We start from the raw sequence: 59,191 nt of genomic DNA, 5'->3' as shown, positions 1-59,191 counted from the left end.
ATGTAATGGTGGACCATATGATAGTGACATGAGAGGGTAAATAGTGAAATTTGTTTTGCCAAATAAGGAATAAAGCAAAAGAGGGAAGATCTTTTGGAAACACCCTTAAACAGAAAGAGGGAAGATCTTTAGGAAACGGAGGGAGTATTAACTAAAAGCAAAATATTATATGAGGTTTCTTATTTTGTTTAGTTTACTTGTATTTTTTTAATTTTCATATACTTCGAAAACCATAATACTTTGCTAGTTTACTTTTATTTTATTTTCATATTAATTTTTGTAAAAAAAACAACCTAATTATTCGAGTTAAATAGACAAATTTTCCTTAAACTGTAAATATTTTTGAAATAATTATGCGTTTGCATTTTTTTATATAGGAATCCGTTTTTTAACCTTGGTACAAGACCTCCATATTATTCGAGTTAGGACTGAGTAGGCATATTCTTACAAAGCAATCTCGACCAATACTAATAATAGTTTGATGATGCATCAATGAATGATTAACTTTCAACACCATATTGACGAGTTTGGATCATCTGGAGTTTTAGTGAAACTCTACAAGGTAGAGTTGTATCTGAGCCATACATTTTAAAATCAGGGGCTCATATGGGTGGAAGGGAAAAATTTAGGGGTGGATTTTGATGAGATAAAATAGGAGGGATTTGTCATTGATTTTTTATTCAATGGTTAATATTGTTCAAACTCTACCTTATAGTAGTGGTGTCAGAAACAGATCTGAGGGTCAACCTGATTTTGACTTGACTTGAACCTGGTTCGACCTGTGAGGGTCAGTCTCCAGACCTGACCGAAACCTGACCTGGGATTATCCAGACCTGACCGGCACCCGGCAAGATTATATACTGACCTATTCAGACAGACCTGCTTTCAAACCCGAACCCGACCGTAACCTAACAAGATATTAACTCAAAATCCAATCAGACCCTCCAAATATGTGATTCAACCCAATTTATTTATGATGGACTCGAATTCAACCAAAATTCAGTTGAACCAAATAAAATAATATCTATTTTATTTGATCCAATTTTTCAAACCAACCTATTAAGACAATTAAATTACACAAAATTTTATAAGTTGGTATATTATTCTCATATGCAATATCATTCCTTTATAACTATATATAAGTTAGTACTACTTAAAAATATATTTCTTAATAACATGATCGATTATTTTAGTATGTTGCAATCGACACTACAAGAAATTGTGTCATTTATGACCAGATTTCTGATCGTTAAAAGCTCAAATCTCATTTAATGTTAACTTAATAAACAACATTGTCATCAAAAATATAATAAACAACATTAAATTAATAAACTGTATTTAATAATTTTGATGAATTTGGTACAAGAAATCAAAAGAAAAATTAAATCTAGAAACTTAAATTTATACAAAAATTAAATTAACAAATTAATTTAAATTAACAAAATACATCCCACTAATACTGCCACACATCCCACTGCCATGACCACCAGCATAACCACCTGACAATAGCCACCAGCACCACCGCGCCTAACCATCGCTACCAACACCACCGCTCATCATCCTTCTTCATCATTCATCATCCTTCATCATCATTCACCAACCTTCATCATCTCGCATCGTCATTGTTCATCATCCCACATCATCATCGTTCATCATGCTTCATCATCATCCTTCATCATTTATCTGCATAAAAACTCAACAAGGAAACCAAAAATTAGGAAAATCAAACAAAAAACTCCCAAAAATCGAAATAATTGAATCCTAAATTCCTAGAAAAAACAAAATTTATAAATCCATCAATTCACTTCAAACCTAGAATCGATCCAACCCAAATCCCACATAATAAACCCATTAAATTCGAACCAATTTTTCCCAAAAAAATCGATCCAAATTTTCCCAAAAAAGTCGATCCAAATTTTCCCAAAATAAAGCCAGAAAATTCGAACAAATTTTTCCCATAATATACCCAGAAAAATCGAAACAATATTTCCCAAGCAATCGATCCAATTTTTCCCCAGAAATCGATGCTTTTTTTCCCAAAAAAATCAAACCTTTCTTACCCATAAAATAAAACCCAGAAATGCCCCCCAAATTCAACCCGAAAAAACCCCATTTATGACCAAAGACAAACCCAAATTCAAACCACCACAAACGCCAAATTCGACCCAACACAAACCCATAATTCGACACAAGCAAAACAAACCCCAAATTCGACCAATAAACCCAGAAAAATTCGAACGAGTTAACCCTAAGCAATACAATTTTCGAAAAAATTTAGCCGGATATGAGATATGAGAGAGAAGAGAGAGAAGAAGAAACAGTGAGAAATAGAGAATGACTAGAAAAATTTTAGGTGGTGCTAGTTTTGGGGAAAAAATTGAGATTTTTTTTTTTTGGGGGGGGGGGGGGATATGAAGGATGATTTTGGGGGGGAAAACATATGAAGGGACGAAATTGGGGAAAAAAAATCAAGGAACATTTTTTTGGGGGGCGGGGGGAAATATGAAAGAAAAAATCAAGGAACTAGGGAAATGAAAATGAGTTTGAGAGATTGATGGTTAGATTTTGATCCTTCTTAAATCAAAGGGTTCTAATTCATGATCCATGATATTATTTCTTGACCAATAGGAAAATAGAATGCTCTAACACATGGATTGATGACCTAGCACACATGATTGATAATCTTATATTCTTATAAGTTATAATCTTACTAATTATTGTCTTGGTTTAGTAACTTACTAACTCTAAATTGAAATTTTGGTTATTTTTATTGAAATTATTATGATTACGATTTAAGCCATAACTATCATTTATCAATTAGCATATTATTATTATTATTATTATTATTATTATTGTTGTTATTATTGTTATTGTTATCATGTTATTTTTTTATTATTATTTCGAATCGTAATGCGTACCACTCATTCATATTTTATATAAATCTAGTAATTGATCGTATATTCGTAGTTAATATATAATTCTCATTATATTATTGGTAGTTATACTATTAGAGCATATTAAGAGTCGGTACTCCTTATACTCGTTAATAATCAATCACATATTAGCTAGAATGGTTCCAATATTATAATCGTCCTAATATATTTAAGCATACTAATAAAATAGTTTCTTTATAGTCACATATATATACAAAGTTAAGATGATACCATAAATACTATATTTAGTAACTAGTGAGTACTCGTTAACAATTAACTTATTGATGTTACTTTTTAATAAGTTATAGTTAGCTTTTATAAGGGATAATGATTTAGGGATATAATTTATTATTATTAGTATTGTGCAACATATGAACCCTGGCCTCGTTATAATCACGTAGGCCTCATATGAACCGTCTTTGTAAATATATGAATGTATGATTATCATTTGTTATAGTATTTTATTGTTATTGTTATTGTTAGTAGTATTCCTCTTCGTATTTGTATTACTATAATAATAAATCTCTTATATGAAGTTTGGAATTGATCTTCTACTCGTTATTATGTCGTTGGTTATAATATATAATATTAAAACATATGAAGAGTCGCTCTTCTCCTTTACTCATTAGAGTGGTTTTACGTAATTGATTAGTCGACATAAGAGTTGACCAAGAGAATACACTAACATCACGATAATCAATATAGTGTTTTTGTTGATTTTTCGTTATTACCCATATATTTATCGCGCACACACATATGTATATATATATGTTGATCTTAATACTTTTATTAATACGATTCATTTACATATATATACAAAGTTAAGAGAAGACCACAAATACTATACTAGTATTAAACTATAGTATAACATAAAAACAATTAACTTAAATAATCTTATAACTTATAAAGATAAGAGAGTGTTATTGTTGTTAATCTTATACTAGTATTAAACTATATGGTTGTTAACAAGTTACTATTTGTTAACTACTGTACTTAACTTATGGTTATTATTTGTTAAAAGTTAACTTATTTTAATAAGTTATGATTAACTATTTTACTTAACTTATGGTTGCTACATGTTCTTATTTGTATTACTATTGCTACTATTACTGCTATTATTTGTATTTTTACCTATTGTCATTTTCGCTTTATGTTTAATTATTTGTATTATTATTCTCATTACCATCATTGGCATCATAGCTATTTACCAACTTATATATCAATCATAATGCTTATAATAATAAATCATTTATATAAAGTTTGAAATTGACCGTCTACTTGTTATTATTGTGGTTGGTTATAATATATATAATATTAAAACATATGAAGAGTCGTTCTACTCCTTTACTCATTAGAGTCATTTTACGCAATTGATTATTCGAAATAAGAGTTGACTAAGAGAATACACTAAACATCACGGTAATCAATATAGGGTTTTTATTGGTTTTTCGTTGTCATCCATATATTTATCGCACACACACATACGGTAATCAATATAGTGTTTTTATTGTTTTTTGGTTGCCATCCTTATATTTATCACACAGACACATATGTGTTTGTGTATATATATATATAGATATATATCGATCTTAATACTTTTATTAATATGTTTCATTTACAAAATACATAACAAAATCGAGATGACATGTCCAGGAGTTGCCCGAAGTTGAATTGACGTTTAATAGCGAATGGACCCGATGTGTCACAATGATCGAACTAAGGTCATTACTAATTCAACCCAAGTACATTTAACTTAACTCAATCGTACATGAAACATAAATACGACTTGCGCAAACCCGGGGAAAATAATGTTAACGGGCGATCATACACGATAATGGATCGACTTGTAAATGGAACGTTCAGACCTGTCCGGCACATGGTAATCCAATGATTCAAATGTGTTCGACCCAGTTGAACAAAACCTGACCAATTATGACCTGGGGCACTGACAATCAGAATCCTGACCTGCCCGGATCTGACCTGGTTCGGCGTGGGTATACTCAGAACCTGTTTGAGAATCTATTTTGACACCACTACCTTATAGAGTTATTTTACAACTCTAGAGAATTCAAACATGTGATTAACTTTCAATACCACACTGACTCTATTAGTTGTTGCTTTGTTAGATAGGATAATATTTTTTTTTCCTGTCTTTTCCTAAATAAGTTGAAACTTCTCTAAAAGATAATAGTAATTTCCCACGTTATAAATCCTTCCTTCTTCTCTAAATCAGTGAATCAGTGAATCAGTATATGCGTTTTGTGCTTATTATTATTATCTAAAGTCTTGAGTTTTTCACTTCAACAATATGAGAGAGCGAAAAAGGGCACGAACTAGCATGAACGATGAACCTAGTCTCTATCCCATACCTCAAGATCTTACTACCCAAATCCTTGCTCGATTGCCCATGAAATCTCTTGCTCGCTATAAAACCGTTGCAAAACACTGGAATTCATTCATATCTTCTACCACTTTCAGCAAATACCATCTCGAATTCCAACATCAAAGTTCAAAAAAACACCTAATTTGCCAAACAAAGGAAACACTTTCACTTACAAAGTTAAGCCTAAACGTTGATAATCCCAAAGAATCAAATTTTGTACTATCTGACTTGACCTATGGTTATGAAACATTAGGCTATCGCCGCATAGTTGGTTCGTGTAACGGGTTAATTTGCGTGTGCATCATACACAAATATGTTAGAAACAATATGTTGTTTCTAATTTGGAACCCTACTACTCATGAAAAACGTATTATTCAGGGTCCTAGATACATGAAACGACAAACAAATATATGTCGTTACGGGTTTGCTTATGATTCATCCTCCGATTATAAACTATTAATGTTATGTAGATCGGGAAATAGCCCATCCTCGTTCGTGTACCTATGTACATTATTCAAGAACAACAATTGGAAGAAACTTGACGTGGTATGGTTTCCTATCTCGCCACATGACTACGTTTACTTACCTTATAAGTATGGTGGAGATGTTCCAGTTATAGTGGGTGAGAAATTGCACTGGTTGATACGAAGTGGAATCGAAGGTAGGAATAATCACTTAATATCGTTTGATTTGGCTAAAGAATCCTTTTCATTTATACCTTTACCACCTATGGATGACTTAGATAAAGAAGAAAATTTCTTCTGGCAAGAGTTATTTATATGTGAAATTAATCAATGTTTATGTGTTGGTCGAATTAAACCATGGTTTAAGAGTCATGATGATAAATCAAGCAAGAATTTGGAGGTGTGGATGTTAGAGAAATATGGTGTTTGGGATTCTTGGAAGTTTTTATTCCGTATTAGAAGTAAGCACAAGTTTTTGAAGTCGAAATCATTGAAGTTATATCCGAATTTGTTTGAGCTTGGAAATAATAATAATATACAAGGAAGCTTGTTTTATCTTTTTGGATACAAAGAGCGCAATAATTCAGTTGGGATCGAATTCCGTTTACATCATCCTTGTTCGCTTGAGCAAGTTCATGGCTTATCTTCTATGCAATGTGCAATTAGCTGCGTTGAAAGCTTTGTCTCGCCTTACTTGAATGGTAGGAGAACTCAGAGAAGTGCAACAGTCCAAAGGTTGATCTCCTCATTTCTTAACATTGAACCTTCAACTTAAGTTACTTAAGTTATAGCGTGCTATGAAGCACAAAAAATTATCTCTTATAGGTTGTCATAAGTTTTGCAGTTTGCATGGATTATTGAAAGCAGTTATTTTCATATAGTTATCTTGTTTATGGCCAATTTTTTTATATTTTTTGATCCATATGAGTCACGAAGGCGGTATAAAGTACAAAGAAGGGGAGGGGGATTCGAACTTCTGAACTATTGTTCACAGTACCACAATCTTAACCACTAGGCAAAGACATCCTTGATATCTTGTTTATGGCCTATGGGTAACTATGTGCACCAACAAATATATACTCTTTTTATTTTATTTAAGATTGTCAAATATATACTCTTTAGTGTACTTTTTATCCTCTCAATTTTACCATCAATCCAATATGCGATAAAATTGGGTGTTGCGTCACTTTGCTGCAATTTATTCCATTATTAGCCATTGCTAAAAGTTGGTTTTTGTAGTGGGAGGGACTTTCGCATTGATCGATAGAGTTGATAGAGTTTGGAGCCGGTGCTGTTCAATAGTATGTGATTATGACCCTTTAATAAGAAATGAAAAGTACAAATATGTTAGGTGCAGCGTAAGAATTAGGCCACAATCGGTTTAACTTATTTTAACTTATTTAAGATAAGATAAGATATGATTAGATAAGATAAGATAAAATGTTATGTTAAACTTATCTACACTCGTTCCAGAAAAAGATAAGAGCAGATAAGATCAAATAAGATCAAATAAGATAAAATAAGTTGAATCAAACGTACTCTTGAGAACAAATATATAGACTAGTTTACTATTCGGTTACATATTTATCATATTTCTCCAATAAAGGCGATCAACATATATGATATATGAGTTTGACGAGATACAAGTCATCTCAGAGATTATTTTTAGCCGTATTTTATTAGATTTCGTTTCTAAATAAAATCTCAATTATTTCAAATTATTTATGCTAAGTTTATTATTTAATTAGTATTGAGACTAAAGAAAATAATTATACTCTTGGGGCATGTTCTCTTCGGCATAAAACAGTTGAACTAAACTGAACTTAATTGAACTGAATTGAAATGAATAGTGATATGTGAGAGTAAAAGTATTGTCCAGCGCTGAACTGAACTGAATTGATGATTTGAACTGATCTGAACTGAATTGAATTGATCTGAACTGAACGGAACTGAAAATAAGTTGGGAAGAACAAACCTTATAGAAGAAGATGTTGACTTTTAAATATTCACATACTTCGTTGGACATTATTTTTTGTCCTACCTATAACAACAAAAATTAGATGAAAATATTATGAAGTACTACTCAAGTTTGGCGTAATTCTCGAAATACGCCTCACTTTATAAGAAAACCTGCATAATAGATTCTCAAGTATATTAATGATCTGAGTTACCCTGGAAACGTAATCTTTGAACTTTAATATTTTAATAAGGGTATTTTAATATTAGTATTTTGGAACTGTTTAATAGCGGGTATGTGCCTACTTAAGACATTTTGCTATCAGATTGGAACCAAAATGTAACGTAGTACTTTATCCGTTCTTTTTCTATTGCAACAAAGAATTTAGTCATGGTTTGTGAGGGAGTGTAAAACGTGATAGTTTAGTATAATGAGCCTCTTTAATTAATCAGAATTGGAGAGAAATAAATTATTAAAAAAATAAAATGCAACTTTATGAGATAAAGCGAGTAATTAACGATGGTTTGGTAAGATAAAATAAGATCAATATTGTCAAATAAAATTGTTCTTTTTTTTTATCAAAAATGGAATAATAGCAATAAATGTGAAACTACCCAAATAGTAGTTATTGCAATATAAAAAGAACACAGAAATAATATATAGACAATTACGAAAGAAATTTTTATTGTGACTTCATGGCCCAATGGATAAGGCGCTGGTCTACGGAACCAGAGATTCTGGGTTCGATCCCCAGTGAAGTCGTCGATTTATTTTGGCAGAGCTTTTTGCTACATGCTTTCATTCAATTATTTTTCATCAAAATTTAGTATTGTTCTACATGCTTTCATTCAATTATTTTTCATCAAAATTTAGTATATCTATCTGTTTTAGTTGGTACTGCAGCAGTTTTCTAGAATTTTTTTTTTTTTTTATAAAACATGCTAGAATCATATTCACTTAGGATTTGACTTTACAAAATATCTCTATTATATAAGCAACGGTGTCTCTTGGATTATACTTAAATGCCCCTCACAAAATATATTATACATTCCTATTTTCCACAAACACCCTCTGGCAGTTAATTAACCCCAATCTCATGCATGAACTTGCCAAAACAAATAAAATCAATAAAATCTCTATTAACCCAATTAAGTGATATAATGTTCAATCACATAAACTTACCAATAAAAAATTCAATCAAAAGGATTCACTATCAGTAACTTACCAAACATTAATACAACATACATAACAAAAAAAAATTCACGAGCCTCTCAAATCAAATTTTCTAGAACACAAACTCAATTAAAAACACAAACTCCAAACAAAAAAAAAAAAATCAGTTTTCTTCATATATTAGAGCTTCATGACATTCTCAGATACGAAACTCTCAAATTTGTCGACTTTTTATTGTTAATCAGGTATGCAATTATATAGTGCAAACCACAACTAAATGAACTCTCGAAATAAAGTTATGATTACTGTTTTATGATCAGTAAATCTTAAAAATATGGAATATGTTCGAGTAAATTAAACTCAAATTACAACAACTATTAAGAATATGTGTTGTATAAGATTTTTTTCAAAAAAAAAAAAAATTAACTTCAAATACAGTTTATTTAGAATTTAATTCGAAAATAGTTGAAATTCAAATTAAACTTTCATCGTAAATGCTCGAAAAAGAAATGGAATTTCGTCAAAAATGATTTTTTTGTCAAAAATTTCGACAAAATATGAGAACTCGAATTGTTTTTGTTCCCATATATTGAAATGAGTTTGAGATAAAATACTTAAACCCATATATTGAGAATCAAAAAATATTTTTTAAGAATTTGATAGCATTTTTGCAATTGCACAAATTATCAAGGAAAATAGGTTGTCAAGAACAAAGGTGATTAATTTTTTTTAAAAAATAAACTTGCTAACATATTTATAGGATGATGACTACACTAAGAACATTACATATGCTACGATATAGATTCATAATGGACGACTTCGAAGTGCAAATAACGCAATAACGTAAGACTAGATGGATGGAAAATAAACGGCGACAAAGAAATTCAATGATCCTGAACAAAGAGATTCTGGAAATGCAAGAAGACGAGCTAGATGAGAAAATGACAGCGTAACGTCTCTAAATATTAAATTTTCGTTTTTGGTTTGTTTTACTACTGAGTAATAGTTATCCCCAACAATGTCGTCGCACGCATCGCGTGATAAAAAGCTAGTACAAATAATAGCGAGGAAGTGTTCTTTATATGAAGTAAAATTAGCTTGCAATAAGATTTGAACCCGTGACCTCTTGCTATTATAACATGACACAATTACCATCTCAACCAACTTTTAATCATGCTTTAATTAAGTGACCACAATAAAAAATTAAATTACCATATAGGAAAAGACATAATACAATAAGAAGCTACTAGATAATCTAGGAAAAGGCATAATACACGCTTTCGAACTTCCCCGCCGTCCGAGATCCGAATGACACGCGATGCCTCCTAGGGACATGGGAGGTCATTGGATAGGAGTCATGTGGCTTGAAACGAATATGTGGATGCCTTTACGTTAATTTCGAGTCAGTGTTGGGTTTCATGAGAAATGAACAAATGGGGTGTTCATCAGAGGCTTTTCAAGGCAATGAAAATTGTGCCAAGCACCTACTCAACGTTACAAGTCACGTTGGCACTCCTAGGAATGTTTTGTGAGAAAATATGACCAGACCCCGAAAAGTCAAAAAATGTCTCAAAGACATCCAAAATTGAAGGTTATAGTACACGCTTTCGGACTTTCTCGGGCCCGAACTCCGAATGCCACGTGATGACTCCTAGGAGCATGGGAGGTCATTGGAAAGGACTCATGTGGCTTGTCACGAATATGTGGATTCCTTTACGTTCATTTCGAGACAATTTTGTGTTTCACGAGAAATGAACAAATGGGGTGTTCAGAAGCTTTTCGAGACAATGCAAATGTTGCCAAGCACCTGCGCATCGTTACAAGTCACGTTGGTACTCCTAGGAATGTTTTAAGAGAAAATATGACCAAAGAAAAATTACAAAAATGTCCCAAAAATAGCCAAAATTGAAGATTATAATACACACTTTCGGACTTTCCCTGTTTTCGAGCTCCGACCGCCACTGGATGCCTCCTACGGGCATGAGAGGTCATTGCAAAGGACTCACGTGGCTTGCAACGAATATGTGGATGCCTTTACGTTCATTTTGAGTCAATTTTGGGTTTCACGAGAAATGAACAAATGGGGTGTTAGAAGCTTTTCGAGGCAACACAAATGATGCCAAGCACCCGAACAATGTTACAAGTGATAACGGGACTCCTAATAATGTTTCGGGAGAAAAATATGATTGATCCCTGGTTAAGTCCAAAAATACCCAAAAACAGCTAAAATTGACAGTTTTAATACACGCTTTCATACTTTCCCGTGGCTCGAGATCCGTACGGCACGGGGTGCGTTCTAGGGACATATGATGTCATTGTATATGAGTCAAGTGTCTTGGAACGAATATATGGATGCATTTACGTTCATTTTGAGCCAATTTTGGGTTTCACGAGAAATGATCAAATGCGGTGTTCAGAGGCTTTTTGAGGCAAGGAAAATGGTGTCAAGTGCCCGCAGAACTTACATGCCACGCCGCCTTTCATAGGAATGTTTCGGGAGAAAATATGATCAGGCCCGAAAACGTCCAAAAATGTCCCAAAAACAGCCAAAATTGAAGGTTAATACACACTTTCGGAATTTCTCGGGGCCCGATCTCCGAACGTCATAGGATGCCTCCTAGAGACATGAGAAGTCATTGGAAAGGAGTCATGTGGCTTGGAACGAATATGTGGATGTCTTTATGTTCATTTCGAGACAATTTTGGGTTTCGCGAGAAATGAACAAATGGGGTGTTGAGAGGCTTTTTAAGGCAACACAAATGGCGCCCAACACCCACGCAATGTTACACTCATGTCAGCTTTCATAGAAACGTTTCTGGAGAAAATATGACCAGACCCGGAGAAGTCCAAACATGTCCAAAACACAGCCAAAATTGAAGGTTATAATACATGTTTTCGTACTTTCTCGTGGTCCGAGATCCGAATGGCACAAGATGCCTTCTTTGGACATGGGATGTCACTGGAAAGGGGTCATGTGGCTTGGAACGAATATATGGAAGACTTTACGTTCATTTCGAGACAATTTTGGGTTTCACGAGAAATGAACAAATGGAGTGTTCACGGACTTTTTGAGGCAACAAAATGGTGCAAAGCACGGGTGCAACCTTACAAGTCACGCCGGCTTTCCTATGAACGTTTAAGGAGAAATTATGGTCAAGCCCGAAGAAGTCCCAAAATTCGCAAAAACAGCCAAAACTGAAGGTTATAATACACGCTTTCAACTTTTTCCAGAGCCCGAGCTTCGAACACCACATGATGTCTCATAAGGACATTGAAGGTCATTGGAAAAGAGTCATGTGGCTTGGAACGAATATGTGGATGCCTTTACGACCATTTCGATGCGATTTTGGATTTCACGATAAATGAACTAACGGGGTGTTAAGAGGGTTTTCGAGGCAACACAGATGGCGCCAAGAACCCTCGCAACGATACAAGTCATGTCGGCACTCCTATAAATCTTCCGGGAGAAAATTTGATAAGGTCCGGAGAAGTCCAAGCATGTTAAAAAAAGCCAAAATTGAAGGTTATAATACACGTTTACGAACATTCCCGAGGTTCGAGCTACGGATGTCACAAGATGCCTCCAAGGAACGAATATGTGGATGCCTTTACGTTCATTTCGAGGCAATTTTGGGTTTCACGAGAAATGAACAAATGAGGTATTCAGAGGCTTTTCGAGGCAATGCAAATTGTGCCAAGCACCCGCATGATGTTACGTTCATTTCGAGACAGTTTTAGGTTTCACGAGAAATGAATTATTGGGTGTTTAGATGCTTTTCGAGACAACACAAATGGTGTCAAGCATGCGTGCAACCTTACAAGTCACTCCAGCTTTCCTATGAACGTTTAAGGAGAAAATATGGTCAGCCCCGAAGAAGTCCAAAAAATTCGCAAAAACAACCAAAATTGAAGGTTATAAATACACGCTTTTAGCTTTTTCTAGAGCCCGAGCTTCGGACACCACATGATGCCTCATAAGGACATTGAAGGTCATTGGAAAAGAGTCATGTGGCTTGGAACGAATATGTGGATGCATTTACGATCATTTCGATGCAATTTTGGATCTCACGAGATATGGACTAATAGGGTGTTCAGAGGCTTTTCGAGGCAACATAGATGGCGCCAAGAACTCGCACAACGATACAAGTCACGTCGGCACTTCTATGAATCTTTCAGGAGAAAATATAATAAGGCCTGGAGAAGTCCAAACATGTTTAAAAAAAAGTCAAAATTGAAGTTTATAATACACGTTTACGAACTTTCCCGGGGTCCGAGCTACGGATGCCACAGGATGCCTCCAAGGGATATGGGAGGTCATTGGAAAGGAGTCATGTCGCTTGGAACGAATATGTGGATGCATTTACGTTCATTTTGAGGCAATTTTGGGTTTCACGAGAAATGAACAAATGAGGTATTCAGAGGCTTTCGGAGGCAATACAAATTGTGCCAAGCACCCGCATGACGTTACAAGTCACGTCGGCGCTCCTAGGAATGTTTCGGGAAAAAATATGACCAGGCACGGAGAAATTAAAAAATGTCGCAAAAACAGTCAAAATTGAAGGTTATAATACACGCTTTCGAAGTTTCCCGGAGCCTGAGCTTTTAACGCCATGGGATGCCTCCTAGGGGCATGTGAGGTCATTGCGAATGAGTCATGTGGCTTGTAACGAATATTTGGATGCATTTACGTTCATTTCGAGACAGTTTTAGGTTTCACGAGAAATGAACAAATGGGTGTTTAGATGCTTTTCGAGACAATGCAAATGGTGTTCAAGCACCCGTGCAACATTAATAGTCACGTCAGTACTCCCGAAATGTTTCGGGAGAAAATATAATCAGGTCCCGAAAAGTACCAAAATGTTGCAAAAACAGTCAAAATTGAAGGTTATAATACACGTTTTCGGACTTTCCCGGAGGCCGAGCTCTGAACGCCACGGGATACCTCCTAGAGACATGGGAGGTCATTGGAAAGGAGTCATATGCTTTGGGGAACCAATATGTGTTGAGGGGGGTATATGAGAAATTACTCAAATGAGTCCTATGAGGTTTGAATAGTTTAAACTATGTCGATTAATAAAAGTAATATTTGCTTGCAACAAGATTTGAACTCGTGACCTCTTACTATTACACAATTATTCGAAAAATAAGAGGATCGAAACCATTTCTTCTGACTCTTTTTTAAATTCGATAAATGTTGGTTGATCGTATATTTCCTTATAGTTCTATGATTCAAAGTATCGTTTCCTATTTGATCCCTTTGAATTCCATATTCGAAGCTGCGATCGTATCTATTTATTAAAAAAAATCGATTCAATACATTTCTGGAGATCCGAACCTATTTTTTTCGGATCCTTCGATAAAAAGATTCATTCTCTTCATAAAAAATAGGAGATAGAACCAATAAAGATTTATTTTTCTCAATCAACTTTTAATCATGCTTTAAGTGTCCACATTATTATATTTGTATCTTTTATATGTTGAATTTTCCTTAATATATTTTAGTGAGAATGGAAAAAAATGCATATCAAATCTGAAACACAATACCAACCCGCGACAATGCCCAGACCCAAATACTACTTGTTTCACATTACCTACGCTTTTCTAAAATGGAAATGTCACAATACCTGTTAGGCTGTTACATGTCATAAATGGACTTCTTTTCATCCTAAACTTTCTAAAATACTCTTAAAAAGTCGGTAGTCCCCCACCCTAAACCGACATGATTTGTTGTTTTTTTTACTTGCCTTGTCGATCTTGCTTAGGGTTTTGTATTAATCTTCAAATATGTTCATGTAACTTTATTTTGAGAAATCTATCTCCTGAATCCTGATTGCATCTTTAGGTTATTTATGAGTATCTCCAAGAAAAGTGATAGGTAATAATTTATTGTAATTTTATTTTTGTAGTGTTTTTCCTGTGATGACTGCCTCAAAGAAATTGAATTCACATATACTAGCAGCTTCTTTAATCATACATTGAATAGTTGTATACGGATGTGATCCTTGTTTATGGTAATTGAATGGTTAGAGTGATTAACTTACCAGTACAAAGACCATGGCCTATTTCACAGGTCAGATTACTTGAATAAACATCTAGACAAATGAGAAGTTTAGAGTGCACAATTCACCAAAACCGCGCCTGAACTCGAATGAAAGTGCTTTTCTGCATTTGTTCATAGCTTAGAAGACTTTTACAATGCTCATACTGTCATACACATCTGTGTTTTCTTCTGAATTAAGTGCTTAGAACTGATTAACACCAATTTTAAGTAGCATACACAAAGGTCATCATAGGCATTCTTGTGAGTTTATGCTAGGCGTATCCCACACATTTTATGCTTTAACATATATAGTGGTTGAATCATATATAGTATGTTGTCTTTAGGTAATCTGTATGTTCCTTGCACCATTCTTTCGACAAGCGAATCCAGTGAATGATACAATGGGGAACCCTTTATACATGCAAATGCTGAACACTTTGACAAATTCTGTTGGATCTTTTCTATGAAGAATATTCAAATAAGATGGAAATTCTAAGAAGTAGTCAAAAAGCACAGCAATAATGCAGATGCAACACTATAAAATGAAGTCAAACTCTGATTATTTTCTTCTTACCGGCGGCAAAAACCTCTGGTTGCCCCGTTCATTCACCAAAACACAACAGTCTGAAAATTGAAATGATCACATCAGTTGAAAGATACAGAAAAAGGAAGAAGCAGAGGTTGAAAAAAGACAACAATGAACATCGAAATGATGAAGTTCAATCACTGCATCAATACCCTTCAGTAGCTCTTGTTGAGCTACCTGAAGAACTCATCTTTTCTGAAATCATCACAAGATTACCAGTAAATTCTGTAATCCGCTTCAAATCTGTGTCAAAAACATGGAATTCCATTATTTCAACCCCACATTTCATCAAATCCCACCTCAAACGCACAAATTCAAATCCATTTGTGCCCACAAGTTGTCTCTTCATTAAATCTGCTTATTATTTTTACATTCTTAATTATGCTGCATATGATAGATGCCCAGATGAGAATTATGGTGAAAAGGGTTTAACTTTGGTTAAAAGTCTCAGTTTTTATGATAATGGTGTTAATACTTTCTTAATTGGTTCATGTAATGGATTGGTATGTTTTGGGCGTGGGAATCCTTTTGCTGATATTGATTATTACTTCCATATTTACAATCCAGTGATGGGTCAGTTTCTCCATGTGTTAGATCCTTTGGGAAATTTTCAAGGGAAATTGATATATGGGTTTGGATATGTTTCTAGTAAGGATGATTATGTGTTGTTAATTGGTGGTCTTCAGAGGAGGAGTTATGAGAATTATGTGTATGTTTATTCATTAAGGTCTAAAGATTGGAAGAAAATCGGGACATTTGATGAATATAAATTTTCGATTTTCATGGGTGGTAGAGGAGTTTTGGTCAATGAGACATTGCATTGGGTCAGAACTCAAGTTCGAATATCGAATGCTAAGTGTATTAGTGGGTTTGATTTGTCTGATGAGACCTTCAAGGATGTGAGCATGCCCAAAGCTTTTTTGGGTAGTGATCATTTCTTGGATTTCAGTGTGAGTGAGATGGGTGGATCTTTATGTGCTTGGGCTAAAGATGTATATGGAGGGGTAGAAATGTGGAGCTTATTGCAATATGGGGTGTCGGACTCATGGACGAAACTCTTCAAGATTGACATGATGCCGGACTTGGGTAACTTCTATGGATGCACAGAGAACGGTAAAGTTTTGGTTCAGACAGAAGAGGGAAGTCTCTTGCTTGCTGATCCGGATCAAAGTCCGACAGAATATATCTCATTAGTGAAAAATTTGGGTGATATTGAGGTAGTGAGTTACATTCAGAGTCCTGTTTCGCCTTTCCTCTGATATAAGTGACTGCTATGAAACTGGTACATTTATCATTTCTCCTTGGATTTCCTTTTGTACAGATTATAGTAGATTGATGATTGTATTATCACCTTCTAAATCATGTTGCAAGTAGTATAGGGGAAAATGTATGTATTCTCCCACAAAAAAGAAGTAAAAAGAAGAAGAAAACATAGGATATGCAAAATGGAAATATTGCTGTAACATTTCGTTCAAAGTGGAATATATGAAACAATGGGATTTTCAAATACTTGTATCAGTTACTCAATGTCTTACTTCTGATTTATTGTGATTTTGAGTCCCATGCTTGGTTAGATCTTCCAGTTGTTCCATACTGTTATCAGACCATTCTTTGGGTGTTTGTCTATATTGTCAAAAGCAATATCTGTTCTCTCTAGAACTGTTTGATGGGTGTGTGTATGTGCATAATGTGCTTAAGTACATGATTTAGCTATCAGTCTGGAAGTTCAGTTAGGTACAAGTTGATGCATGAAGAGCAATGCATCTAGTTTTACGGCTTTATGTCATCAGAAGCCGGAATCAAAGTTTTCAGACTTCAAATCTTAACAACCACCTTCTGTTATTCATTCTATATCGAACTGTCTGACACAGAGTTCTACGATAGTTAAGAAGACCTAGCTCCTCGTTTAGCTGAAGAGATCATATCTCCAGATTCCACAGACCTGATAATGAACATCCAGGTGAATGGAAGTCTTGTCAGAGCATAATTTGGGGAGAGTATACAGTTGAGAGAATTGTTCTCCCTGTCTGGTCATTTCGGTTTTGAATGTGTCCCGTCATCTGCTTCTCTCTTGATCTTTAAGTAACCTTTTTCATTTAGGGAGGGCATATGAATCATGATGTCTGTTTTCCTACCTGCATCTGGCCCTACAGTTTCTCCTATAATCTTCCTGATGAACTGCATTTATTCAATGATTTTTATAATGGATGATTGTAAGGCGATTGCAAACCATGACTCCCGTGATTCATGATTGTTCTATAATACAGAAATCTTGGTTTGCTTTAGCACTTAGTTCTATATTCACCCGCGACAAAGATAACATTCAAGAAATCTCATCTGAATCTGTTAAAAGTTTCTTAGTCTTTTAATGCTTGCAAGAGCCAAATAACATGTGTCTAATGAAGTTATGAGCCTCTGCATTAAGGGAAACTCACAAAGGAATTTGTGCATATTCCAAGCGAATTTAGGGGCATATTATTCTATGATGGCTAGTTCAGAAGTAGTTCTGACCTTTAGAGCTACTGATTTACATTTGAAGCGAAGATAGTGGAATCCTGATGTTGGAGAAGTAGTATTTCAGAAGAAAGGATAACGGTTGGAATTTAGTGGGGAAAAGGATAGGAATATGAGTAATGGTTGGAATAGTGGCTTAGATTATGTTTCTGGCTTTTTGATTGACTTGGATTCTTAATTTTCTTATGTTAATGACTAACTTTTGTGTCATTATTTGTTGTTAGAGTTAGTATTGTGTCGGACTCGTCCGACCATAATCTTTGGTCGGACGACTTTCAGGTGGTTTCAATTTTTTTTCAGTTGGTCTTCATTTTTTTCAGTTGGTCTTAATTTTTTTCAGTTAGTCTTAATTTTTTTCAGTTAGTCTTCATTTGCTTTCAGGTAGTCTTCATTTTTTTTCAGTTAGTCTTAATTTGTTTTTAGTTAGTCTTCATTTTTTCAGTTAGTCTAAATGAAAGTAAGTTACCTCTAAATGAAAGTAACTTAGGTCTAACTGAAAGTAACTTAGGTCTAAATGAATGTAACTTAGGTCATTTTTTTCAGGTAGTCTTCATTTTTTTTTCAGGTAGTCTTCATTTTTTTTTTCAGGTAGTCTTCATTTTTTTTTTCAGGTAGTCTTCATTTTTTTTCAGTTAGTCTTCTTTTTTTTCAGTTGGTTTCAAATATTTTTAAACACCAACTGAAACATATAAAACACCAACTGAAAGAAATAAAGAACTAACTTAAACATATAAAATATTTTCAGATGGTCGTCCCTTGCCGATTATAACATTTAGAAGGAATCAACCCTTTGGAAACTTCTTCGAACTCCCTGCAAACTTCTTCGACTCATGTCGTCTTCTTCCTCCCGCCAAACTCCTGCAATTTCAATCTCCTCTTCTTCCTCCTTCAATTCATCATTTTCTAAGAGGTGGCAAAATGGGGAAATTAGCAATTTTCAATATCTCATGCACCTGAACACTTTGGCAGGACGTGGATACAGTGATAAATCAATGGGCTGTCAAATCCGAAGGTGAAGAGTGAAGATCAATGGGTTCTTGCAGATTATGAGAGTGAAGATCTAGATTTTTCAAATCCAAAGACATTTCGCAAACTTGATAAATCAATGGGTTGTCAAACTCCCGAAGGTGAAGAGGAATTCAGGAAGAGGTTTGGGCTCAGCCCGTCTGACAGTAAGTATTGGTCAGACGGTCTGACCCAATACTTTCAATTGTTTTGGTAGTTTGCTTTTATGTGGAGAATTAAGGCTGTTGCATAACGTTCAAGATCCTGTTTTTACAATTTATGTTACTCGACTCCTATTTGAATATTGGCACCCATATTAGACGCTTACCAGACACGAGATAGATCTTCCAAAGAACAGGACTTTTTTCGAAGAAAGCAATTCATTTGGGACTATCAATCTTTTATGCAGATTGCTAGAAGATCAACACTCAGGAAACAAAGTAACTATTGACTAATAAACCGTGAAATTCAACAGTTAGTACTTAGTATTGCTCAAAACGTGGAGCTTTTTCTTGGAAGAAAATTGAAGCAAGAAAAGGTTAAATTGAATCTGCATATGAGCTCAAAATAATAATGTTCATTTTTAGTATCCTTGAGCAAAAAAAAATTTACAATCAAAATCAGCACAAAACTACATGAATAGATTATCATGTGATCATCGTCTTTATCAAAGATCGCACGCACGTATACGAAGAAACGCTCAACTGTAAAGAAGACCTGAAGTTTCTGGAGGCAGATATTACATGTAAAACTATTGCAAAAGGAGGAAAAACAACAAAATTAAGATAATGAATGTGTGTTAACCATATACATCAAGACTAACTACCTACCTACCTAATAAACACTCTACATATACTTTGTTTTTGTTTCCTTTCTTTTTTTGGGGGGGGGTGGGTCTTATTGAAACAAAGAAGAGGGCGAAACGAGGAACAAATTTGTACAGATTTTGTAAAGAGGCCAAAAAGGGGTTGTTACCAATTGGTTAAGCCTGGAATCCAGGTGAAGAAGACGAGCAGGTTAGAATTCCTCCTTGAGGAGAAACAATGTGTATGCTATTTGCCTAATTCATGAACTTTCTACAGTTTGGAGCTTTACATAAACAGGGCACCTTGAACTCATCAGGCTCGTCCGGATCAAACAAGTAATCGTACCTGCCAGATGAACATTAAAGATCATATTAAAGCGAAACCTGAAATACTCACGTGCACATGCAAGAGAGAGACAAGGGAAGGGAAGGGAAGGGAAGGGAGGGAGAGAGAGACAAGGGAGGGAGAGAGATACGTTAGCTCATCACCAGCAGGGACAGTAGTTTTGGCAATCAGAACAATTCGGCTCTCATCGTCACCAACACTCATGATTCTTGCATAGCAGTTCGGCATGCACTGCATAATAGATGAGATGTTCAATAGGAAGAAAGAAAAATTAAACTATGAGTAAAACTAATGCAACTCGTTCTCCAGTTTCTTTATATTCATTCTTTTAAAGGGACCTCCCCAGATTCATGGAATTTAGAATCAATAGACATCATTCTTAAAAAGCAGTGAAATTTGATAACTAGATCAATAATGGAACTATAGAAAAAGGTAAGAGAGTTGCTGAGGTATATACAAGATATGTCGGAAAATTTAAAATAACTTACTGAGTGATTGATTAGGCGAGCAATGTTTCCCTTGTCTGTAGCATCCACTACTACTTCTTCACTGATTTTAAACAGCTGCAACAAAAAAAAATTGACATATATAATCTTCAGTGTTCTGGCAGTCAACAGAATTCATGTTTCCTTCATGGTCACTGATCACATTTCCCATATATTCCGGTACATTAGAATCGAGTTTAAAGCCAAATGTGAACGTGTAAACACCACGCAGGAAAGAAGGGGTAAATTTGAAGAATCTACATTTAGACTTTCACATGAAACTAAAGGAAGCCGTAAATTCCATTAACGAAAAAAAAAACTCTTGATGGCTAACAAGTTAGCCTTTTGAGAACCATTAATTTAACTAAAATTGTCTAAAATATAGGTACTATAGATTGATGTAATGGTGCAGGTGAGGGGAAAAACAAGAACAGTTTTCCATTTCTTTTTGAATATCCTTTTTTAAGAAGTGGTAAACAGATATCGTAGTGCACAAGACCTCAAATTTGCACTACTTCCAGGAATCACATATCTGTAAATTTACAGCTGTGATTGCAAAGTTGTTTTCATAATAATTGGAAACATTAACTACAAACTACGAACAGTTTTATACTTCCTCTGTTTCTTAATAGATACATCATATTGACTTTTTACACCATATGGAAATCTACTTTGACTATATTTAATTACTATTGTGTAAAGATAAACGTCATTATCTTAATTGTTGTTGGGTTAATCTTAATGTATATTTTCAGAATATTATTTATTTTATAATTTTTAATAATACATAATCAAAGATATTGATTGTCAAATTTGTGCATCGGCAAGTGTGTCCAGTTAATATGATGCATCAATTAAGAAACAAAGGAAGTATAACTTATATTTAGGTTATATATAATTTAATTGTCTAATAGCGACTCAGGTTTGGTGCACAAAATATTCAAGCAGTATTAACTCACATAGCAGTCTTTTCCTTCTATCCGATAACGAGCTTCTCTCAGATCTGCAATACTGCGCCTCACTTGCTCTCCACGATATTCAAGAACCTGAAAACAGCATGTCAGACTATTTTCTTCGGGATGAACAACCACATAATATATTGATCCAGAGAAAAATGCATATTTTTCTACATAAAAACCATGTAACAGAAGCGCACATGCTTCATAAAAACAGCAACTATACAATATGGGAGATGTTACTACCCTAACTCATCCTCCCATACCAACTCATACATAATGCACTACCAATTGATCTTCTCCTTAGAATTTATACTGGCTTCCTTTAAAGAGATTCATGTGAAGACTGAAAAGTTAGTTTAAATATAAGAAATTATTTTAAGTGTCATATTTTAATGTATTTGTCTTCATAAAGCAGATGAAGAGGCATATATCACGACAATTTAAGCTGGCTCCTGAAACTATATGAAGTTGCACAGATGGCCACAATTAAAAACAGTCCAATTTCTGTCGCCTAAGGTGTAAGGATCATCCAAGGTCTTGCAGTCAAGCAACAAACACAAAAAGTGAGTTTTTAAGGACACTGAAATTGATATTAACAAAGTCAACATGTAGAATTTAAACCAGCTTTGAAGAAATTATTATATACGCACATTAAAAAATAATAAATAAGAACCACTGACCATCTCTCCTTCCTGAATGTCACGACGAGAAAAGAGACCCCATCCATGTATTCCAGATCTACCAAAGCAAACTCGATCATTTTCTGTTCGCTGCAGCCAGAAAATATCTTAGGCTTCAGAAAATCGAAATTTTAATAAATAGAACCAGTAGCTATTGATTGATAATGAGAATTTCACCTGCAAATGGTATAGCCGCTCTCTAAAAGTTGAAAATGTTTTAGGCTCCTCCACTTCCTGTAGAAGAACAAATGAAAATTCTATTTACCTCTGTCTTGTCTAAGATACATTCAAAAGTAATGGAGGACAATCAAACATCAATGACATATTGAAGAAAATTAATGCTTACTCGATATGCATTCAACCGTTCCATTTCTCGCAAAGAATGAAGACAAGGCCATCTAACTTTATGTGCAACAGCTTCTTTTTCTGTCCTCTGGTGACCAGAAAAACACAGCATAAAAAACCTATAAGCTTTCTGCAATGAAATCGCATATAAACTAGAAACAAGATATAGTCTTATAAACAAGAAAGATAACACAAGAACCAAATGATGAACATCAACTTGTCTTCTTTCTCTTAAATTAATATATATAGAGCTATAACAACCAATCTTACAAAACAATGCAAAGCATCCTATAAATCTACAAGGCTCCAAGTGCAAGATCAATGCACGGGAAGCAATCGAGACATCACACTAAAAAAGGCAACACAGGTGAACTGAAAATAATTATAAAGACCTAAGCGGACACACAAGTCTTTTATTATATAAGATCAAATCAAGCAAGGGAAGGATGAACCAAGAATAACCAGTTAGTAGGAAACAAGTTATCAGGTCAAGAATTATATAAAGAAGGCTACTTGTAACAAGTAAAAACTGCAAAACATCATGTCAAAGATAACATTCTCAATAGGCTCGAGGAAAATTTACATATATGTGCTTAAAAAGTAATCGACAACAGAGTGTGATATAACACAGCTCACGCCTACCTTATAGTTCTTGTTTTTGGGTCGCTGGTATATCCGGCACCTCGCTGCGGAGTCTGGATCAGCTTCACTGACCTCTTGTACTGGAGCCTCTCCGGATTCTGATCTTGTAGATGAAATTAACCTTGAACCAGTCCGTTTTTTATTCTGAAGTAAATTTTTTGCGGAGAAAACCCCTGATGGGGTCTGTACAATAAGAACGGTGTCTGGATTAGGAGCCCTGCATCAATAAATAAGAATTAGTCCACAAGGCAACATCATTATCATACTTCCCCTTCATTTCCATTCATATTTTTGTTCAAATACCTGTGGTAAGCACAATAAGAAACCATCTTGGTGATCTGTTTCCCACTCTTTTCTAAGCAATGCAACTGCCATGGAGGATATCAGTAGATTCCAAACGTCAGCATACAAGAATTAGATAACACTCATGCAAATAAGCCCTTTTGCACTTGAGAACAAATATCATTAACTTCTACTACTCCGTTCCTTTTTAATCTACAAACTTTCCTTTTCGGGCCGTTCCTTATTAATAGTTACAGTGTTACTTTATCTATATAAGGTAGAATGCCCAGTCATTATTCCCCACTTTTGTCCCCTATGTAGTCGCTCATCAAATAAATTAACCCACTTAAAACTCCCCATCTACCCCATTTTTCTCTCTCCTCTATTTTTTTATTTACTTTTTGTACTTCTTATTCCCCACTTTCCATAATTCCTTTCTCTCCTACTTTTTTTACTTTTTCCTTGCTTCTAGTGAAAAGCAAACCATGTAGTAGATTAAATAGGAACGGAGGTAGTATATAAGTATCTGCAAAGACTGCAATGGCAGTGCCAAAAAATGTTAACAATAATTATCAATATACCACTTACCACTTTTTAGATTTTTCAACTAGGAAAAAATAGTCCAATGGAAATAATAGAAATTGGAGGGCTGTGTCTCACTAAATGCACCCCTAATGGCTACAACTGAATCCATATCCTGCCTCAATCATCTAGCGCCAATAAAGATATTTATACCAGTATACAAACATATACTTTCTCCTCTTTCCAATAGATGTTACAATTTCCTAAATCGGACATGTCGCAATACTTGTTACTTACTACTTTTGGAAACTTAATCGCACTTAAAAGTTAAAAGTACAAGACCAAAAGTTAAAGCTTCACTCATCAAAGTCCCCTTCGTTCTCTCTCTACGTTTTGTTATACAATTTGACTTCCCTCTACGTATCACTAATAAGAAAAGGGAAGAAGTATATATATATATATATACACACACATATACATATATCCCGACTGATTGTTGAATTCTCAGTTATAATGCCATTCATCTCCAAACCAAAATCACAAGCAACCGCAAATTTTAGCTTAGTCTAGGTTCAGGATCAATTAACCAGGTAAAACTAGACACAACCTAAAAAGGAAACTTCAAACAAAGGTAAGTAGCAACGAGAATCCATAGAAAAAGAAATCCAGTACCTCCATGCGGTAGCCAGCTCTTGATGCGCACATCGCATGGTAATAAGTCGAACACTTACAACACTGAGTACAGGCACCATGTATCTGCTTACAAATTATACACACCTGAAGCACCCAGAAGGAGAAAGGTGTTCAAATGTTATGGGTCATGTATATGTTACTGAAAGCAATACTGTAGTTCTAAAAGCTCATATATAAGTCTCAAGATCTAATGACAGTAAAAAAAAAATACACCATAGACAGCTGAAAATAGTAATTCTTTGCAGAAAGTAACGAATAACATTTTAGTTTCTGGTATTAACACGCTATTAGCATAAACACTTCCTGGACTGGCATCTCCTGATCTCCATGTAAGCACCCAACTGCCGCGGAAGACATAAAATAGAGTAACTGCAATCAGCTCCTAATATGCTTCCTAAGATTGAATGACTTTGACAACAAAAACCAACCTCTTTCCTATTTTGTTTCTCTTGGAATGGGCAGAAGACTCTGATAACAGACAATAAAATTGTAAAAGTAATTCTAAGCATGTTTACATGACATGATACTTATATGAGCGATCCATATTTCATAATTTAACATACTGAATTTTTCTGACTTCCATTAGTGACACAGGCTATACAATGCTTAAAAAACAGAAGAGGGCAAAGTCACTTGAAATTATAGATAGCATCAATATAGCGGAAGCATATATTAAGCATGCATTTAAATTATAAGTTCGTAAAATACCTTTACAAATGCACTTGACGGAATGCTCAAAATTCCCATAGCAGGTTCCATCTGTTCATCACTGGCAAAGGAAACTTCAGGCCTAAACCAGGCGCAAGTTACATGGACCCACAATGTGCCAATATCAGTTGCCTTCAATGCACCTCCTGTGATAGAGAAAATGTCATCCCGTGAGCTTCAGTCCAAAAGGTAAGTACAAGACCAGAAACCGAACTGATCCTCGGATCCAGAACAATTCTTCACTAAAAGAGGGAGCAAAAACGAGGTGGAAGGGAATGTAAACAAGTTCAATATATGAGCTGACATGCTGGAGATCAAGTGAAACAACCATCTCCCAACAGAAAGAAAAAGAAGAGGAAAAATAAAAAAGGGTTTTAACCAGTTCAGAAACATCAACAATCATTAAAGATCAATCCTGATCACATAAATCCACAATCACCAATGCCTAAATCAGATTCTAGATTCCGATACAACAAACAGTGAAGAAAGTGGAAGAGATCTTATCATAGACAATCATCGCCTTCCAATAAGGTTCAGAGAAAACAAAGGAGTTGCTATCTCAATAATAACGTACCTTTTACAGGACAAAGGCAACACTCGCGTTCAATATCTGGTGTTTCACAAGCTCTGCATACCCACGAAGTTAGATCTCGTACATCTCTAGCTCCATAGCATTCTTGATGGACAGCGATTTGACATCTAAAAGAGAGATTTCAAATTATTGTAAGGTCATGAACTTGAATGGGTTTCATCCATCATCCAGAAGGCTAAAATGTCAATATGGCAGTAATAGACATTGGAGTGCAGTGTACAAATCAATCAAGAAAACAAGTACAACAAAGTACCTGTTGCAGATAATGATTTTGTTGTAATCCCAATCTTCAACCCACCTGCAAACAGCACATCTTTCGGTTGTCCATTTAGCATAAACAGGCTCATATTTTTCTGTAAATGCAACAAAAATGCAGTGAGACTATTTCCTCCATAGATCAAAATAGATACTATCCGTCCATACATAATTACCTGATACTTTTCAAACTACCCTATCAGTGTCAAATGTCAATTACCTTGCAAGAAAGAAAGCAGTTTCTGCCTTCGAACTTTCAGCGAAGGTTTTTTAGGAGGCTTAGAAGAAGCAGCAGCTTGTGCATGATATTCTGCCATCTGCAACATCTGAAGAAACAGAAGGAGAAAGTATTGATTAATCACTAAAAAACTGAATAATTATATTTACCAGGAAACTATGCTTCTTAAACTATACCAAAAATATTAATAAATAAAAGTTGCTCATCTAGACCACAAAGAAACAGAAAGAATCGCTGACTTATCAACCAGGTGCACTAATAAGTCATCCTTACTCCAATACATAAACATTGTAGAGGTGTAGTCTTAGCCAAGGGTAAACTACAGGCTGCTGGAAAAAGACACATTGATGTATCTGAACTTGTTAAGTGATATCCATACATTCAGCCAAGTGACAGAAACCCTAGAAATGAGCTTCCATGCCATCAGTGTGTGTGTGTGTGTGCGTGTAAGTGACAATAAAAAGACTGGTTCACACATTTGTTATCAGTACAGGCAAATGCACACTTTAGCTGCATTCCGTGTCATATCGGTAAAATAAAAAAAATTTGCAGATCAAGTGGTGAAGTACACACCCACTGCTCCAGAGTCAGCATAGATCCTTTGACCCTAATACTCATCTTCCAGTTCTTCACTTTGGAACCCGTATGCCTTTCCCACTCGCTAAGTTGCTGCTTCGATGTCCCACAATATCCGCATTTGCATACAACTCTGAAACAAAGTTGGAAGTATGGACATCACTAAAAGTTCTGTCAGGAATAAATTTCATGTAGTCTGAAGTTTAACTATGCATGTAACAGGAGCAGGAGATTTAACTAAGCCAAGTACACTCTAGATAACAGTAAATCTTCCCTCCGTCAGATATAACAAATCCCATGTTCTATTTCAGGATGCACCAAATAATCTTCACTTTCTAAGTTTAAAGTTTTCTCTCTCCATCACAATTCACATCAACTACTAATACATGGAAGATATTAATTACAAAAATTTAAACAACAATTTTAGAAAAAGAAAAAAAAGGATAGCATAACTCAAGAATAGAGAGTCAAGTTAGAGTTGCAGTCAGAGGTAGGAAGGTCCAATTTGAATCCGATTGCTGACAGGGTCTGAGTTGAATTCTGCAACAACTGGTCCGAATTTGACCAGTTGCCATCCCGAAGTTAGGGCCATTTGCCACTATCACAACTATATGGATTTAAGATGCTAATTAGGTCATAGCTAGGATTCCCATCAAGAAGCAACTAAGCATACCCCCATTATCACCCCGAATTTAGAATGCAAGCAAAGCACAGAAAAGGATCAAAAAATCGTTGACCATGCCCTACTACAAACCCATCAAGAGAATCATAATATGTTGGAGACAACATCATTATGCCTGAGAGATCTTTCATGGGTTTTAGGGTATGTAACTGTAAAGGCTAGTGGATAATCATAATAATATTTTTGACATAAAATCCAACAAAATGAAAAAATGGTTAAGATATTGGCCAAGATGATTTCTAGGGACCTAGAACACCTGTACAAAATGCATGCATCCATGCCAGAAGAAGGATACTCACAAATGGAGGCTAGGAAAATATATGCCTTCCATGCCTGAGCAAACAACATTAACCTTATCCGGCAGCTTGACCTGATCATTATTTCTATAATACCTGTGTGGAAAGAAAAGAACACCTATCATCAGACTCCTTTGTCAAAGAAAGAGTGAGGGATAGAGAGACAAGAAGTTTTGTTGGAAAAATTCACACAAATACACATATAAGAAGCTTACTTGACTCTAGGCTGATTTTCTGAATCTGACAATTCAAAGTTGAACTTCACTTTGCAATCAGGGCAGTAGTAGTCGGTGGCCCCAAGATCCTGGCATCATCACAAAGAAAACATTAGAACAGTTCCTGCTTTCCGTTAACTTCAAACCCATTGTATCTCAACAAGGAAAGGAAACCTTGAAAAGGTTGCTTGAAATTCTGTCACATTCTGCATGCACCCAAACTTTACAACCATCGCACCTCACCTGTGTTAACACCAAGCAAAAGCATATAAACTTGATAGCAAAAGAAATCTGTAAAAAGCTAAAACGAGAAGAAAGCATACGCTTGGTCAAGTGTAGGCAGTCTTACCCATTTACCACTGTCTGAGTGACTTCCAATCTTTTTGCAAATACCACAGTACTGTTTCAATCTCAGCGACTGGGGAAAAGAAAGCAGAAAATAAGTCCATCTAAAGAGAAAAGTGTATACAAGAAAGTAAGTCCGCCTGGTCATAAACACATAGTCACACTAAGATAGTGTGCTTATTTAGATGAAGTGGAAGCTTGAGTGAAAAAAAATATAACAGCGTTGAAGACAGAAATTTTGCATTTTCTACCAACCTTGGCACAAGTCGCACAATAAAAATGACCTTCAGAGCCTGAAGCCTTTCCTGTCTTCTTCATCTTGAGTGGAAGGCCAGCACCACATCCTGCACATGATGGTGTGTCTTTTGCTTTCTTATAGCCATTCTGCAGCATTAAAAAAAAATTTAAGCACAAAAGGGTCAAAAATGGTTAGGTTCAAACTTATGAGACCAATATGGCTCAGCCTCTAAAGCACAGGTCTTTAAAAGTTCAGCACGAAACTAGATAAGCTCACTCAGAAAAGAAAATGAGTAAATTCCACCAACAATACTCAGATAGCAACAAGAAATGCTTATGACTCATGAAAAGCAAGCTCCTAGTTGATGCTTTCTTTCATTTACCTATTCTAGTCAGCGGCCATACAGAAACTGAGGAATCTATTCTTGCAAGGTGAGCACTATGCTCTCCATAAATATCAATCTTTGCAAGATAAGCAAAGCGAAGAAAAAAGTCAAGATCATAGCTAATGTTTAAGTTCATGGGTACACGTATTATAGCTATAACCATCTACACTGTTGTTCTATTTACTCGGACCAAGGTCATAGCATTCTGATTAGTGCCAATTGGGCACACTCCTGGCTTTGGGACTTGGGGGGCAAAAGGCAAGTCTTGAGGTGAAGAGGAGCAGCATCAGCATATATGGCAATGCCCGTTCGATGTTCACAGAAGCAGCAAAAGTCAGCCCCAACTAGTGCAGTTAGAGGCCATAAAGTAGTACAGTACATATACCTATGCAAGTGTATACCTGCACCGGGATATGTACATGCATATACCTATGCAGGTATAAACATGCAGTGCTACTGTCATAGATGTTTACTTTGCAGAGATAGTGTCAGTCTATTCGGAGAGGTAAGCACGAAAGTCCGCGTGTGGGTACTAGCATACTGCATAACTTGTCTGACTTTTCTAAAAGTCTCTATGTCCACAAATATAGACTCCCTTGTTTCACCTGATAATGCTAGTGATAAAGAATTGTTTCATCTTCTTCCAACATCTCTTCTCCTCATATACTACCTCCGTTCCAATTTATTGACAACACTAGGATTTTCACGCTTCCCAATGCACAACTTTAACCATTGATATCTTTTATTATCTATAAGTAAAAAAAACTCTAAAAGCTAGTATTTTAAAACTATACATCGAGACAAATCTAACAAGATTCCGCGTGAATATGTTTAAAGTCCATTTGTTGCAAGTAATTCAGAACAGAGGAGGTATTATGGTACAAATAAGACTCTCCTTGGCCAGTAAGTTTATCACTCTGCTTGACAAAAGGAATTTCCAAAAGGGTTTTCTCCTCAATAATGCCTGTGCGAAGGCATGCCAAAAAGGGAGCACTTTTCTTATGTTAGGAAGATCAATTCAATTCCTTATTGAGTTGTTTGGTTTTATCTAGCCAAAAGAAAGGGAAACCAGTAAACTAAGGTACTCTCCTCCTCTCTAACAAAACACTGATTTCTTCTCTGCGCCCAATCCTCGATCATCACTACCACCCTTCGCTGCCAAGAGAATCGCTGTCACTGTCCACATCCACTTTCAATAGTACCACCCTTCTCATTTGTGCCATTATATACTGGTTGGCTGGTTAAAATAAGACGGATCTATAGTGGTTAAATTTGATCATGGAAACTAAGTTTAAATGCTCAAATTCAACCAACTGTTAATTTCATAAGACCATAACCATGGAATTAATTTATTGTTAATTGATCACTAAGATTTTTCCCCTTCTATTCCAACTCCATTGATCAAATAATGCTCTATCCTCAAATGGTCTTAGTGTAGCAAAGCTGTGGAGGGTGGTTAAGGTGATGGAGGGGGTTGCTTAGAGAGCTGCCCATGATGGGTTGCGTGGATATGGTTTCTAGGGAGAGTGGGGACTGGGCAGTGGGCTATACTTTGCGCGAAGGCTAGATGGTGGGCAGTCATCTGGCTGATTAAGGGTATCTTCTACCAAATCATGGGGTATGGTATGGATTATGCGGCAAGCGTGGTCAGGTTGTCGACCATGGTGGGGAGAGCAAAAAAGTGACAGTGGCCTTAGTTTGGGATTGGTGTTCACTGTCAATGACGGCGGTCAGCGTATCAGTGTAGCTCCAAACTATAGGTTGTCGGCGCTCGTGGTGAATGGCTGACAACCTGAGGATATTTATTCATAAAGTGATAGTAAATTTGTGTCTATACTGTTGGTGGTAGTTTAGAGGAGTTTGAAGAGAATCAAAAACCAGCCATGCGAGATATTCTACTATATATAATGGAGAACTGGAATCCAAATTTTGCAGACCAAATTCACAGAGGCAATCAAGGTCCTTGGTTCTCTTTCCATTTCTTGTTTCCCCCTAACCAAATGGCCCTAAATACGCTAGCGAGAGTGCCTACGATAGCACAAGCCTTTAAATGAAGAGAGAAATTTGCAACATAAGTCTACATATATGAAGTACAAAAGAAAATAAAAATAAAAAACTGACGGTACAAAATCCAGGCTTCGATCCCGAGGGAAACCATCTAAATTGTCCCAACCTAATGATTTAAAAAATGAAAGGATACCAAACAATGCTCAGTAGTATAAATTCCTTCCAACATACAATCCCTGGATGACTTGCAACTTCCAGGTTGCTCAGACAATACCAAGCAACCGTAAACAAAAATCATAAATTTAGTAAGCCAACAACAGATATAGACTGGCCTGGTTGTGATGGTGCAATTCCTGGTACTGGTTTGAACCAGTGGCCTCCTGTGCCCCTCTGGAAATGGAATCAAAGCAAGAAGCTCTTCCAGCTGCCATATCTATCTCCTGCATTAATGTTTCCAGAAATCCATTTTCTGCCAGAAAAGCCTCCTCTAGCGCCTTGTGAAAGTTGCTTGGCTCACAACCATTCTGCCAGGCTTGCTCCTGGAACCTGAATCCATCAAAAGTACACCTAGTACCAGCAAACATGCAAATTCAAAATCCTAAGCTTTACAAAATAGAAGCTAAGGAGCTTGTACCTGTCCACATTATCCGCAAATGAATAAATCCTTTCACGCTTTACCCAAGCATAGTCCTGCTCACCATTGTAGTTTATTAAAATTTCCAAACTGTAAATGCATCTAACACTACTATCAACATCATTAATGAAAAGCAACAACAAACATAATGATTCATTCTTACCCTTTGCTTTCCATTCTTCGAGTACCCAAAATACATCACACAGACTGCTCTAGGAACACGGAATTCCAAAACCCGTCGTGGAGCTTGTGACGCAGGATCAATAACTATTGCTGGCCATGCCGGATCATTCTTTCCCGATTTTACCCACACTATATCACCCGGAACATATTCATCCATACCCATTTCACCATTCTCCCATCCGTGATGCTGCATCAACCTCCCATTATTACCACGCAAACCAGCAGCCGTTTTCCCATATTCCACCCAATGCCCTCGATCACGCGATGAGGTTAAAGTGCTACGGGAACTAGAATACCGCCTTACCTCATGATTCATTGGCCTCCCACCTCTCCACCCACATTCTTCCTCATCATCCTCATCATCAAAACCATTACCATAACCAAGCTCCTCAGTAGACGTTGACACCCCACAATTTTGATCATCCCATTTATGTCCATTCCCCCTATATTTACCCCAACTAACCTTACCCTTCTGTGCTTTCAGACCAAATCTCTCATTCTTGGTTACACTAACATAATCATCATCATCATCGTCTTCATCATTATCATTATCATTACCATCATCATCATAATCATCATCATCACATTCTCTATAACTAGCAGCATTATTATTCTTACTACTCTTTTCCTTCTTCCAATCATCAAGAATTGAATCATTAAATCTAGAAGGAAGTACCTGAGCTCGTCCCCTCGACGTCCTCACCAATGGCGGTCTCCGGCTCTCCTTTGCCACCTCCGAAACATGCCGAGTTTTCACCTTACTCATTCTCTCTCTCCTCCCATCCTCCACCACCTCCTCCTCGTCCTCCTCCCCGTCCTCTTCCTCAGCAGGGGAGCACGAAACCTCAGTGCACCACGACGCAGCAAATTCCCGGAAATCAGCATTGTTATTATTATTCGACGAAAAAAACCGATGAAATCCACTAAATGGAATAACACCTGCAGCAACTTCACCCAGAAGACTCAATGGAAAATAATTACTACTACCATTACCATTATTATTGCTGATATTGTTGTTGTTGTTGTAGTTGTTGTGCTTTCTCTTCTTCCTAATGTTATCTTCTTCCTCGGTGTTCGATGATTGAATAACACGACACCGTTTTAGGGTAGGCATTGTCGATTTCAAACTTCGTTTGATAATCATCTCAACTTCAACCCAAATTTCGAATCCAAAATTTACCCAATCTTCGAATTCGAAATCACACTGAAAACCCTAATTAACAAACCCTAACATATCAAATCTCGAATTTTTTTTTTCAAAACTTATCAGATGCAACAGAGAAAGAAACACCATACAACAAATTCTTCAATCCCAGAAAAATCCCCAGAAATATAACGAATGTAAATTCAATTTCTTCGATTTCCGAGAATTTCAAAACCCAGAATTTTGACAAAGAAATTAGGCGGGAAATTTGGGGATAATTTTCACACAAAGTTGAATCAAACAAAAGCAGAGAAAAGATAAAGAAGAAGAGACAGAAAAAATAAAGGGATCTAATTTTTATTTCAATTTTTTCGTTTAGTAGAAAATTAAAGTTCCTAAAACCAAAAAAAAGAAAAAATGTTCTTCAGTTCTAGAGAGAGAAAGAATGAAGATTGACTACTGAGAAGAGAGAGAAAGTAGAGAGAGAAAGCGAAAAGAGGAGAGAGAAAGAAATGGGTCGGCGTTATCCTCCGTGAAAACCAAAAAAAAGTATAAAACTTTCGCGTTTACGGCAAATTTTTGGTTAAAAACATAATCTCTCTGTTTTTCAAAAAAAAAAAAAAATCATTTTTTTTTGTTTTCTCAAATTGAAATGTTTTTGGGTTTATTTTAGTTCTTCTGCAACTTACTAAATTACAACAATGGAGTCAGTAATAATCTCAACTTAATTAACTTTTGTTCCATCAATTTTGCAACAATCTTACTGATAATAATGTGTATCAGTGTATATGTAAGTAATGTAACACTTATGATTAGTTAGTTATTCTTAAATTTTTATGTTGGATTTTCTAATGTAATTAGTTAAAAATGTAAGTAAAAACTAATGTTTGATGTTCTAAAGTTTGCTGTTTTCATGGCTGCCATGAAAGAATGAAAGTTTTACAGGAATACAACTTTATATTATAAGAATGCTTTAGTGTATTTTTTTTGTTGTTGTCTCTTTTACTTTGGTTCGTTTGCAAATCTTTGGTAAAGTTGTGTTTTTTGTTTTGTTCCAACAAAGTTGGAACTGAAATTCATGGTCTGAAGTCTGAAATAATGTGTCACACTTTCGTATGATAAGTTTGTTTGGTCTGAAATTAATGGGTGTAAAAGTATTGAGTTGAATTAATGACAGTTTTAACTTTTAACACATGAGTGTAATTGTGTAAACTTTAATTTGGGATTGAAGATTTTGGTTTTATGACATGGGGAAAAAACCAGGTTTTCGTTACGTTTTTGTTATGGTACAGTTTCTTCAACTCCAGAAAAGAAAATGGCAATTTCATGATGGTTTGTTTATATAGTTTTGGGTCAAAAGTACTAAGACTATTTTTGTAAGAGTAATTCGATACTTCTAGATTGCTAGACTTCAAGTTGGTATAAATTGGATACATATGGTGATATCACAATTTGTATGTGTTTTTACAATCTTACTCGTGTGGACCCGATTTACGTTAACATTAGCGTGTACTGGTCAAAACAACGTATCATTACTGAACAATCCACTATATCATGTGGAAACCCACTGTATTATGCGGAAACTCACTATATCATTCAGACCCACACTATATCATACAGAAACTCACTATATAATTCAAAAACACACATTATATCATATATAAACTCACATTATCATTTAGATACACACTATATCATACTTAAACTCGCATTATCATTTAGACACACATTTTATCATACAGAAACTCATTATATCACTCAGATACACTATATGAAAAAACTCACTATATCATTCAAACACACACTATATCAAGCAAAAGCTCACTATATCATTCATACACTCGTTATATTATGGAAAAACTAAATATTGCCATATGTTATAACATGTGTCGTGATATATACTACACGACTTAGATCTTCTTGTATGTTAAAACATTTTAATTAATTCCTCTATTATATTGCATATAATTTCACATTATGTTTTCCGTTAATATAATGTACTATATTGCACATAAGTTCACTATATCTCTGTAGAACACACTATATGAAGTTAATATATATCTTACCAATCCGGTGCACACTAAATTAGTGTGTACCTGGTCCATTTGAGTTTCTTTAGTGTTTTTATAGGCGAAGCTTCATCGAACTCTTCGAAGTAGAATCATCTTAACTATTTATGATGGGGTAAATTACTGATCTGTTTTTTAAATATTATTAATAAATGCATCATATTGATTGGACATATTTGTCAATACATAATTTTGGCTATTGATATATTTAATTATGAATTATCCATGTAGCGATTGTAGTTCATACAACGTCCTTATCAATGACGGGTTAGGAGTTTCCTTCAAGTGCATGGTCTCATAATATTTTATTTTTCCTTACAGTGTGTTTGACATGAGGGATAAAGTTAACAATATAAGAGGGTGGTTATAGATCTTTATATTATAAGGGAAGAGGGGGAACAATGGTGTCCCCCTCTGAAATCACATTTTTATCCCTGTTAGATAAATTATTTTTTAAGAAAAAAGTTCAAACAACATTCCTAAACAACTCAAAGTCAGCACAATCAATGCAAATCAACAAAAGAGTGACAAAATTATTTTAAAAAAGGAAATTTTCAAACAATTCAAAGTCATCACGATCAACATAAAATTGACAAAATAATTTAAATAAGGAAATTTACCGTAAATTTAAAATGACACTGGAAAATATACATATGATTATACATTGATTAGAAAAGTCTGTAAAACAAAATTAAAAGTGTGTTATTGAAATACATTATCAATAATAATGTAGTATGTAAAAACTTGACGATGATTTATAATTTATAAACTTATATATTTTTCATCAATAAAATAATACTCTTTATCTAAAGGAACATTATTATCGAACCATCACATAGTTTCAACTCCACTGTATAAAATACAACAAAAGTTTAGTGATATATGATTTCTAATTGCTTTATGCATTATACGTGTTTCATTGATTACAAATTATTTACTCATAAAATAGCATAATCAATAAGAACTGGCGTTATTGAAATGCTATAGGCAAATACCCGAGGAAAGAAAAAAATTTAAAGAGTTTCAAGGGAAAGAATAACAAACAAGTCTTTACACTTGATAAAGATGTAACAGTTATATGCATTTGATAAATTCTTTATTGCACAAGATAGTGTTTATGTACAAATAGTGCTTTTTTTTTACGGGAAAACACACACAATTTAATAATTTATAGAAATCAGATTAGAGTTTACAAAAAGTATCACCTCACAAGGCACTTCTTCGATCCACACTCGCATTTCACTATACCCCTTGATAAGATGAGCAAGTTTATGCAATGCAACCTTAGATCCCTCCCTACATACAAACATGATTAAAAGAAAGAGAAATACAACAACTCCCTAACCACAAAATATAAGACACAATGCACCCAAAACTATTATTCTCCTTCAAACCTTTTTTTGAGGTGTGTAACAACTGACAAGCTTGAGACTATCACTCTCAAGTATAAGGTTTCGAAGACCATCATATTCGACTACATAATCAAGCTCCTCACATCTCTCACTTATTATTTGTTGATGATGCCATGTTTTTCTTCAAAGTTTCTAATAATTCGTGCCACGCGGTCTCTGGTGTTATAAATCGCTTCTGCAATGTCTCGGGTCAAATTGTGAACCTTCAGAAATCATTTGTCAAATTTAGCCCGAATATTTTTACAGAGAAACAACAGGAATTCAAACATATGCTAAGCATGCCTTCAACGTCAAATCTGGGGGTTTATCTCGGTGTTCCTGTTGATATTCAGAGTTCGAAAGTGCAACACTTCACTCCAGTTTTGGACAAAGTGACGAAAGCAATTAGCAGTTGGAATCATTTGACAATATCTCAACCTGCGAAGCTCCTTATTATCAATACTACTCTTTTAGGGAAAATACTGCACTACCTCTCGGTTTTCAAGATACCCGCAACAGTTTGTAACAAACTTGATAGTCTTATGGCTATGTTCTTCTGGAAAGACGGATACGGGAAAGGGATTCACTGGAAAAAAAGAAGTGTTTTACATCGCCCAAAAAAATTGGGAGGTCTTGGTCTGCGAAGTACTACCATTCTCAACGACACTCTCTTAATGAAAAAGGCGTGGCGTATAAAACAACATCCTCAGATCCTGCTATCTAAAATCTTCCCCTATTCTAGGTTGTCTCATCATCCACAGAGACTTGGTAAACGACATCTCTCATGGGGACATAAGGGACTGTTAAATGCCGAAGCTTTACTACAACAACGTTATTATTGGAAGGTAGGGAATGGGTGCGATATTGGGGTGATTGCTCATAAATGGATACCGGGTCATACTCCACTATTCCGTGATTCTATAAATCTTCGAGAAGTTCGTGACCTTAGGGTGGCGCAATTAATTCTTCCAAACAACCAAGGATGGAAGAACCGTAAGATCTCATCTTTGTTCGAACCTTCTACAGCGAGATACATTAAAAGCATTGAACTTCTTTTTTCGACAACTGAGCGAGATTACCGATATTGGCCGCCTACTAAATCAGGAGAGTATTCAGTCAAATCTGGGTATGACTTACTCTTGCACAAGCAACATGATATGTGTAGCATGACATCTACCATTGATCTAGCGTTATTTCGCGATCTTTGGGGATTGCGCATCATGCCTAAATGGAAACTCTTTATATGGAAGCTATGGCATAATGGCATAGCTACCACTTCCAATTTAACACAGAGGGGTGTCAACAATTCTACGGATTCCCCTATTTGTCTTAACGACCATGAGGATGTACACCATCTGTTTCGTGCTTGCCCGTTGGCTTTGGAAGCGTGGGAACAAAGTGGCTTACGTGGCGACCCACAAGGCTCGTTTCATTTAGGTTTCAGCAATTGGCTTAGCGATTGGATTGTACACTATGTAAAAGAGGATGGGGCTCGGGACTCCAACTCCAACCTTGCAAAGTTCATTGGGGTTCTCTGGACAATTTGGGTATTGCGAAATGGACAAGTCTTTCGCAACAACCGACCAACTTCAACGTCAATTGCGGTCCAATTACAAGCGAGTGCGCAACAACATTTACTTTTCTTGCAGTCTGGCCGTGACCCGACTAGAAATCCATTGGACCCACACAACCACCAGGTTTTGAGATGGTCAACTAGGGCAGCAAGGTAGTAGCACGAGATCAATTATAATCCTCATTGCTGCCACATATTCTAAAGCACAATACAAGGGTGGCCTCTCTTGGGTTTCAGAATCAAGTGGTACTGGGGTGCAAGATCAACAAGGTGTATTATGTTGCGAGCAGTCTCACATTTTTCTCGAATCAACAGCCTGTCTCAGAGCACTAGCGTGGGCTCAAGCTCAGGGTAATATGTATGTGCAAATCTATACAGCGTCCAGACACCTAGTCCGCCTACTGCAATCATCTACCCTACAAGACTTGCTCGTGAGATGGACGTTAACTTGCATTAGAGAAATTGGTAGCCAGTTAACATCGTGTCAAATCATGAGAGCGACGAATGAAAGAGTTACCAAGGCAAGACTGCTAGCTACGTGGTGTTGCCAACATCGTATGAATTTTTAGCACTTTAAGTTTCTAGGTTTCTTTGTTTTTTCACGTTGTAAGGTTTTTCTTTGTTGTTTGTCTTCGTATTGTAAGTTATTCAGATGTCAAAAAAAAAAAAAGAAGACCATCATATTTATTCAAGTAGAAACCATATTGCACAAAAGAATATTAAATGCATCTAACTATTAGATCCTTATCATTTCTCATCCTCTTTCCCTTATCTTATCCCTCAAAACAAACTCCCCGTTACGTTGCTACTTTTAAGAAGAACTAGTTATTAGGCCCCGGCTATGCCTCGGGTAAGAAAAAAATAATATAATACTTTATGATAGTAGCATTAAGTACAACTTAGCCTAGTGGTTAAGACTTTAATATAATTACTTGAGGTCTCATGATCAAACCCTATACTATATGATTTCTAAAAAAATTATTGTACATGGATTACAGAATTAAAACTCCCTAGAAAAAGCACCAAGTGACACAGTTTCTTATTTATGCACGCCTTTGAATATATTTGTATAGATAGATACAATGATATAATTTGTTACAAGACCGATTTGCTTGTTTTAATTAGGTCGAAGACTACAATATAAAACTGAACTTGAATTCTGCAATAGACAAACTTTAATAATTGTCAAGCTTGTGTAATGTCAAGTTTGTCCAATATTTCATTCTTTACTTTCCATTTTTGTTAGAACTTTGATCTTTACCTTCTCTATTTTCATTTTGCTCCCACGATACTGAAAAAATACTTTCTTTGTTTGATTGAGGTAGACCTAAGTCATGCATAGATGTAAGAAGAAATATAATGGATAACATTAATTAAAAAGCAAACAACATTAAAAACAACATTTGACCCATCATTTTGTCATAATCCCTAAAATAATAACAGTTCTCCCGTTTTCCCTTAAAGTTTCATATATTAATATCACTAATTTCAATACCAAACAATTTCTTTCTATAGATTGGGAAAAAAATGATAGGCTCCACATCTTCACCTCGCACGCATCTATGGGTTGTCATCACGTGTTACTTGACTTACTTCTGTTATGACGAATGCGATAAAACTATAAGAAATTAAAGAACAATCAACACAAGAATTAACATGGTTTACTAACAATGTCTTTGCTACGTCCACAAACAGAGAGAAACATCTTGTTATCTTCAGGAGAAAGGAGATTACAATAGATAGAGGTATAAGTTAATTACACGGTGTATATAGTACCCTTCGAATTAAGCTAAACATAATAGGCGTAAATCAAACCAAAACGAAAACGATATACAAATTACAAATACCGAAAAGTTTCAGGACATTGCCCGCCCTCCATATCCCATCAGGGCTTTCAAACGAGACCCCGTACTTGGTTACTCCTAACGGCCTAACGCCAAGTTATTCAAAACATATTTCAACAACTTCCACATTAATTTCTTGAGGTTGGCAACCTTCCACAATATGTAGCATAGTAGCAGGCCCAAATAGAAGAGCGAGATAAAGTGGCGGGTGCTTACCCAAAGCTCTGAATGCTCTTAGAGCATCGAAAATGGTTAGTTCTTGTCAACTCAACACTTGTGGATGACATCTATTAGCTTATTAGAGATATCAGATCATCCAAATTCATCATGTATAACACAAAACAAATAGTGTGGAAGATTTTTCTTTTTTAATTATGTCATTGGTTATTCTGTTTTAAATCTCAGTGATTTATACATACTTGAATTTCTTGTTTCACTTGACTCGCTAAGATTTCCCCTTGAGAAAATGGTCTCCTAATTCCTTCTTTTGTACAAAAGAAGAGTTTCAAATGGCTTCTTTGAGAAGTCGTGCATCATAATTTTATGTGACATGCCACACTTAAAATGATAGTGCAATATTAGGAAGTGCCATTATTCATAACCTCGTACGTCTTTGTCAAGAACTGTGTATGGCCATCAGATATATACATCAACAATACTCTCATTACAACTTCAATAATTTTTGTCATCAAGTTCATATATGCATTATTAATTTATAGTTTAACGCTTATGCTTATTAGTAGCTCATGTCGCATCATCAACAAAAAGGTATAGCATGACGCAAAACGAACATATTAATTTTATAATTTTCTAAAAACGTCTGTGTCTTATAAAGAGTAACTGAGGCCTTTGTACTTTCCGCTTTGTCTTTGACATATCAGTCACCAATAATTGTGGAGAAACAAACACCCAAGTGACCCACTTAAGTTGTCTCAAGCAAATGTAAACTTTGTCTGCTCTCATTTGTATACTATGTCCTGCTTGAGGTTCCTATCCTGCTGAGGGTTTCAAGCTAAGATTCCATATTATTATCTCTGTTGACTTATTCATTCCAATTAGACATGCTCCTGTCAAATCTCTATCTTAGCAAGTAAGCCTCAAATTTTAATGCCATATGTGAGCATGTCAACATGATGAGCCTATTGTGGTTGCATAATCATGTCTTCGCTTCAATCCCTGTAAAAAAAGGCTAAATGGAGAACTTGTTTATCCGTAAAAAACGGAAATCACTCAGGGTCCTACAACAAGTGGATTTACCTATATGCCCTATCCTCGTAGGTTCGGTCTAGATCATACTCCAAATAGCCGGACTGTACTAAGAAATAATCAACACCAGCAACAAAAATGAAACAGTGCATAAGGGGTACAGTAACAGCAGACATTATCATTTTCACTACATACATACTGATGGTAACAGTTACTAGCATCTTCAAACTTTACCTCATTCCCTATGTACAACTCTAAACTAAACCAGCTAATGATGCTAAATCTAGACAGGAATTTATTACAACAAATAAGCTTAGCTAGCGCATTCCTTTGCTTTAGGCGTTAGTGGCCTTAACACTTATTAGGCACAGCCTGATATATATGGTTGTGGATCATATACTCTCCATAGATGCTTTGCCCTTAAACCACTACCATTTTTTAAGTCCGTTATTTTCCAAAATCTATCTATGTTCTTCCCTACATTTGCTTGTTCGGATCTTCTGTTGCTTTACTCATTGCTTCTTGCAACTATCAGTGTCTTCAGTCTTTGCAAATCTTCCACGGATCCTTGGCTGACTGTCAGCTAGAGCTTTCCTGCAGGCATACTGAAGCAGATGTACCATGTAAGACAAGTTCCGAGACATCCTTATAGGTAGGAAGTAAATCTTAAGCTTAAAAAAACTTGTAAGGGAAACTGGTAAAGAAATTGTTTCAGTTTAAACAAGGGTCTTGGGTTCAAGTTCTCAGATATCAGAATTCAGAAGTCATTGGTAGAGCTTTACCCCCCTTCCCCTCCAACCTCCCAAATCGAGACTGTCCCAGCTGGTAAACAAATGACGGACACATAAGTTTGGACAGTGTTCACAAAAGTTACCTTGATTTTCCGGCCAAAGTTCCTCCTTGATTTCTTGTTTCTGTATCTGGAGAGCTTCTGCAAGCGTTCTTCCGAAGGGCAATTGCCAATTTGTAGCGGCCGCTGGAGAGGAGAATGCATGAGACTTATATTACCACTAGCGAGAGTCTGTCATAAAAACCGAGAATCAATGACATAGCCCCATCCTGTGAAAATGGTGAGAAACATCTAAAGATTTCTCAGTTCTAAGGGTCTGAATTTCTAATGCTCATTGCTCAATCAATAATATGATTCATCACAACAAGTCATCTAGCAGAATTTTCCTTCACTACCTCAGCCAAGTTAACATATGCAACCATGCGAGTTACTTAGAAAGGACTAATCAGAAGAGGAAATTATGAGAGATATAAATCTCGTACACATAGGATTCAAAGGATTGCTCAACTAAGTACATCATGAGGATTATAGGGAAAGCAAAATAAATGAATGCTCAGTAGACTTGTCAAGCTAACCTTTATGTCTCCTTCACTGAATGCCCTCCTCATCCCATACGCAGCTCCAAAATCCATTTCAGGAAAATCTAAGAAATTTGGCCTCATTGTGGCGCTACTTACCCATTCCATTGAGTTTAAGGATCCTGAGCTACCACATTTTGAAAATGGCAAATCAGGAAGTGATTTGTTTTCTTCAGTCTGAACCTCATTTGTCATCATAAGAGGAACTTTGATGTCTAGAACATCACAAACAGATGTTTCTACTGATGTTTTCTCAAATAATTCATTCTCGCATCCATCAAAAACATCACACAAAAGCTGCTCATTTTGCAGTGATTCCATGTCAGCAACTTCGAGACCTGAAGTTGGCATGCCATTGTCTACACAAGTTATCATCGCAATAGTCATGGGATCGAGGCTCCCAATTGGTTCTTCAATTATGGGCTCCGGTGCTTTGAAGAGGTCGCCTTCACCTCCCAAGTCATAGTCTGAGATGGTAGAGGTTGTGATGATGCTGTCCTGAAATATGTAAAAAGTAGAAAATTAAGTAATTATAACATTACAGTCACGAGTTGACAACATCTTTAATAACAATTTTTTTCTTTTCTTTTGTTCTTGTGTTAACAAAAGCACATAACACATAATCCCCGTAATCTTTTTCACTCGACACCATTATAATGACATACAGTATGCTAAAAATGTCCAATTTGGTTAGAAACATTCAGTGTATATTACGTGGACTTGAAACAATAAACACACACAAAAAAAAGTTCAACTGAGGAAATGCAGCTTTCTTACTATTAGAAACATGGAAATGGAGAAACTAAAACATCAAATGGATAAAATTTCTTACAAATCTATAGCTCGTTTGGTGCTATCAACCTAAAATGTAAGTAAAGAGAATATTAGAGATTTCTCAGATAGAAAAGTCCAGTTTGCTACCCTAAAAGTCCATGAGCGAGAAAAACTTGTCATTCAAAGAAAAGGTAACAGGATATGCGCCTTCCATTAGAGTTTTGATACATCTTAGTTTAACTATACTTATATTTTTATTTCAGATGATCTCAAGAATACAGTATGACAGTCTTCACATAACTAGTGTGATAGTAGATATGTCCTCGATACAATACTTCCAGGCCGTTAAGTCAGTATATTCAGTACTACATAAGCTAAGTTTTGATCAGTTGTAGCAAGATGGCTGCGAATATAATTTTACCATCTAAAGCAGGTCGGTTGAGCTAAATCTACAAGTCACCACCAAATATAACCAATACTTAAATCCTATTTCAACACAATATGAGGTAATTAGCAAAAGATACTTGACCTTATTGGATATTGAAGGCCATTACTACAAAAGGCAAGGCCATTATACTTGTATTATCCAATACTGTCTATATAACACATCAGAAGTACATCTATGGTTCAGCTTAAAGATATTTTTAAAGAAAGCGAAGAATCAGTTAAGCTATTCAGTCAATTACATAAACTGCAAAAAGAAATTCATACTTTGCCAAAACACAATCTCCTACAAACCAAACTTTAAAACATTAGCTTCCACTTTGTCCAATTTTCCTCATTTTACCAATTCACATCTATCAGAAGTTACAAGGAGAATCAACCTGATTCAACTAGGTTTAGACCCAAAAATGCAATAAAATTACAAACCCACAACACAAATGAAGAATGATGCTTTACCCAAAAAACCAAACTTCTTTTTACACAAGTACAAAAATCAATTTCAAACTTTACAAAAAGAAACCTCTTTGCTAAAACCACTTTTCCCAAATTTAGCTAGCTCACAAAACTAGAACCCATATAAACATTAAAGAAATCTCCCACTTATCTCCTTCAAAGTTTTCTTTGGAAAGTCCTATTGAGTATTGACTCTTGTCTTTGTTTTAGTGGGATGTAAAAGCAACTCTGAACAAAACCCTTTAATGGAAAAGAGAATAAAGCACACGCTGGCTGTGACTATGAATTCACTAACTACTCTTATAATTTTTGTACTGTAATTTGAAACCTCCATTAATTCCAAATTTAACATAATATTTGGAGCTATCAAATCAAATATATCAACCTTATTTACAAATAATCAAAAACATCTAATCACAACCCATGCATCAATCAATTGACATGAACTATCCCAACAAAATATCTTCAACCACCAAAATTTCCTTAATCAAGTTCAACCACAGCTTAATCATTGTTAGCAGACTAATGAATGTGGGTCATATACAAAAAAAAATCAAAGGGTGACTTAAAGGAAGAGAAGTTGAAGTTGCCCATTAAAGCATTTACCATTAAACCCACAAAAAAATTCAATCTTGTAATAATTAAATAACAAATTTAAGTACTCCAAAAAAAAAAAAAAAAACCCCACATACCCATTTAAGCAAACCTAAAAAAGACCCACATACCCATTTCACCATTACATCCCAAAAACCCAAAAAGATAACAAAAATCAAAACTTTGATAAGTTTTTTGACAAATAGAAAAGGGATTACTTTAACAAGATTAAAAAGATGAAATTTTTAAAGAAAAATAGAGAGAAATATACCAGTGATGAAGTGGGTTCTTGAGAGTAACAACAAAGCTCCTCTAATGGCTGAACTTCTTGACAGAAATTCTGGAAATATGGATACAGTAAACCAGTTTCTGCATACATTTTTGGTGTTTCTCTAAAGTTTTGAACCTAGAAATGAGAGTTTTGGTGAGAAAAGAGTTGAAAGAAAGACAGAAAAATGAGTAAAAAGAGTGGCAGGGGTAGCAATAAACACTATAACAGCAGACTAAAAACTAAAGAGAGAATCTGAAATGGGATGGTTCCTTGTTATAGGGGAGGTGGGCTGAGTGTGGGGGGTAGAAATTAAAATAGAAGAAGAGAGAGAATTTATACAACTAAATTACTGTCACAAATTGTAAGTGGGTTGCAATAAATTATAGGAGAAAAACTAAGACATTTTGCTTTCAATAATGAACAGTACACAATAAGGACAAAGGCATAAAAAGACAATAATATCATCAATATTGTGCACTGTCAAACATGTCCCCCACCTTAATTATTTATTTATGTATGTATAAAATGTCTTTCTTTATATTAGTAATTCTTTTTGGTATTTGCTACTCTCTCATTTTATCATTTTGATTTGATTATTCTTACCTCAGCCACCCCAGTGTTTTGGAATTTCTCTTCTCTTTTTGTAGTTGATGTTTTTTTTTTGTTTGGTTTGTTTATGAATGATTAAGCCCCACAACTAGGGTGAGGTGCTCTATTGTAGGAAAAAACAAATATCAATATGTCTTGGCCTAGTGATTAAGATTGAGGTGCTGTGAACAATAGGTCATAGGTTCAAATCCCCCCTCCCCTTCTTTGTACTTTGTACTGCCTTCGTGGCTCATATGGATAAAAAAAAAAAGAAGTAATGCCTCCATTTCTTTTTAATCTACGCATTTTTTTTAATTTATATACAGTTGCTTTTTCTATTTTTGGTAACATATGATATCTACTTTCTCCTCTTTTCCCACCCATGTCATTTACTTTTTAATATTTAACCTACTCTTTTGTTTCTCTCTCACACTTTTTAGTTTATCTCTCATACTTTTGTACTTCTTCCTCGGTGCTCTTCAAAGTGAAGTGAGTAAATTAAAATGAAACAGAGGAAGTAAAAATTATTTAGGAGTGATGGCATTAGGGCTTGATAATTGATATACCTATTTTTTTTATAAAAAAAAAATCCACTTTTTTTAATTATTGTAAAAAGTAACAAATAGTTTCTACTTGGGGAATGTTTTTAACTAATTATTGGAGTCTATTGAATCCTAATCAATAGTACTAAGAAGAAGTATTTGGTAACTGGCTTTTGGTGCTTTTTTCATTGTCTTTTATAATATATTATCATTGGCTTTTAGCTTTTTCATGTGGTTAGATAGTTAGAAAAAGTATTTGGTAAATGACTTTTAAGCCACTTTTTAAATTGGTTTTACTAGCTTTTTAAGTTGGCTTTTGCCTTAATTTTGCATTAAACAGCCAATACGAACAATTGACTATACTAAATACTTACTTATTAAGCAGTCAATAATCCATCAAAACTAGTCAAGTAAAATTGTCAGCAGCTAACCATCAACCGCCAATGTCAAATGCTCTATATTTCTACACAAAGATAAAATACATTTTCTCTTGTTTGCCTTAAGTTGTTTTGGTTTTTCCAACTAATTAATTGAAACATATGCCAAACGCTATTTTTCCTAAAACATACTTCCTCTTATGTAAATAATTGCAATATATCCATCATTGACACATTTTTAAAGAAACACATGTGAAAAGAGAAAGATAAATATACTATACCAAATAAAGAAATATTACAATTAATATAAAAAATCTAAATAAGATAAACATTGCAATTAAAAAGAACGGAAAAATTAATACTCCTATATACTACCTCCGTTTCTTTTTAATTGTTACACTTAAACTTTTCACGCATGCCGATGTACTATTTTGAGCCTTTATATCTCTAATTTTGTATTTGTAAAAAAAATAAAAACTACATATTAATAAAATACATACTAATACGAATCTAACAAGATCCCACATGACTATGTTTTTATTCACGTATAAATCACAAACGAGGGTCAAAGTGCAGAATAGTGTAAAATGTCAAAGTGTAACAACTAAAAAGAAACGGAGGTAGTACTATATGTTGATGCAACTTGCCCTTATATTTGGGGTACCTCCAATTGTTAAATATAGAGGGAATAGATGTTGTATTATTGTGCCTTTAATAACTACAATTACATTACTTATATATAGAACATAACTTAAACTTAACCTAATAAATTTAATCTAATGGGCCTTGCCCATAGATATAGACCTACGGTCCAATATCCTCTAACACCCTCCCGCAATTGTAACGGAAGTAGAACGAACGTTACAATTGGACAAATAACAATAAAAAACACCAATAAAAATAAAATCGAAATCAAATTCTTCAATTCTTTAATTTTGCAATTCTTCAAATCTTCAATTCTTCAATGAACAAACCTCGTCTCAAGGTACAAGGAGAACCCATAAACCGTGTCTCACGACACACGGAGAGCCAAAACATGTCTCATAATCTGTTTTGAAACAGATCTGAAATTGAGACCAAAGAACCAATTTTTGTGAAAGTTGTGATGGAATGATCATCATCACAGAAACAAAAGAACAAATTTTCGATGGAATGAACATCATCGACAGTCTGTTTTGAAACAGATCTGAATAGAATACCAAAAAAAACCAATTTTTTTTTTTTTTTTGAAGAAAAGAAGAATAAATTGGCATCACTAACAATCCTCAAATCACACCCTGCAGCATGGGCGTCTCTAATGGCTGGAACAATTCGAGGATGAATTGGAATTATTTTCAAAACTTCAGCAACCTCGTTGATTGTTATTCTTTTTCATGCATTCTCTTCATCAATACGTCCATCATAGAATTCCAAGGCATGGTATTAAGAAGTTGATTGAAGAGATCAGTAAAACCCAACTCAGCAACAACCCAATTATCACTATCACAATCATTAATGGTTTTATCAAAATCCAAAACAACAACTATTCCTTCCATTCTTAAAAATACTCGAACAAAAATTAACTATCTCTGAAGAATTGTGGGTATCTGAGAAACAAGAAGGGAAAAAAAAACATATACCGGCCGGTGGGTGTCAAGAAATCAACCACCCACCGGCGGTGAGAGATAAAAAAAATAACGAACTCTAGGATCGAAACCTAATCTGATACCATGTTAAATATAGAGGGAATAGATGTTGTATTATTGTGCCTTTAATAACTACAATTACATTACTTATATATAGAACATAACTTAAACTTAACCTAATAAATTTAATCTAATGGGCCTTGCCCATAGATATAGACCTACGGTCCAATATCCTCTAACACCAATCCTAGAAGTGAATATAGTATACAAGTTGTTTACATCTAGTCTAGTATTTTTTAAATTATATGCTAAGGGCGTGTTCTTTCCAACTTACTTTTTAATTCAGTTCAATTCAGCTAAGTTCAATTCAGTTTAACTCTGGACAATACTTTAGTCTCGCATATCACTATTTATTTCAGTTCAATATAGTTCAGTTCAATTCAATCTCGTTCAATACAACTATTTTATGCCGAAGAGAACATACCCTAAATTTAACATTGGGTGCCGTAATTATGATAACATGACTGCAACGCCCAATTGTTGGCTAATGCTATTGTGTTTGTGGTGGGCTACCAATTAGGCAATTACCATGGTACCATTGACATAAATAGAAATAAAATAATTTTGTTTGCCAAGAGTTCATCGCACGTGACAAAACGGCGTGTAGGGCACTAATACGTAATCCCTTCAAATGAATTTGGACGATAATCTGACCCTTTAAACTTTGTGGGCTTTTGGCCTTTTTTCTTTTCCTTTCGGTTTTTACATAAAAGGGTAAGCTCACATTTAATTATCTCTAAACCATCTAAAGTGTGTTTACTGTTAACATAATTTATTCTTAAATTATTTTAGTTGAAGAACCTAGTTGCCCTATTACTTGAGAAGATTCCTAAAGCTGTACCTTTTCATCATGATTGCTTTTGGTAAAAATAAATTAGTAAGCATATACTCTTTGTCATTATAGTATACCACCTCCGTTTTTTATTATTTGCAACGATTTGACATAAAGTATTAACAACGTCTAATCGTTGCAAATAATAAAAAACGGAGGTAGTATTAACAACTAGTAGACGAACAATAGTACTTAGTTACTTAACAAAACTCTTACCATTAAATTTGAAGGTTCTACTTTCTAGGTTCAAATCTTGTTAAATGTGGTGTTTTAGAGTATGGATGCATTTATCTTCCTCTTACTCTCAAGCTCTTAACTTTTAAAAATGCCAGCTAAAATCAAGTAGTACTTCGTAGATTATTTTTTCCAAGGTATCTCGTACTTGGCAGAACTTGATTTGATTCAATATTAATCAAAACAGTTTAAATTACACACTTATTAATGTATAACTAGTTATTAGGCTCGGGTAAGAAAAAATTTCATTTATTAATTTAATACTTTATGATAATAACACTAAATACAACTTATCCTAGTAGTTAAAACTTTAGTATATGTATTTGAGGTCTCAAGATCAAACCCTATACTATGCAATTTCTTAATTTTTTTTATTGTACATGGATTACATGAACTAAAACTCCCTAAGGAAAGCACCACGTGGCTCAGTTTCGTGTTTTCACACGCCTTTTAACATATTTGTATAGATTTGACCATTAATATTTCAATTTATCTATTATTAAAATTAACATGATACCGCTACATGTTAAGCTATCATTGATTTGCTAGAGGGTTTCTCTCTCATGACTTAATCATGGTAGCTAGTCACCCCATGACCAATTTCATTAGTTATCAGGAATGATTCAATCTCATGACAAGTTTATTGTACATGGATTACATAAACTAAAACTCCCTAGGGAGAACGTCACGTGGCACAGTTTCGTGTTTTCACACGCCTTTTAATATATTTATATAGATTTGACCATTAATATCTCTAATTATCTATTATTAAAATTAACATGATACCGCTACATGTTAAGCTATCATTGATTTGCTAGAGGGTTTCACTCTCACGACTTAATCATGGTAGCTAGTCACCCCATGACCAATTTCATTGGTTATCAGGAATGATTCAACCTCATGACAAGTTTTGTCAAGAGTAGAATGCTACTTTGGTGAGCCATTTTTATGATAAAAAAAATATGAGTGGATATACTCTTAAAAAGTTAAGATCCAACAAAAAAAAATTCTAAAAATCATGAAAAACTGTTAGCGTCCAACAATTGGAATCTTAGAAGACTCATACATATAATGCATGTGGCTCTTCTAAGTAGTAAAAATAATACCCTTTTCCCGCTACGTTTACCTAAGTACCTAACTGTTAGTAACTTCGAAGAGTAACGAATGTTACATACCCCATACCCTTTTTCCGCTACGTCTACCAAAGTAGTACTTGGGGTAGTGGTTTGGTTTATATCTCACAACCTTAAAGTTGTTTGATCAAACCTCACTAGAAGCACTTTGGGGGATGGGGATTTACCCCTACCATTCTCCCTACTCCTAATGAGCCTTGCCTGCAAACCCGGATCGGATTGACTTGTACAAAATTTTAATCCGATTAGGACGATTTCTCCTTACTTTTAAAAAAACTTTCATTTAATTTTTTTTTTTGAGGGATAGCTATTTATTTTAGCTTCATTTTGCTAAGCATCCCCCCATTAGCCTTATATAGCTAAGCACACCCCCCCTCCTCTTAAAATATACTCCCTCCGTCCCATAATATAGTGCCTACTTCATTTTTGGTGGGTCAAACTTTAAAATCTTTGACTGAATATTCTCATTTGTATATGTAAAAAGACATATTCATGTGGGATCTTGTTAGATTTGTCTCAATATGTAGTTTCATAATATCAACTTTTTATATTTTTTATTAATACGAAATTGAAGATACTAAATGTCAAAGTTACGTCTTGAAGACTGTGTTAAAAAGAAACATGCACTATATTATGAGACGGAGAGAGTAGCCCATAAGCAAACAACTCTTCTTAAATTTGCAACCTCTCGTTTCATGTCCCTTGACCCTTGGCCACATGTCACATTTCGAAACTTGGTTCCAGGCTTCCTGCCTTTGGGGCTGACCACCTGACCCTAGTCCCTATGAGTACATTCTTGTGTGTCTTATAAAAGGATCTTTAACAAAAATGCAGAATATGCACACAATGCCATATTGGCATGGCATACAGCCAAATAAAATATCTCTGAGATTAAATGTACTCCCATAAGTGTCTATGTATCTTTGTGCAAGTCAATCTTATGATACATTATAAAAAATAATATTTCAAAAGAAAAAGTGATTCTAATAATCTATTATTGGGGCCATTTGTTAATAAATTCATCTTTTGACTATTTTTTTTTTGATAACCCGACCTTTTAGTACTATTTGCTATATTGAGCCGTGAGACTGATAACCTATTAAACTTGTAAGATTATTTTTTTCTTTCCATTTTTCTGTTTTCTCATCTAATCGCTCTCTTACCTCCCTCACTTTCTTCCTCCCCTCACCACCCCTCAGTACTTACGACGCCCATTCCCCTTGCGAGCATGGTGTCGCCTGTAAGCACCCTAACCCAACCCCGGCTAATCCACCACAGTGTCACTTGTACCATGCGACCCTAATTTCCACCTTATGCGAACGCTTTTTCCGGCCCTCTGTGACCGACCATCCCCCACCCTTCATCTCATTTAGACTCCATCTCCTTTGCCGAGGTTAGTAAAGGGTAGTGGTGGCTTGCGAGGAAGGGGAAGAGGTGATGGATGGACAAAGAGGAGGTGGGTGGTGGTCTTTTGCAAAGGAGGGTTTGCAGGGGTAATGAGCAAGAGGAGAAGATAGTGCAAGTAAGAGTAAATCAATCTATTTCAGTAGGTTACAGTTCAATATGAGCAAATCGTGCTAAAAGATCGAATTATTTAAATAAAACCCTCTTAAATCGGTTACTAGTGAACTTGGACCGTTATTGTAAAACTCCCCTAAAAGTTAGAACTGGTCAATATCAAATTAAAGTTAGGACTAGTCAATATTAACTTAAAATTAAGACTGTTTTTGTCAGAGTGTTGGATAGTTAGTACGTTCGAATCAAATTTTCTTACTTAAACATCATTAACTTAATTTGCTAGGTTTTATAGCTTCCATAGCAGAACATGGCAACTGTGAACTGGCTATCTTTTCTTAATTAATAAGATGCACTATACCGAAAGTCCGAAACCATGCACCTCAACAAAAATAGTATAGCTCTTCTGAAAGTGACATTGCAGGTTTACAAAAGATACTATAACAATTGAATAATAGAGTAATGGTTCCTCTATTATTTCATGCATCAGATTTTGCTTTGGTTCTATCGTTTTAGACTCTTTTAGAGCATGTACAATGGTTGGTGTCTCTCCAACTAGCTCTTCACACTCTCTCTCCTATTCTCTCTCTTCAAGCTACTCTCAAGAGCCATGTTTAAAAAACAACAACAATAAAACCCTTTAAAGAGCTCTCCATTTAACTTTTCATTATTTTGTGGTCCCCATGTCAATAAATGAACCTCATTTCATATTATGATCAAAGTTATATAACTTAAGTTATTCATGTAAATTTAATATAATTACAAATTCATCTTTTTCATAATTTAAGCAAAGTAGAATTTTTAAAAAACAATGTAATTATGAGTGCTAATATTTAATTTTCATAAATTTGGCATGGAATGAAGAATTAACCTACAACATGAAAAACTAATTTTTAAATATCCAATATTAGGCTCATTTTATAGATAAAGGAAAATTATACTTGTTGACATAATAATTATTACCATTTTTTTTTTAATTTTTATAGAAAAGATCATTAAATAGTTGCATGAAGAAAAAAGAATTGAAGTAATTACAATAAAAAGTGGGTCCCACACATTGGAGACCCATCTCTCCATCAACCCAAATGGTATCTCCCCCAAGAGCCCTTTGGCAAAGTGTCTCCATGGGAGAGACACCCAAGACACACCAAGAGCCCCATTGTTGGGTAAGAGGTGGCTCTCCATTTTCTCTCTCCTTGGAGAGCTAGTTGGAGAGCTAGTTGGAGAGCCCCATTGTACATACTCTTAGCTGCTAGCCAGTAGTTTCACTGCCACCTACTTACCTCAGCACACCTTGGCACATGGGATCCAGAAGATTGCCTTCTCATTTTTCTTCACCTTGATACAATGAATAATGATAAAAATGTTCATTTATTGTTATTGAAGAGTGGAGATACATGTCCCTCACTTTATAACATTGGATGATGGGGTTATTTGGCAATTGGTCGGTGGCTGTTGGCTTTTTGACTGGTTTAGTTAGTTTGTTTGACTGGTTGGAAGTATTAGCGGTATGTATTGGCTTTTTAAGTTGGCTGTTTAAACCAAGTGTTTGGCAAAATTAATTGTGGTTGTTGGTTGTTTATTAGAGAGTTTGTGGGCCAACAAGTCAAAAACCAATCCAAAAAGCTGCTCCAGACAGCTTTTTCATTTTGGCTTAAAAGTCAGCTTTTCAGCCAACCAAAAAGCCAATAACCAAACACTTTTTTTTTTACTAGTTGACCAAATTGAAAAGCCAAAAGCCAATAAAAAAGTCATTTACCAAACGACCGATATGTTTCTAAACAATACTTTTTTTAGGAATAAGTTTAGTATTGTTGACTTGTAGTTTTCTTGTTTGATCTTCTAAAGAATCTCTATAATTATAATCTCTATAATTATAGTCTTTTAGTATTTTATTTGGCCGATTGCTAGAAAAATGTAAAAAAAAAACCTATAATTTTTTTTTTTATCAACTTGTTACTTTTTTGACAAAGTTATTATAAACGGAAATGATACACATATCACTAGGTATATTACCTACGACAAAAAGATATTTAAGAGAATACTATTAAGTTGGACTCTACTTTTGTTTCAAATGTCTATCTTGAACTAGTGGGTGATTAGCACCAGGTAAATACTTTAAAAACAATTATAACGTTATTAACAATGTGATTTACTAGTAGTATAATTTTTTCAGAGTCTACTCGATTTTTTTTCCTTCACATTTGATGAGAGCAGGCTATTAGAATCGACTCGAATTTTTTTCTTTCGCAATTGATAGGATCAGGGTCGGCTCAAATTATATTGGATTGTCATATGTAATCCTATCTATTGTATAAAGCCATAAGAATGATTGTCTCTCATCTTATGCCCAACAATCAGTATACTTAGAGGTGGGCCGGGCCGGCTTGCGTTGTCCGCTACGTGGGCCGTGGGCCTGTCACGATCAAGAAATTTTATTTCCGACCTGTACCGGCACGAGCCCACGTGGGCCGGCCTGCGGGCCGAACGCTCCTTTCCTTTTTTTTAACCCTAAAACTGTCAAAAATACAACATAAAACATTGGCCAACCCGCGGGAAGCACGAGCCGGGCCCGTGGACAAATTTTTGAAATTTCAATCCCGGCCCAAGCCCGCCACTCATGTGCCCAGCCCGCCATTTACTCAAGCCCACGGGCCGAGCCCGAGAACAGGCCCGACCCATGCCTACCTCTAGATATACTTGTCTAGTAGCCTGTAAAGAAGTTCAGGAGACATCACGTAAAAAAGTTATACCTAAATTATAATTATTTAAAATGATCGTAGGAAGAAAGACGAGTAAAATTGATGATTATAAATTAGCTGTAAAAGAAAAGAGGAAGATTCTTTAGATTACTATACGCTGAAATATATTCAAATTCTCTATCAATTATGGTCGGACCTTTGCTTCCCACATTGCAAATTTGATATTGAAAAACATACTTATTGTAACATGTATAAACTATGTCAAAACCAACTTTTGTCTTTTCCTCAAACTCAAAGGATATGATTATTGATTACTGATTTTAACAAGAGAATACTTCATGCAATGAACTAAAAATAGACTGTATACTCATTTTTTTCTTCTTCCTAGAACACAAATAGATTATTAAATAATAAATAAGAATATGACTATAATACTACTTGTGGTTTGTGGACCATCTTTGTATACGTATACGTATATACTAAGCTTTTTCTACCCCTTAAAGTTCATAAAATGAATCTGACACAACCTGATAATTAATTGCGTTTCAAAAGATTTTTAGTTATAAACATGGAGTTTTAGATTAATTAGTTAGCTTGAGAGAGGTGATGTTTGGTAAATAGTTTTTTTTATTGATTTTTGGCTTTATAATTTGGTCAAATAATTAAAAAAAGTGTTTGGTTATTGATTTTTATTTATGGATGATTATTGGTTTTTTGGTTGACTAAATAAGTGACTTTTAAGCCAAAATGCAAAATCGGAAAACAGACGTCCCAACCATGAAGCTTGAGAGAGGTGATGTTTGGTAAATAGTTTTTTTTATTGATTTTTGGCTTTATAATTTGGTCAAATAATTAAAAAAAGTGTTTGTTTATTGATTTTTATTTATGGATGATTATTGGTTTTTTGGTTGACTAAATAAGTGACTTTTAAGCCAAAATGCAAAATCGGAAAACATATGTGCCAACCATGAAGCACTTTCATTGCCTCGTTTATACTTACAAACTTGAGTCACTTTTTCCATCAACACAAATTCCAAAAAATAGACATATGCTACTATTACAACCTTGAACCACCAACCCCGACCTAACCTACAAACACTTATCAATGGCCACAACCAACCACAAACAATTTAGCACATATTTTAAGAAAAAAACCAAACATATTAACATCGAACATAATTAGTTGGAGAGCCCAATGGGATAGGGGAAGCCCGACACTAGCAGGGTGGAAGGGAAAAGGGAAGCCTGACACTAACAGGGTGAGGGGAAAGGGGAGCCCGAAACTAACTGAACTCACGTAACTGTGGAAGGGGACAACCGGACAACCTAAAACTAACACCACAATTAGCGGAAAGGGGGAAGGGAAGACTTGACCTACAACAGGAACTAGGGAGGGGAAAGGCGCTGGAGAACCTAACGCCAAGAAGCGACTGGGGATTGGGGACAATCGATGTGTACTTTCATAATATCAACTTTTTATATTTTTTTATTAATACGAAAATGAAGATATTAAAGGTCAAAATTATATCTTGCAGACCATTGCAAATTAAATTGAAACGTGCACTATATTATGAGACGGATTGAGTATAAGATGATGTTATATAAGATTTTGTAACATTCTAATAACCTTCGGATCTATAATCGAGTAAGGCTATGTTTAGTTCACCTGAAATTGTCTGATCTGAACTTATCTGATTTGCTCTGATCTGAACTTGTCTGATCTGATCTGATATGAACTTATTTTTTCTGATCTGATCTGAACTGATCTAATTTACAAGATTTTATCTTTTATAAAATATACTATTACTATTATATTATTTACTTTACAATTCATTATTATGCAATACATTATAAGATCATATTTATAAGGAAAAATTGATTGTAATAATCCAACCTTTGGATCGTTCACTCAAATTAATCCCACTTTTTAATTATTTTTTTAATAATCTAACCTTTGACACTAATCTATTTTTAATGCACCTCTGTGACTGGAAACCGGATAAAAAGTCAACATTTTGAGAATTGACCCATGTATGTTGAGTTCCCCCCCCCAAATGTTGGAGACACGTTATTACTCCCAAGTCCCAACCAACCTCTGTCTCTCTAACTTTTCTTTCTTTCAGTGACTCTCGCTCCTCCATAACTGAAGAAATTTCGCACCTTGAAGTGAAGCACTGGCATTTGTGGCAAAATCCAGAGCAAGTGAAAAACACGAAGTGAATTTTGTTCCAAAAAAGCACATTTGAAGGTAATATCTTCTAGTCCCAGTAATAATGTGGTTAAAATTTCCTTAATTTAACATTTGGGACTAAACCCTAGTAAATTTTAGCGTTTTTGAAGTTGCCAATTATATTACAACTGCAATAAATATAATGCTTTCTATGTAATTAACTGAAATTGCAAAAAAGCTTGAATGGATTTGCTTAGCTGTTTTCTCGGGGTTTATGCATGATGATAATGATAAGCCATAAGGTGAAGCTTCATCATGCTGAAAATGGTGGGCAGAGGAGTGATGTGAGTTTACCGGTGAGGGAGGAGTTAGGTTCATTGGAAGGATTTGAGTTGTTCAAAGAATTCGGGTCTCGGAAGTTGGCGTTGATGGAGTAGTTGAAGACTAGCTTTCGGGGTTTAACCTGAAGATTGTTGGGCTATTTGGCAAATATCAGGTATGTTGTCTATGATATGTACTGTTAGTTTGATAGAATGGCAAGTAATAGTTGTAAGGTATTTTGTTTCATGGGTTTGTATGTCGAATTTCAATTGGTTGCGTGTTGTGGCTCTATATTGATAGTTTTGTGCATGTTTATTACTTCTATGAGATTTTTATTGTTGTGCCTCCCACATGGAGTTCTTGAAGTGACCTTGATCAGATTGTTGTAGTAGCTTTGCAGAATGCTTTGCTAATGCGTTTCAATGTGATTGAAGCCAATGCAGACCGCTGAGATCCTCCCCATAGACATTCCCTCCTTCAATCTGGAAATAACGCAAATGAACAGATGTACAGGGAGAAGATGATAATTGGGGAAAAAAAGGGAAAGGTGGAAAGAGGTTGAAGAAGACGTTTAAGGGGGAGAGAAAGTGATTTAATAGTGTTGGCTGGCTTTTTGTAACGGTACAATGCCATGTAGGACAAATGACCCGCTTCTCTAGGTAAATTACCTGTTAGGTGCATTAAAAACAGATTAGTGTCAAAGGTTAGATTATTAAAAAATAATCAAAAGGTGGGATTAATTTCAGCGAACAGCCCAAAGGTTGGATTATTAGAATCAATTTTTCCTATTTATAATATTACTATTATTATCATTTTATTTCTATTACAACTTTTATTATTAATAATAATTATTATTATTATCATTATTATAAGAACAACAACAAAAGTTATAATCATAATAATAATAATAATAATTAAAAATAATTATATAACGCATAGTCATTAGTTTATAAGAGCACTTATACAATGTTTCACACTTTCCCTTAGAAAAAATGTTTCACACTTGAGAAGTCGGCAGACTCAACTCTTTTTTTCCATATAAAATAAAATAAGATATACAAACAACTATGACTTGCGCAAGAAAGAGATAAATAACGTGCAACTTCAAATAGCTAGATAGATTTGGAACTCGGTAGGAAGAGGTAATACCGAATCTAAATTTATAATTTGTATCTCGCACTTAGCTTATTTTGAAATGTTATACGAACTTAGTAGTTTCGTTATCATGAATTTGAGCTATCATATTTTATAAAAAAAATTTTGCGTCAATCTTGTGTTCTTAACACGTGGCTTTTAATTTTCTATTATTTAAAAACAACAAAATAACTTAAAATAATGATAACAATGACATTTATAAAAATAACAACAAGATTTAATAATAATTAATAAGTACAACAACAATAAAAATCCTTTTGAAAAAAAAAATCCTTTTGAACAAATATACTAGTAAATAATAATACTCCCTTTGTATTTTTTTTTATTTTTCTCACTTAAAATCTTGACACTATTCACAATTAAAGAGAATATTTTAGATTTTTCTCAATATATAAGAAAAAAAATATAGTCATGTGGGATCTTGTTTGATTCGTCTCATTGAGTACTTTATTAATATTCAATTATTATAATTTTTTACTAATATGTAATGAAAGATATTTAATAGTAATAACGAGTTTTTAAATATAAGAATGATCAGATCTGATCTGAACTTATATTTTATAATCTAATCTGATCTGATCTAATTTGAAATAAGTAAAAATAAGATGAAACGAACATAATCTTAATATTCCAACCAA

At 34.9% G+C, this 59,191-nt stretch overlaps 4 protein-coding genes and 1 non-coding gene across 6 annotated transcripts; 3 read left to right on the top strand and 2 right to left on the bottom strand.

Moving 5' to 3' along the window:
* Window positions 1-8,426: 8,426 nt before the first annotated feature.
* Window positions 8,427-8,499, top strand: TRNAR-ACG (transfer RNA arginine (anticodon ACG)). Its single transcript has one exon. It is a non-coding gene; the product is annotated as a tRNA-Arg (tRNA).
* A 6,293-nt stretch (window positions 8,500-14,792) lies between these two features.
* Window positions 14,793-16,952, top strand: LOC104888579 (F-box protein CPR1). Its single transcript, XM_010673602.4, has one exon. It carries the CDS (start codon window positions 15,587-15,589, stop codon window positions 16,793-16,795), a length of 1,209 nt encoding a protein of 402 aa, XP_010671904.2. The 5' UTR covers window positions 14,793-15,586; the 3' UTR covers window positions 16,796-16,952.
* Window positions 16,953-19,612: 2,660 nt separating this feature from the next.
* On the bottom strand, window positions 19,613-33,863 carry LOC104888258 (histone-lysine N-methyltransferase ATX5). Its single transcript, XM_010673163.4, has 23 exons — window positions 32,149-33,863; window positions 31,986-32,041; window positions 31,684-31,897; window positions 28,977-29,105; window positions 28,726-28,794; window positions 28,551-28,619; window positions 28,377-28,465; window positions 28,165-28,257; window positions 27,181-27,316; window positions 26,590-26,695; window positions 26,368-26,467; window positions 26,097-26,221; window positions 25,523-25,668; window positions 24,794-24,898; window positions 23,621-23,685; window positions 23,318-23,534; window positions 22,677-22,763; window positions 22,508-22,564; window positions 22,331-22,420; window positions 21,651-21,737; window positions 20,695-20,769; window positions 20,337-20,437; window positions 19,613-20,206 (listed from the first exon to the last, which is right to left on the bottom strand). The coding sequence occupies exons 1-23, from the start codon at window positions 33,310-33,312 to the stop codon at window positions 20,116-20,118; spliced, it is 3,471 nt and encodes a 1,156-aa protein (XP_010671465.2). The 5' UTR covers window positions 33,313-33,863; the 3' UTR covers window positions 19,613-20,115.
* A 3,043-nt stretch (window positions 33,864-36,906) lies between these two features.
* LOC125495439 (uncharacterized) lies at window positions 36,907-38,502 on the top strand. Its single transcript, XM_048640063.1, has one exon. It carries the CDS (start codon window positions 36,907-36,909, stop codon window positions 38,500-38,502), a length of 1,596 nt encoding a protein of 531 aa, XP_048496020.1.
* A 3,024-nt stretch (window positions 38,503-41,526) lies between these two features.
* LOC104888257 (zinc finger protein CONSTANS-LIKE 7) lies at window positions 41,527-45,672 on the bottom strand. Of its 2 annotated transcripts, none has more exons than XM_019248510.3 (4): window positions 45,300-45,672; window positions 42,761-43,261; window positions 42,270-42,371; window positions 41,527-42,000 (listed from the first exon to the last, which is right to left on the bottom strand). In XM_019248510.3, exons 1-4 carry the CDS (start codon window positions 45,405-45,407, stop codon window positions 41,908-41,910), a joined length of 804 nt encoding a protein of 267 aa, XP_019104055.2. In that variant the 5' UTR covers window positions 45,408-45,672; the 3' UTR covers window positions 41,527-41,907. The 2 variants fall into 2 exon arrangements, with proteins under 2 accessions (XP_019104055.2, XP_010671464.2); XM_010673162.4 differs by having other exon boundaries at window positions 42,270-42,416; window positions 45,300-45,668.
* Between the last annotated feature and the right edge of the window lie 13,519 nt (window positions 45,673-59,191).

Source organism: Beta vulgaris, chromosome 3, assembly GCF_026745355.1.
Source record: "Beta vulgaris subsp. vulgaris cultivar EL10 chromosome 3, EL10.2, whole genome shotgun sequence".
Classification (NCBI taxonomy): domain Eukaryota; kingdom Viridiplantae; phylum Streptophyta; class Magnoliopsida; order Caryophyllales; family Amaranthaceae; genus Beta; species Beta vulgaris.
This window is presented reverse-complemented; position numbering and strand designations above follow the sequence as displayed.

Coding starts and splice junctions, on each gene's coding strand:
- LOC104888258 (XM_010673163.4), bottom strand. CDS start 33,312: ATGATTATCAAACGAAGTTTGAAATCGACAATGCCTACCCTAAAACGG. Junction 28,258..28,376: donor GAAAATCAGCCTAGAGTCAA/GTAAGCTTCTTA, acceptor CTTTCCACACAG/GTATTATAGAAATAATGATC. Junction 23,535..23,620: donor TCTTATTGTGCTTACCACAG/GTATTTGAACAA, acceptor TTATTGATGCAG/GGCTCCTAATCCAGACACCG.
- LOC104888579 (XM_010673602.4), top strand. CDS start 15,587: ATGATCACATCAGTTGAAAGATACAGAAAAAGGAAGAAGCAGAGGTTG.
- LOC104888257 (XM_010673162.4), bottom strand. CDS start 45,407: ATGTATGCAGAAACTGGTTTACTGTATCCATATTTCCAGAATTTCTGT. Junction 43,262..45,299: donor AAGAACCCACTTCATCACTG/GTATATTTCTCT, acceptor TACATATTTCAG/GACAGCATCATCACAACCTC. Junction 42,001..42,269: donor ACTTTGGCCGGAAAATCAAG/GTAACTTTTGTG, acceptor CATCTGCTTCAG/TATGCCTGCAGGAAAGCTCT.
- LOC125495439 (XM_048640063.1), top strand. CDS start 36,907: ATGTTTTTCTTCAAAGTTTCTAATAATTCGTGCCACGCGGTCTCTGGT.